The 72,089-nt window shown below is 36.2% G+C and overlaps 1 protein-coding gene across 1 annotated transcript; it reads left to right on the top strand.

The window, feature by feature from the left end:
* Positions 1–22,096: 22,096 nt before the first annotated feature.
* On the top strand, positions 22,097–59,626 carry DCN (decorin). Its single transcript, XM_003202126.5, has 8 exons — positions 22,097–22,255; positions 26,275–26,507; positions 43,759–43,871; positions 53,116–53,329; positions 53,543–53,656; positions 54,887–54,980; positions 57,705–57,843; positions 59,227–59,626. Exons 2-8 carry the CDS (start codon positions 26,303–26,305, stop codon positions 59,419–59,421), a joined length of 1,074 nt encoding a protein of 357 aa, XP_003202174.1. The 5' UTR covers positions 22,097–22,255; positions 26,275–26,302; the 3' UTR covers positions 59,422–59,626.
* Positions 59,627–72,089: the final 12,463 nt, after the last annotated feature.

The following is a 72,089-nucleotide window of genomic DNA, read 5'->3' as shown; positions in this document are numbered from 1 at the left end:
CACTTTGAGAAATTTGATCTGAGATGAAGAGCACTGAGGGCAAAGTTTACTGAGGGAACAGGGGTATAGATTCATGAGATGGTGGCTGCAGCTGGAAAACCCACATGGGATGTTTCCGCATCTCCTGTACAGTCTTAGATCATCAGTTCCTCTCCTGTGCTATCTCGTCAGTTGTAGCACTGCAAGTGCTCTTAGTGTTAAGCTGTCAAATGGCTTACTTAAGAGAACACAAATAACATTTCAGAAAATAGTTTTATTCTTTACTCTGATTTCATCAGCAGTATTTGTGTGCGGAAAAGTGAATGCAGAAGCCATTCATACTGGTCTTCCTGTCACAGCCAGCATCCTACCTAAGTATAGATAAAAAATCACAGTGTAGCAATGCAGAGAAGTTGCTTAGGTACCACAGAATATGAGCTTTGTCACTGCAGAATACCCTGGGATGAAAAGACTTTTAAAAATTACCTCATGCCAAGCCCAAATGGAGCTTAGAAAAAGGTCTTCGGTGTCTCTGTAAATCCAAGCTGGAGAGATAGCACTGAATTCAAGAAAAAGTCAGGCCTTTATTTCACAGAATCACAGAATGGCCAGGATTGGAAGGGACCTCAAGGATCATGAATCTCCAATTTCTCTGCCACATGCAGGGCCACCAACCTCCACATTTAGTATTAGACCAGGCTGCCCCATCCAATCTGGCCTTGAACACCTTCAGGGACGGGGCATCCACAACTTCTCCGGACAGCCTGCTCCAGCACCTCAACACTCTCTCTGTGAAGAACTTCCCCCTGACATCCAACCTAAATCTTCCCTTCCTCAACTTAAAACCATTTCCCCTTGTCCTGCCTTTATCTATCTAGTAAAAAGTTGACTCCTCTCCTGTTTGTAGGCTCCCTCCAGGTATTGAAAGGCTGCAGTGAGGTCACCCCACAGCCTTCTTTTCTCCAGGCTGAACAAGCCCAGCTCCCTCAGCCTGTCTTCATAGGGGAAGTACTCCCTGATCATCTTTGTGGCTTTCCGCTGGACCCTCTCCAACAGCTCTCTGTCTTTCTTCATCAGTTGACCATGAAGTGGCAGACTTGAATTTACACTCCTTACTTTTTTTAGAATCATTATTTTTTAGAATATCTGTCTGTTTGATAGCAAGCATAGCACTCTATATATAGTTTCTGAAAGAATTAGGAAAGGTTTTGGCCTGTGATTTTTTGCTCTATCCTCCTGCTTACAAAGGTGCTTTGAAGAACATTTAAAAAATGCAATTATTAAATACAATTCAGTAATGTAAGCCACGTACCTAGATACCTGTGGCTATGTATTTATACAGCTACACAAGGGGAAAAAAGAAGAAACCATAGTAACAATGTTGCTCAGGAGCAACACAGATGGGAATAATCAGGTTGGGATGGAGAATATAGCAAAAATTATGCAACTAATATATAGGCTAATATATTACCTGCCAGAAGACAACTTTTCCCAAATCTATGTAGATATGTGTGGTTAATAACTTTATTACCAATAAAACTTTTTGACAAGAGGTACTATAAATAAATAAAGAAGATAAAGAAATAAATAAAATAATCCAATATTTTGTCAGTTATAGTACGAGCAAAGCCTCCTATTTGCTTCATATAATCCTCATAGAAAAGTACATTTTTAGAAACTTGCATATGAATGGCTTTCAAAATTACTGCTGATAGGCAGCATTCTAGACTGGATATTTTTTCACACAGCACCATCTAAAAGCATCTGAAACCTAAAGCAGTGATTTTAGAGAGCTGGTTTTAGTAGATTATGTTAACAAAAGAATGAAAGAAGTTAGTAAACACAATACTGAATACTGTTAAGCAAACTAGTATCCTGCTTCCACAGTCTGTTCAGCAAAAATGAAATTTCTACTTGACAGGAGAGAAAATGATATGGGATGGCATGACAAACTGCAAATTAATTAAAATACAAGAAGTAAATTAATAACAACTGTGTGATTGTTTGTCTGATTTTTTGCCTTTTCCTCTTTTTCTCTTTTTTTTTCCCAATTCCTGTGCTTCCTAACACCATTGTTTAGAAATATTTCAATGGGGTTTTAGAAAATGAATAAAGATCTCTGGCACTGAAAAATTTTCACATGACAAATGTTTTTCAAGAACGTATCTGGTAAATATTTTCATGCTGGTATGTGTGAAAGAGGGAGGTAAATATGATTCCTTTTTTGCTCCAGGAGAAATGAGGCAAGTGTAAAGAGGATTGCATTTTCCAAAGGAATTGCTAGTGCTTTGTTAATTATGAATTCTTTTGATGAATTTAATTAATACTCCTCATGTTCTTCCTCATCTTCCTCCTTGTCCTTTCCTTCTTCCTTCTCCACCTTTTCATGGTACAGCAACAAATTCCTTGATTGGAACGAGGGGTCACAATTTGCTTCTGCTACCAATTTGTTCCTTTTTGCCACAAATACTTTTTCCTTACACAAAGGATTTCAATGTTATGTGAATCCAACAAGGCCTGACAAAAAAAAAAAAAGCTTAACTAGTTTGAGACCAAGAAAATAGGAGTTCCTCAGTTATCAGTTTCTACTTTTTTACAATTTTTTTTTTCTTATTTTGTTACTTTATCCTTGCCTTTATTTCTCATTAGTTTTCCACCAAAAGCCCCTTTCCTCACAATAACTTGCAGTTTGGTAACCAAATATAAGCAAAATGTAAACAAAAGAGAATTCCTGGAAATAGCAAGAGACACCTCCCACTTTGTCTTCAGTATAAAAAGCCTGAATATCCAGATGTTTTTAATGATAGAGAAGCATATGAAACACAATATTATTTAAGTTTGTAAAGAGTTGAAATGCTGTGCAAGTAAGCATAGTAAATGCTGCGCAAGTAAGAGCAGTCAGTTTTTCATTTGGGATTGGATCAAACAGCATTTACAAAAAGCTTGTGCCTATACTGCTGTCTTTCTTGGACTTTCTGCCCTCACAAGTCTACTAACTGACTAGAGATCTTAGTACTAACATGGAAGAATCAGCTGAAATTTTCATTTAAAACAAAATTTTTGTCCAAACACATCATGTTACTCCATAGAGAGTGTTTTCCCATATGCTCTTCAAATTACAGCTGCTTGGACAATGCCCTACATCTAAGGCACTCAAAACAATGAATATTGTACTCATGCTATTGAGGCACAAAATGTTTTTATACTTCATCAGGAAATATTTTAAACCAATAAATAAGCTAGCAGAACATTCATAATCAAGGCTGCCAATTTGTTCCCAGTTCACTTTTTTTTTTTTAATAAACAAAATACTATGCTGTTTCTCTGGATAGAAACAGAAAGATTGGACAACTAGATGTGAATCGTGAGACAGCTGCAAAGGAAACTGAATCTGGTCCTTCTGGAATGGCAGGTAGCAGGTAGATACAGTGGTTATCACTGCTGCCAGATTCCCCTCCTCCTACAGGCTCAAAAATGCCCTTGGCTTTAGTCTGATAAAAGCACTTCTGCTGTCAGAGGAGTTTTCTATAACTTCTTTGTCACAGGAATGCAACTTTAGTCTCCTTTTAAGCAGAAAATTCACCCTGTCAGGCTTAGGCAATAGTGCTATCTTGTCGTGTTTATCTATGACTTCTTTCTGGGTAGTGAAAAAAATGAGCCTCTGATCATTATTATACAATGTAACAGGAATCCAAGAACTGTTTTACTACACTGAAGAAATAGAATCCCTCATCGTTATTATATAACGTAGAGTGAATCCAAGAACTATTTTCCTACACTAATATTAATGTTCCTTCTTGCCTAATGTAAGGAGAAAAAGTTGACTTAAAATACATTTGAAGAGTATTCAACTTCACAAAGTCAAATGAAGTTTCAGTCCCCTACCAACATTGATAGCTTTGCAGTTTTGTTTCTGTTTTCCTATAGCTGAAGGATGAAATTGTCCCATTTTCCATAGCAACACAAAACAGTGGAAAGTAATGTATGTATACACTGAGAGAATTGGAATAAAAAGATTTTGAGTTTAGTGATGGAGAACTCTGAATCACTAATCATTAGCAAAAGTGTTTAGAGTAAATGATGAAATAGCTCACTTCCTATGGCACCAGTCCTAAAAATGACAAAAAGGGGCAGACCTCTACATCTATGAAGAGTCCAAAGTCTCCTGCTGATATCTGCTTGTGTAAAACAACTCCCCACTGGGAAAGAGGACAATGGCACATTTCCATACTTCTGGCTTTAATTTAAATTGCTTTTTTTTTTTTTCTTGTACAAATTTCAGTATATTTTTCCAAATGCAATTATATTTATACTCTCTTATGCCTCAGTTGTATTATTATACTAAATATTTAAGCAACTGTCACAGTTATATTTTATGACTTAATAGTAGAGAGAGGAGTAAAATTGATTTCATTTGCCTTCTCTTACTATTTCCCATGTTTTTAGGTTTGCTCTTAGCTTTCTGTGTCTCTTCTGTAGTTTTAAAAGAGCTACAGAATTCAAATTCAATTCTAGTTAGCAAACACATGTAAACCCAAACACTTCACTTTTATCTCCATTTGTAGATGATGTTCAGTAGGATTATCAGCAAAATAGTTCCAAAGGAAGTTTATTGTGATAGCATTTTCATTCTGCTGTGTTATAAAGGTGTTAAACCAGGCATTTTACCATTTTACTGAAAAAGTTTTAAAAAATGACCATTGAAATGGTCCTAAGGCCAATTTGCTGATACATCATTTTTTGAAGACTTTTTTTTTTCAAGTAAATTTGGGAAAACAAATTTTGGTATAGTTGTATTTTAAATACATGAATGTAAATTCAATTATTTCACCATAGCACACCATTTATCCTATCAACACTTAAGTATTCATAGTAGCCTGGGGAACAATTACCAATTCTTAGGTAAAATAAAGAGAAACAACAGTAAGCTTCATGATAATGCCCTACTAATCAGATTCAAACAGATTGTAAGGAATTCAAACATAAGTTGCGTGAAATAGCACAAACACAGTATAAGGAAGCAAGTGACCAGGTACTAAAAAAAAAAAATCCAGGCATAAGAACTTTGCCATGATAGAGGAGAAAAGACAAAATAAAAATAACATGGAATTCATATACAGGAGCAGTGCCTGTAAGAGCAATGTTTTTATAATCTACAAATACTAAATTATAAACACTAGATATAGCTCTATTGGAGTCCAGTTTTGAGTGGACCCACAGAACAGAGCCACAAGGCAACACTGAGACAAATCAAAGAAAAGAAATAATGGTCTGTGAGGAAACTGCCAGAACTGGGGGCTAGAAGACAAAGACCTGCACAGTTAAAAGTTCCACTAAACTACTGAAATTGCAAAACAGACTATCTTCCTTCCCCCTTCTCACTGGTTGTAGCAGAGGAAGTGAAGGGCTTAGCTGCAAGAAGACTTCAGGGTAGACTGGGAAAAACTGCCAGAAACTGCTAGAAAAGGTCACTTCCCTGATGCTGGAGCAGCTGTAGGACTGCTACTGCTGATGGCCCCAAGTGTCCTGAGCAGGGTGAGGGCATCTCAGGAGCGATGTGGCTACAGCTAACTCATCTTTGGATCTGTGTGGGTCTGTGCCATTTCTCCCAGCTGCAGGTTTCTATGACTGTAGTTCTTAGCGGTAAGCCAGGGATCACTGTAGAAAAGACAGTAAGGGAAAATGTTTGTTTAGGAAATAACATCAAAGAGCTAGGTAGAAATAATTTCTGGGATAGTTTTTGATGCCTGGAGCAGAAAGGCTTCCTGAGTTTGTTACAGGTTCCATAACTTTTTGGCCTCTTTGTGATACTTGCTTTTGGCTGTGTGCTGAAGAAGTAGACTTCAAGAGTTTAATATACTGGGTTGTTTTTTTGTAATGAGAAAAAAAGTACCTAGAGTTAAGAGTTCAGAGAATATATTTGATAAAATGTGTTCTGCTTTTTAAAAAAAACATTTTTCTTTTACTGGAGAAGAAAATATTCCCTATCAACAATTTCAATTCCTTATTACATACACACTTCTTGGATATATCTACAAGGTGTATCAAGAAGCAAAATGAAAGTGTACGCCATGACCAACATGTTATTAACAGTTAGCATGTTGACTATTATTTATGGTCATCTTATAGCCATCTTCAGATTTTCATCTATAGGCCATCTTCCTTATGATTTCTGTATTTAACTTCACTTCTCTACATGTGTTGTTTCAAATGAATATCTTAATGTTATAACCAGTAATTTCTTAGCCCTTTTCTTAGCAGAAATTACAACAAGTGTTAGTTTATATAAACTAAATAAACAACTTAAGTGCAGAATGGTCCATTTCTCAAAGGTAAGTTATTTGCAAGAATGAGCTACTCAAGGTCAGTAACTGTTGCTGTCTCATTGCGGCTTTTATCAACAAACCTATACTTCTTGGATTTCTAAATGCATATTAACAGCATCTTTCAAAAAGATATAGTGATTGAAACATAGAAATCAGCCTTTCAAATATCATTTAAATGCATGTCATTTTAGTATTAAGATTTGTGCCACAACTATTATGGATCTGGAATGGCAGTACATCTTATTTTCTTCTTACTAGGTAAATACCTTATATGAAACATTTTTAGTAAATTATCAAAGGATATACAGCCTCAATTTTTCTACTGTTTCAACTCTTCAGAATGAAGAAATACGTTTTCAAGCCTATAAATCTGTTCTATTTGATATTTAGAAATAATCCAAGTATATTAAAAAGCTATAAGTGATATTAACAAAGAGGCATGCTGCCAAGAAGCCTGTGAATTGTTAGGTTAATGCACTGCACATTCACTCACTAGCTGTGCATGGTACACTGCCTTTTCCAATACTCTCATGTGAATGGTAATAAATCAAAGCTCATCAGTAGCTAATCTGCATGAGTATATTATATGCTATTTCCAAAATATCTCTACATGAAGAATGTCAGATCAATTCCATGCCAAGAAAAAAACACAGTATGAGAGGTCTGGGAAATGCTAAAAGGCTTTGTATCATTAGGGCTTCTTATCATTACTGGAAATATACACTGTGGACAAAATCCATATTAGTGAAAATAGTGGTCCATCTAAATGTGTTCTGCAGAAGTAAAATTGTATATCAGCCAACAGTTTTCTCTTTCAGTAAGTGAAATATCTGGTTACTCTTCCTGTAATATTTTATTCATTTTTGATTTCACAGTAGCTTAAATTTTCTCTAACAAATCCAAAATGGCATACTTGAATCCAGATATGTGGTCTCATTTTAGAAATGCTAATTTCCCACAATTTCCACTGAGCAAACACAACTGAGTTGATGCACAAAATTGACCTACTTACTTATGGCCATATCCAACATCCACAGGAATTAGAGAAAAAGAGAAAATATAACTTTACATGAAGTAACACGAAAGAGCTTGATTAGTCCTTTAACTTTAAGCACTTATTGAAACAACATTTTGTCAAAATAACCTTAAAAATGCCCAAGCAGAATTGGTAAAAAAAAGTTTGATTGGAGAGGAAAATACTTGCTTCTGAACGTAAACACCTATCTTGGCAAATATGTTTCTAAGCCCTGTACTGCAATAGCTGTTCATAAAGAACAGTGGCAAAGAAGCCTTTATATTACAATACATCTTACTCAAAATATTACATAAAATTATCCTCCTGAACTATTTTGGAGAAAGAAATTGTTGTTTTTCAGTGCTCTGTCATAAAGCAAGAGATTTGTTTCTGGAGAATAATGCAAATACCCTCAAGCAAATGCACTATAATAATATTATTCAAACTATTTTTGTATCTCAGCCTATTGATTCAGAAAGTTTTCTCATGGCCTCTCATATAATCTATTTATACTGTGTCTGACTGAAGAATATGTGACTGAGAATGATATTTATTTTACAGCATACTGGGAAATGTTCATTGCCCTCCTTTAAATAAGCATTTAGAACTTCCTGCTTCTTTCCCCCCCACTCAAAAAAAGAAAAAAAAAAAAAAAAGGAGGAGTTTTTCCCTCAATTATGTGCAAAGCTGGCAAAGCTGAATGAATCTGAAAGAAAAAAAAAATCAACTGTTAAGTGGCTTGCTCCGAAGAGAAGCATTATTTGTTAAATAAAGCAAATAAAAATGGTTAAACAAAGAAAATAAATATTGGAATAACAAGTCTTAAGAAAAAAAAATAAAAAACTAGAGTGCATATCTAATAATCTAATACACAGATTTGCTTACTAATTAGTTGCCTCTGGCAAGTGATTTATAAACATCCATGGACCTTCTGCCTCCCCTCTGATCTGCACAGCCTTTCTTATGTGCCTATGACAGCCTTTACTCTTTTACCTTTGTCATAGTCTGCATAACAACCAGAACTACATCAGTGTAACCATGCTGAAATATTTAGGTAAAGCCTGTTCCTGCAGTGGCCACTGAGCAGTGAGATTGCTTGTGCCAGAGTTAAGAGGCTTTCAATGACCTCTACGCCACATGTAAACATGAAAGGAGCGCAGTTATGAATGATGAATGATGAATGATGTTAATCCAGTATTCAATCTGCTCTGCCTAGCTTTTCAGAAATAAATAATAATAATAAAAATAGCCCACTTTTTGAATTAGGGAACTCTGAATGCTGAATTTTCTAGAAGAGACTTCTAGAAAAGTTATTAGTCTAGAAGAGATTGAAGAAATATCTCAGCGTGGGTGAAAATGAAAAAATATAACCCTGTGGGAATGTTCAAGTGTACATACTTCTTAGGTCTCAGTGAAAAATGGGAAAAGATGTCAGAAAAATATATGTGCTAGGGGAGGAAATCTCTAAGTGATACAGTCTGGCAAGCACCAGGTGTAGCTTGAATTTTATTTTTTCTACATCTAGCATTCTCCTGCCCTCTTTTTCTTTGTTATTTTTTTTCATTTTTTGTTCATTTCATACTCCTAATTATTCACACTCAATCTTATATGGCTACTGCATTATTTTTGTAGCAAAAGTTGTTTTTTTTTTCTCAGACATTACTAATATTTATAGCACTATGTGCAAAAGCATAAAGTTTTCAGACATTGAGAAGATACATGTTTCTGCATATAGGAATTTCTTCAATTTAGTAGCATTTAATACAGAAAATAACAAATATAACTATTTTGTCTTTTCCACATCTACCTTCCAAGAATATCTGGACTGCGAACACTATCTTCAGCGCCAGAAAATACTCTGCTCTCTCTATGCAACTCTACAGCCCTGCTGAACTGCAGTTTTAAAGCTGCCTGGCTATATTTCCATGCCTACAGATTGCAGTATTGTGTGTCCTGATGTTAGAAGCTTCTTCAGTAACATTTATCTGTGATCAATGGATCATGTGAACTGGGTTGCTGTAACATTTACATCCATATTTCTGCTGTACTAGTGAAGAGGACAACCGAGGCTTAATTTCATTGTTGTTTATTCCATCGTTTCTTACTTCAGACAAGATTTTCTGTAGAAGGGTCAAATTAAACAGGCCACAACATTTCTCTGAAATAATCTGCACTTCTCCCAAAACATGTATAAATGAATTCTGTAAAAGTGAAAAGAACTAAATAAAACAATTTAAATGACTGCAGTCAACTCTGTCATAGTAGGTTGAGCATACCCGTATGTTAAATTATAGTCTGCATAACCAGGAGAAAACAAAGAAATAAAAGTTTACAGTTTCTTAAGAGAAGCAGTAATTTTTGTTCACAACTCTCTTTTGCACTGTTTGAGAAAGATCTGTTGTTCCAGGCACTTGAGGCTGATGTCCAGTTCAATATATTCTCTGTTAAATGCAGAACTCTGTTCAAAAGTAACTTTCAGACTATGTGTATATTTTTTTCTGCTGATCTCTTTCTTTGCCTCCAACACACAACAATGTTTGGCACCATTAAAGCAGCCTTTTCTGGGTGCTGTTTGCATAGATTGATGTGTCTGCACAATAAGTATGTGACATAGACAAATGTAATTGAAATAAAATGTTATAAGTTTTAGTTTTAAAACATCTTTCAGAGCTTTGGTACTGATATTTGCTGTCATACCTGAAGAAGATATTTCACCATTAGCTTTTGCATGATTGGACGCAAGTTTGTTGATGCAAGCAATCCTGAAATCTACAGAAAAGACAGGAATACAATACTCTTACACTGTTTGAACCAGAAGATGATGTGTCAAAAATTCCTTCTTGTTTCAAAGTATACAGTCACCTGTGTTTTTAGAGGAGCCTTTTTTTTTTTTTTTTTTTTTTGGTGAACTATTTTATTGGGTTCTGAAGCAGGAATATTAACCACTGCAAGTAGATCATATTTCATTACTGTAATTCAGATAGTTAAAGACTGTTAGGGAAGGCCAGGTGCCCAAATAATCCACCTCATTACTCCTTAAAATAAAATTATAATGCTATCAATCTGTATAAATCCTCAGCATATAAGAGTGGAAACCAAGCAACAAGTTCTGATGAAGTCATATGAGAAAATCTGTAATTTTCACGGTGTAGGTGGTGGTTGAGTGACAGTTTGCGTTGGGTACTAAAGTGGAAGTTCATATACTTCAATAATTTGTGAGAGCACATAACACCATGAAAACAGCTCATTCAAAACAGATTGTTTCTTCAAAACCAGGCTTTCCCTTTGAGAATTTAGTTCAGAAGAGATTTAATCACTTTCAGGGAAAAAGATAACTAGGCATTTGAAAAATGTCTGTTATAAAAAAATAAATAAATACATATACCAACACTGCTTCAAGAGAGTTAGATGCATGTCACTGCAGTATAAGACTTTATAGTGTAACAGACAAGGCACAGAAGATGGCTGTTCCACTCTTCTGAGCTCTTGTGAATCTCATGCAAGGTGCTAGGTACCTTATTTAAGGATTAAATGGCTCTCCATCTATGGATGAATAAATGAGTCATCAGAGGACTGGAAAGAAGAGGATCAGAATATACATTTGTTTAAAGCAGTTTAAGGAAGGAAATTATGACAGTTTTCAAGCATGCAAAAAGTTGTTACAAAGACATTATTCCAGAAAAAGTAGAACAAAGAGTAACTGGCTTAATCTGCAGCAGAGACTCATATCCAGTATTAGGAAAAGCTTTAATAACCAGCAGGAAAGATGAGTAATGTTATTCATTGGTGGGGAATGGAATACTCTCGGATCTGCCTGTGCTCAGGGAGCAGAAATGGTCACAGGAAAAGAATCAACATTTCTCGGAAGTGTTTTGCTTGATGCCACCTCACCGTGGAAAGATGAACAAGATGGTCTCTTTCAGTGTCTCTCCACATTGCAATATGAATATCATGCTGCACTTGAATATGAATTTCACGCTGCACTTCATCACAAGCTTGCAATAGCATACAGCTATCATGAAAATGTGTGCTGAAACTTCTGCTTTGTAGATGTGACATGCATTTTTTTAAATTAAAAAAATGGTTCCAGCTGCGGGGTGACTTCATTGCAGCCTTTCAGTACCTAAAGGGAGCCTTCAAACAGGAGGGGAATCAACTCTTTACAAGGTAGATAAAGGCAGGACAAGGGGAAATGGTTTTAAGTTGAGGGAGGGAAGATTTAGGTTGGATGTCAGGGGGAAGTTCTTCACAGAGAGAGTGTTGAGGTGCTGGAACAGGCTGCCCAGAGAGGTTGTAGATGCCCCATCCCTGGAGGTGTTCAAGGCCAGGTAGTGCAGGGCCCTGGGCAGCCTGGTCTAGTATTAAATGTGGAGGTTGGTGGCCCTGCCTGCTGCAGGGGGGTTGGATCTTGATGATCCTTGAGGTCCCTTCCAACCCAAGCCATTCTATGATTTTATGATTCTGTGACTCTTTGACTCTATGACTGTGATTCTATGATCAGCTCTAAAGCATGCCAGTGCCGAAAGAGTTTTAGATACACTTGTGTCTACAGCTTTTACAGGCCTTCAGCCCATGATACTCATGTCAAATTAATTGTTAGCTTACCTTAGATGGTGTATTCTGCTTTTTATAAATTAATGACCACTGAAGAAAACTACTTCATTTTGCCGCAGCCGGTAAACACCGTGTCATATTTATTGTAATATGTAGCTAGTTAGTACATTTATTTAAATAGAAGAGATATGGGACTCAGTTATAGTCAATCTTATTGAAAAGTCTTACTGAATTTAAAAGGAATAAAATAAATATGCTTTTATAGAAATTATTCAAAACCCACAAGAACCAAATAATGAATGAGATTCAACAGAATTTCTACATGGAACAGGATATAGAATAGAGTTTTATTGCTGGAATATGATTTTGTATTAATTTTCCATGTTATTGTGTTGAGTGTTTCAAAAATATTTTACAATAACTGTTTTGTTTCCTGTTAAGTGCTTTTGGAGTCTTTTATAAAAATATATACACAATTTTCTATTACTTCCTATCTGATGGTTTTTGTTCTTTTTCTCCTCAAAGAACTTAGTAATTATAAAGACAAACAAAGGATATTCTGATAAAACAATTTCCTTCATAAGCTTTTAAATAAAAACACATGTGGTTATAAACCCCTTGCCTATGGTGACAGAGAATATCCCTGTGCCTATTTAAGGCTTCTATTTCGTATAATATTCTCTGAGAGCAAAGAGACTGGAACAATCTTTGCTCTCTATGACCATGAATTCACTAGTCCTCAGAAAAGCTAAGACAAGAACTGAGAATTAAGTAAGCAGTAGATCTAAACCAGAGTAAAGCCTTTATACTAAGATAATTCTGAGAGGAGTCAGAATTATCAGTATAGTAAAGGACACAGTGTAGGTCAGAGATTGGTAAAGGTGTTGCACATATCACATCAGTCACTTCTGTTCACAGCCTTTATACAAACAAAATGTAACTGGGAAAAAAAAAAAAAAAGGATATCAGCATTCTTGATGTCTAGAATTATCATGTTTAATTAAGATAATAATAATTGCCCTAATTCAACAGTTCATAATCAAAGGAATCATAATGTTACCAAAATATTGCATATACTTCCATTTAGCACACAGTAAATGCTTTATCTATCTTTAGTATAAAATAGCAACTTCTTCTTTTCTGATATAAAAAGCCAAAATCCTTTTTGCACATCACTGGACAAGATGAAAATGCACACTTAAATATTTACTTCAGTGAAAAATATATATATATACAAATATAGATTTAAAAGGAGAAATTCACGACTTTTTCAGAACAGGCTAAACAATTCTTAGACTGTAAACTAAACTTAAGCTATTAAAAATATTGTCCAAACTTTCATTATAAAGCAGTAATTTGACTCTGTTATTCCTCGATGAAAGATATCTGGCATTATTTTTAAAAGCTTCAGACCTGAAATACAAGAATGTCAATTTTCATCTTTTACAGCCCCTGGTCTTTTATTATAAACAGAAGGTCATATTATGGTTTTGTTTTTAATAAATAAAATATTCTCAGACATAATCTCATAAGAGAAGCCACACAAAAATAATAATCTCAGACTGAAACTTCTTCTGAGGTTTAAAGAATACTTTAGAAAAACTATAGAAAACATTTTACTGTCTCCAGTGTATTTGTTAGTATTGTTCCATTTTTTTTGTCCTTTTCTAGTGTATCAATTTTATTTTCCGTTAGTCTAAAACATATGATAAATTATCAATTCACTATTTGTAGAAGCAGCTGTACAAAGAAGTTGCTTGTTTTAGAAATTGCCACCAACCTGCCTCAGTGAACAGAAAACTGTAGAGATCAAGGGGAGACTTGCAGAAAAGGAAAAAGAATTTCAGTAGATGGTGAGAGTTCCATAACTACAAAAATCACATAAATTAATGGCAAATAAATTGTGGAGAAGAGTTGGTAAAAACTTGAGAAATGAGGCTACGCGGCTGCAAGGAATGAAATGGAAATCTACTACTACAGGAACATTTTTTGTTATCAATATATTTGAACACATATTAGTTGGACTGATCAGGTCATCAGGCCTATCAGCCCAGCAGTGCCCTCTCCTGCAAGTCCTGGAAATATTTATGATGAAGGTTTTGGGCAGACCCAGTAGTTTCAGGTAACTTCAGGTTTAGTACTTCAAGATCAATGAAAGCAATAGAAATATATTAAAATAACTTTAACTCAAACTGAGAATTTCTTGAATGTATTTTTAAAGCCATATTTTCTATCCTATCATTAAAAAGCAATTTTGTGCTTATTTTTGTGCCTTCATTCCGACTTCACTTTTGCCAAATATTTCTTATTTTAAATTGACACAAAAATGGCTGCAACTGCTGTGAAAAGGTAACATGCAGTGAGAACTCCTCCTCACAGAGCTGAATTATTTAACTGAAAATAAAGGTTGCTGAAATAAAGGTACTTTCTCTTGCAGAGCTGATTGAAACAATTTGGACTACAAACAGGGTGCAGGAACAGAACAGAAGATCTTTGACAACATGACAAATGACTGTCTCAAGCTGTCTAAGTCTCAAGATCCAACTTATAGTGGTTTTGGTCTTACAAATCAAGTGCAAGCACTGAGCAGATTTTTGCTTGCTTCTTCCTCAGATGTAAGCTTTCCATTTCGTCATAAAAAGCTGATGCATTCATTGCAAAACATCCTATTTCATTTCTATGTGTAAGGCAAAACAACCCCGTTCTTAAATTTAATTGATATATTTAAACTTAATATAATGAAGTCTTAAAGGTGATCAGTCAATTTAGTTGCCTGTTTTGAGTCTTATTTTCCTATAAAATTATACTTAATTTTCAAAAACTGCTCTTTGAAAGTCTCTTTAAAAATCAGATCTGTGAGACATATTGTAGAAAACTTACTTTTCCAAGCCTTGATTTAGATCTCTGAGGGATGTGCTTCCTGGTATATTATTGTAGATCAAGATGAGTCAAGAGATTCAGTGGCCAGATTTTGAAATGGTGTAAATCACAAGATGCTGCAATTTCTATAAAATTATGATTTATGTTGACTGAGGGTGTATCCCATCATGTTCAGAAATTCATCTATTGCATATACAAATCTAAAAAATAATTAAATCAGATGAGATAAATAAAAACAAACCAAGTAACCTTTCTAACCAAAATATATTTTAACTATTATTCAGCTGAAATATAATAGATTGCATGTGTTATCCTCTAAACTAAAACGTAGGCGATTTTGCTGGGACACTGCATTAGTCCAAGAACACAGTATCAAATAGAACTAACTGAACATCATGTTGCAAAGACAGAAATAAAACAATACGTAATGTACAAGTAGGTTAGGTTTCAATTTTTCTCATTGCCAGTAGATAATTCAATAACTGAAAGATGAAATGTTGCATTAAAAATGTTAGAATTAAACCCTGTATGGTTTTGTTTGTCCATTTATTTCTATGTTGTTGGGTTGTGTTTGTTGTTTCTCTCTTACTTCACTATTTTTTCAGCTTGACTATGGAAAATTGTCGTTGAAGGTCACTGATGCAGTTAGTCAGAACAGCTGTTCTTCTCTACAATAAGATTTCATTCATATAAACAGTTTTGTTGTTGTTTTTTTTTTTTTTTTTTGTAAGAATAAAAGTAGAATCTGCTTAACACTGCAGTAAAACAAAGAAAGAAAGAAACAAAAGTGCAAGGTCTTGTACCTGGGCCAACGCAACCCCCATTACCAATATGAACTGAGGGATGAAAGGACTGAGAGCAGCCCTGCCAAAAAAAAAAACAAACTGGGCATACTGGTGGATGGCAAGCTGGACATGAGCCAGCAATGTGCCCTTGCAGCTCAGAATGCCAACTGTATCCTGGGCTGCATCAAAAGCAGTGTGGCCAGCAGGTTGAGAGACGAGATCCTGCCCCTCTTGTCTGTGCTGGTAAGGCTTCACCTGGAGTACTGCATCCAGATGTGGAGTCCTCAGTACAGGAGAGACACGGACCTGTTGGAGCATGTCCAAAGAAAGGCCACAAAAGTGATCCACATAATGGAACACCTCTCCTATGAAAACAGGCTGAGAGAGCTGGGGCTGTTCAGCCTGGACAAGAGAAAGCTGCCAGCTGACCTGGTAGTGGGCTTTCAGTATCTAAAGGGAAGCTACAGGAAAGAAGGGGACAGATTCTCTAGCAGGTTCTGCTCTGATAGAATAAGGGGAAATGTCTTCAAGCTCAAAGAGGGTAGATTTAGATATAAAGAAAAAATCTTTTACAGTGCAGGCGGTGAGGCACTGGAATAGATTGCCCATTAATGTGATTGATGCTCCATCCCTGGAGACTTTCAAAGTGAGGCTGGATAAAGCCCTGGGCAATCTGGGATAGCTGTGGTGTCCCTGTTCACTGCAAGGGAGTTGGACTAGATGGATCTCTGAGGTCCCTTCCAACTCTAAGGATTCTACAACTCTATGATTCTATAAAAAGCATACGTGGTCTATCCATTCTTGTGTTCCAGGCATCAGCTGAAGGTAAAGAGATTTATTTTCCAATACTTAATGAAAATCAATGGATTATTACCTGAACTATACTATAACTCTCTGAATTTAAAAAATAGTTAAAATTTGAGTGAAATGTCCTGGATGCTAGATATCATCTGTACTGTTTGGACTTAAAATCTGTGCTATTTGGACTCTGCTTTTACATCATTATTTTTCTTTATTACGTTTTCAAATTGTCACAAATGCTTAGTTTTTACTTTAAAGGTGCAAGAGGAGCACATCTTTTTCATTAGAACCCCACGGGGCACACTCTGTTCAGACAGTTGGCATCTTTGTAACTCATCACCATCCACCTTAAGATTCCCAATAACACTTTTCTGTAGTGAGTGATCTCATACAATCCAAACAAAACCAATAAGTTTTATGATGTCATTCCTTGTATCTTCAAAGTTACTGTTTCATAAGTTTAGCTGAAGTTAGAAATTACTTATTTCTCAGCAGATTTCCAACAGAAAAAAGACTGTTTTAATACAGAGAACAGACACAAATGTCCTCTTTTCATCATTACACTCCTTATTTCAGAACTTTCCTGAGTAGCACAGTCACTAGCTTCCTCTGAAACAGTTTGATCTCTGTGATGACTAAAATGAAAAAAAAAAAAAGGATGGCTTGACCATTCACATGTTTTTCATAATCGGGGAATAAGCTGTTCAGAGCTGCACAGGATGTGTCTCATTACGAATGCTGGTTCATAACCTCTGACTAACAAAGGACACGCAAGGCACATAGTTCCAACTGCATGAATTACTGTCATCCTTTTCTAGAGCATTGTGTAATCCAACTGAGATGATGAAAGTTGTCCAGGGCATGATCTAAGGGCCATCAAAATGAAAATTAAGCTTTGGATTTTCCATCAGAACCTTGAAAATGGTTGTACTCCAACTCAAAATACTGCAAAGTATAAAGGAAGCCAAAATCTCTGCAGAAACAGCTGCTCACTTGAAATTTCACCTCCTCTTGCCTAAGCTAATCACCTCTCCTCTCCAGACATCACTTCCTCATTTGTGGCCCCCATACCCAGAGTGACATTTTTTTGTGGGAAGGACTCTTTGCATAGTGAGCTGTATCTTCCTAGGACCTTCAGTGAGGGGGATGCAGTCGCACACTCTTTCCTTCATGTTAGGAATTTTCTGGAGGACATGGACAGCTAACACTCACCAGAATTCAGACAGAAAGAAAATGTGATGTTGTCTAGCAGTGAAAACTACAAATGGAGTAACTCAGTACTATTAGCAACACATATGAGTGTGTACAATAATAACAAATGCTATTGCATATGCTTTCTTTACGATTAATCAAAGTGAGATTCTGGGGTCTTTGGTCCCATGATCACTTTCACTTTTCTCTCATTATTTGCTTCTAGAATGGATAGCAGCTAGGAGGACTCCTGTAGATCTGATTTTATCCATTCACTTTTGAAGGCAGAAAAGCAATCACAAAGTGTACATCTACATAGTTAGGACAGGCTTCATCCTCAATGATGAAAGTTAAATTCAGACCATTTGAAATTATCATTAAGTAGTAAGGCTACACTGGCATACAGATAGTGCCTGCATTTTCTGGAGGTACTTGGACAAAACAGTTTGATACAAGAGAGAAGAGAGAGGCCAGGGGACAGGAAGGACAGTGTCAAGTGTAGGAAAAGACTGACCTTTCTATTGAAAAGAGGTCAAGGTAAAAGACACGATCACATGCTGAATAGTTTAGTGGAGGACCATTTGAATCTCTTTCATTGAATGATCTGCATATCTCGCAGATTCCCTTCAGAAGAGAGCAGGGAGAGGGCCCTGAGAGGCGGCATGCACAGTTCATGCTCCTGATGAGTGGAAAGGGAGAGAAAGACAGACTTGACAGAATAGACTTCCCCCCAGTGAGGACTCACTATTGGAGGTCGTTTGCTCTTAGTTCAAGCAGTTGTAAAGAGGTCCATTCACAGAAATAGAAAAACAGTGCTACTGAGAGCACTTGTGCAAAATCTGATACTTTGGTCTTTTTGATCTGTAGAAAAGTTGAGAACTTCTTGACTGTAACTTGTGAGGTCATGGAAGACTGAAAGAAAACTGGTATTCAGAATATCCAGAAATGACATTTCTGTCTCTTTAACTACCTTGTCAGTCTGTGCCTGGGTCAATACTTACCTGGATCAATGTTTAATATGCTTGGGTCAGTATTTACTTGGGTTTTTAGTAGAGGAATTCCATTTCAGTGGTAAAGAAGAGCTTACTTCAGGTGTTTGAGTATAGAATCGCTAAGGCTGGAAAAGACCTCCAAGATCATCTAGTCCAAAATAATAACTGCCACTGCAATGAGTGATGGGCAGCACCACCACAGAGGTGAGGTTTGGAAGAAATTATTATATGCAACACAGAAAGGAGAGACAACCAGTAGTATATTAAAGGGCACAGTGGATAACATACTAGGGAGATAGTGAAGGCCAGGCATGAGACTCAGAGCAGGTGGAGAGGGCGCCTGAGAAGCAGCCAAAAGAGGGATCCTGTTTCATTCTTTCCTACTGGGGATGGACACTTGACTAGCTGTTTCATGAGGTCTTTGAAGTGGATTTGCCTGCTCTTCTTCCTTACCACAGCAACCACAACAGCACTAACCACACGCTGGTCCTCAAAGCTGACATCCTTTAGAAGGCAGCCCAAGAAAAATTCCTTTTTTAGGAGACGAAAATTAGAACGAGGAAGAACCTGAATCTCTGTGCCACCAAGTCCCTGCAGGACAGATCCGATCTTCCTGCTTTGGTTTCATTCCTACAACTTTCTGGATTGTGATAAATGTCACACTCCTTCCCCACGCTTCCTAAAAACAGTTTTCCTTTCCACTCTTTGAGAGGAGATAATGTCAGCTCTAAGCTCTTCTGAGGAGCCCTGTAGCCCGCCTGACATCACTTGATGCCTGCAGGACATGCCTGTTGCCCAGCCCAGTCCCATGCTCCAGAAGCTCTTCCCCCAGGGTGCAGGGCAGCTGCATGTCCCCTTCCTGCACAGAATTCCATCAGACCCAGGCACAGCCATCAGCTGCAGACAGAAAGACTGGCTTGCTCTCCTGTCTCCTGTCACTGCTCTTTGAAAGGTCCACAAAATAAGCTATGAGCAAATGAAGCAGATGCTATCTATCAAAATTTAATAAAAATACTGTTATATAAATAACGTTAATATGCAGTTGCCTGTAACTTGCTGAGAACTGGTATTTGGAGCAGCGTGTATCTGTATAGGTTAGTTAAGTTGAACTAATAAAATCTTATAGAAACCAATTGCTCTAATCTTGCTTTCTTTTATATTGATTAAGTAGTTGTCAAAGTAGATCAGACCAAGAAGGACACTTCATCAATGCTTGGCTTTGCATATGGTTACGTTCCTTAAAATAACATAGTAACTTGCTATTGATGAGTTTTTGTTTGTTTATTTGTTACAAAGTTGTTTTTCTTGAGTGACATAGCAGGAGGCTATGGGAAGGAGAAAAGGAATATTTGTGTCAGAAGGGATCCTACATCCCCTTATAAACACACAATTTATCCAAAAAATGTTGTACACGGACACTTAATAGGGTACTGCACCACTGTTCAATCTCATAAGTCCGCACCCTCTCAGTTCCTCAGTTCTCTAGGTAGTCTGCAATTCAGGAGAGGCTGGACACCTAATACATACCTGTTCTTCTTGTTATAAACAGGCAGAATTAGGAATTTTCACAGTTCCTAAAGGCTGTGACAACTTCACTCATCTGATGGACTTTATTATTGAAAGAGGAAGAAAGTCATCCAGTTGTTTCAGACGGAGAGCCCTGAAGTCCACCCAGGAGACACCAAGTCTCCACTTGTTCCCACCTGGCTCTTTATATTTTATTAACTTTCTCTACTGCCAAAGACAGAAAAGAAAAAGAGGTGGCCATCCATCTCCTCCTGTGCCTCCAAACAAAGCGATGACTAAGCTATTTACTTATAACCACTTTCAACCCTGCAACAGATATCAGATCAAAAGTATTTCAGTTTTAGTGGGAAAGGATATGAATGGGCTTTGTGAAGCAAACTGACAACAAGTTTACCCTGACCTGTTCCTCATCAAAACCTTGCTTTGAAATGTTTTTAAACAAGCAGATGCAGCTGGTGACCAATGTTCAAATAACTGACATTGCTAAGATACAGCTGAGACTTCAGCAAGCCTCATGGTGACACTTCTGGACATAGATAAGGCTTTGTTGTAAGCATAAAAGCTTGGAACAGTCCTCATCATATGTAGAAAAATGCCACAACAAAAATCATTAAGAGTCTTGAATTCATTGGAGAGGCAGGGGAAAAAAGACAGAAGTAGCCTCAAGGTCCAGGGAGGAATAAATGATCCTTACTTTAAGAGTAAATATATATAAAGAAGCTGCAATATAAGGTTAAATCTGATTACATCCTTTTGCTATTCTGACCAAAACAAGCAGTAAATTATTCCACCATGTTTTCTTTTACCAAAGAAGAACAATTTTAAGAGCTGTTTTCTTGGCTCTTATTAAAATCAAACTAAAAAAAAAAAATCTAAAAAGTCAAGATTTCATTGTGTTTCTAAAAAATCAGACTTCTTTTAAGCATGCTTTGACATTTTACATGCTTTAATTTCAGAATTGCACCTGGTCCTAGCCTAGGGGCAGAAATAAAAGGATACAAGTCAAAACACAAAGACATAAGCCTCCATTATTTTGACAGGACAGTTAACAGCACAGGGAAGCTACACATGTTCACAATCTGTTTGAATAACTAAAAAAATAGTAATTATTCTATTTACTCCTCAGTTTGCCTGAATTTTTAAATTGTGCAACAATAGAGAAATTGCATTGTAGCTTCTGCTGATATTTGCATCAAAGCAGAGATTACTGATTAAATTTTAAATCTGGACAATGAGTCAAATACTAATGCTTAAAAAAGCCCCACTGTATCTTCAAAAAAAAAAAAAAGAAAGAAAGAAAAGGAGTTAAAACTAATTTCCCCTCTGCCTTGCTGTCCTGGTGAGAAAGCAGTAAAAAAAAAAAAAAAAAAAAGCAAAGTTTATATAAAGCTGTTTTAACCACAAATGTTAGAATCATTCAGCTAATAAAAATAAGATTTTCATATATATCAAAAACATGCTGACGTTTGAAGAAATCTGTAAAGCTCTTTTTTATACAAGATAATAAGAATATATTACACTATATACTGTTTACTTAGATAATGATTATAGCATAAGCAGAGGCAGGTTAATATCTGTATAAATAGTTTTACCTAAAGCTACTCTGTTTTTTTTTTCCTGATGTTAATCTCCACTTTGACTAGTTCTAAGATTAATTTTATATCCTTTCCTTGAATTACAACTATTATAAACAAGAAGAACAGCCAACCTTTTTTTTTTTCTCAGCAATGAGTCAGAAAAAAAGAAACAGTTAAAACCAAGAAAACTTTACTAAATATATGTTTTAGAAACCAAAATAAAATAAGTGATATGATTTACAGCAAAGCATCTGTCTTATAGTGTACAAGCAGTTTGGGATTCTAAACAGATGAAAAAAGAATAAAGCAAATGGAAAAAAAAAAAAAAAAAAAAGGAGGAAAAGAAAGCAAAAGAGCTGATAAAGTTTCTGGCTACAATACAGGAGACATATCATTACCATATGATCTAATGTGGGTGTCAGCCTGGATTGTGTTCATTGAGAGAAACCTTATTTTTTAACTGTGCTATGGAATAGAAGCAGGAGGGTTTTCCACCAAGTGACAGTCACTGAGCTGAACTTACCCCCTCCTCCTTTCCACACCTGCAAAGCCTTTTGCCTGGGTTGAATATTTAGTTTAATTACATCTCAGCTTTGAGAGCTCCTGTTGCAAATCCCTGGATTAAAAGGTACGGTTTTCGGTAATTCTCCTGAACTATGCTGCACTAATAAAACTTCAGGCAAGTCTACGGCAAAAAGTAGATGGATTTTAAGAGAAGCAAGGAAAAATCCTACTAAATGTTTAGCAGGGTTGAATGTTGTATCCAGCACTTTTGTTTCTCGAGAACATGTGAATGCGTTCGTAAGGACTGTACACATTTCCTACTGTTTATTTGACTGTTCTGTCTCTTGTTTTGATTTGTATAAGCACTGCTATAGTCCTTTCTTTTTCTGTACCGTAAACTTTTGCAGCAGCATGTTCTCTGTTTGCAAGTCAGTGTTTAGAATCTATGATGTAGTGAATGTAAAAAAGTGTTGAGTTCATGTATTTCTCGTTTAAACTGCACTCTGAGATATATTTTTCTTCTGTTCAGGTTTCTTTGTACTTATTACAAACTCTAATGAGTATAATTTTGATTTCAGAGGAAAAGATGTGTAGTAGATGGTTTAACAGGATCAGTGTACGCCTTTGTAATGTTAGAAAGCGCCGTGTTACTGTGTGCAAATGAGGAACCCATATTTAAAGAAGCTGCCTGTGAATGAAACAGTGGGAAAGAAAATCCCTGGATTTGAAACTCCTGTTAGCAGAGTTTAAATCTCTTTTTGACTCTCAACTGCTCTTTTTTCATACTTAGACTTTCTTGTAAAAAAAAAAAAAAGTCAAACATAAAACATAGGAGATTTTTTTTGAAACTGCATGTATTTTTTAACTCGTCTTTTGTGGCATTTTGAGAGATTTCTGAGAGTGGATGGACTAATATTTAAAAGATAAGGTTCAAGCAAACTGAGAAAAAGACCACCAGTACTGTGGTGACGTGAACTGATGAAGCATATTTCCAGAGCTATTTTGAATTGAAATGTGGCCAATTCTATGGTATAGTTTCCTCTGTTTGTGGAAAAGTCTTACTCACTGTAAACACATAATTAAAGCAAATTTAAACAGTTCTGTCTGCAGACATAAATATTGTGTCACAGACCTTTAAGAATTCAGGTCTTTTTCCTTCTCTATTTTTTTAAAGTGAAATGTAAACATTTTTTACTTGTACAATTTTATATCTAACTATTTCTGTCCATTTAAATGTGTAAAAAACAGAAATATACGTACCTACTGTAGGAAAACATATGAATGAAGATGTGTACATGTCTACTCTTATTTCCTGATTAATGTGTAGTTTTCATCTGCTGTTTTCTCTGCTGTGTGTTTGAATTAGATCCTTGATATCCTTTGTTGTCATTCAGTTCTTCTTTATGCATAACTTTTTTCTGAATTTGTTCTAGTTTTGATAAAACAGGAACCAAAGGAAAAGCTCTACTACGGGCATTAAATTAGATAAGTGAAATTTATCAATTTTTTAACAAATGTGAAGATGCTTCCAAAGTGCCCTCATTCATTTATTTATTTATTTACCCCTTGGGAGAAGAGTGTTAGTAAGTTAACTCCAGGATAAGATCCTGATTGTGCATTCTTGGGGAGGGGGGGGAGTGGTGCTTCAGTAGTGACACTGGAGAATTTAGAAGCAGGTTTTATTTTTTTAATTATTTTTTATTTTTATTTAGTAATGTGTAAAAAGGGACCTGAGAAAACTTTTGGAAAAATACTGATTGCCAGTGCCAGGGGCGGTGTTGGTGTCCAGCCTTCCTGATGTTTACTGGGCATTTTGAAATGGGCATCTTTAAAAACGCTCTGTACTTGAGTAGAGTTTTATTGCTCATTTTCACAAGGCAGCTTATTAAAATGAATGGTGATGATTTAGCAAGTTTGCATTCCTGTTTCAAACAATCAATTGCATTGTTATTTTACAATTTATGATTATGCCAGGAACTTGAATTAGGTTAAACCATGGCAAGAACACCCCGTATTAATACCTAATTTCTGTGACACCCTTGCTTGTCCATCAGTATCGCATGACAGGGCTGTATGCTGGGCATGGGACAGACCTGGTGTTGGTGGGGGCTGGGACAGGAGGATGCAGGAAGATGTCCCACCCAGGCTTGTCCCAGCTGCAGGACACGACTGAGGAGTTGTGTGAACAGAACAGGCTAAAAGATTGTGACTCTCCAGCTGACACTGGGGTCTGCAGAGTGCATGCAGTGGGTAGCATGTCTGGCTACTCCTGGAATAGAAAATACTTCACAGACTAAGAAATCCGGTATGTTTCTTATAGTGTTAGCAGAAACTATATTTTGCTCCATGTGAACTCACTTGGAAGCCTTTGGAACATCTGAAGAAGTTAGGTGCCTGTCTTTCTGCTAGGTAGATGACAGAAATGTAAACTCTGATGTTAACACTTGCATAGTTAATAAGGTCACCTTCCCATCCTCTCGTGACTGAGCCTCAGAAATTTCTGCAGGACTGCATTTTTGGCATCTGTATGTAAAAATTTGCAAAGGAAATTGAACTCAGGCACAGTACAGATTGTATCTAATTCCAGGCCTGTGATTTTTATTTGTTTAGCACTTTTTTCCACTTTTTTCCATTTCTGCTAGAGTACCTGGATGTTGTGTTCTGGAAAGAGAGGCCTCAGTCACCTGTGCAACAGTCACCTAGCACCAAATGTCCATGTTGATCATCTAGACCTATCTAGTATGTTTCAATAGAGTGAGGGAGACATTCATTCTCCCCTCCTCCCTCTCAATATTTTTAATCTCCATTAGTCCAAATGGAGCAGGGAAGTGCTATGCGATACTCCTACCTGTTAGCTAACTTTCAGATAGGACAGAATCCAGTTAACACCCAGAGAAGGCATCTCAGAGGTAAATTTCAATGATCTAGTTATTGACCTAAAGAAGCAATTGGACATCTTTGCTTTCACTATAAAGAACAATATCTGTAATCAGAATTGTGCTATTCATTTTAAGAAAAGTCTCCTAAATAAGGAACAAGACTGCCTTTCTATCATTTGATGACTTGAAGGCAGTTTTCTTTTTTATTTAATTGTGGATTGTTTATGCACCAATGAAAGGTTGCAAAACACAAGCTTCCTCATGTAAATTAAATAGTAAAAGAAGGTAATTTTCAGAAAGTAGGGTGCAGCCTTGATACAAAATCTGGAAACAACTGTTTTGAAATTCTTCCCTAGTGCACAGGCCTAAGTCCTGAGAACACATACTTAGCAGTTTTCCTTATTATTATCAGTGGCAATTCACACTTGTGTAAAGGTGCTCCTGTGCGTGAAAATCTGCAGGATGAGGCCCTGAAGTACCATTTGAATGTGTAGTGACAATACTGAAAGCAGCAGTTCAAATGTTTAAGCAGTACAAAGCATAGGATTTTCAGAGTGCATTTTTATGAGGCAAAATCCCCTAGCCAAAAACTTGGAAAGAAAGCCAAGAATATCCAGTGTAATGCAACACTGTGTTCCTTTTTACTGTGCTGTTTAAACTGGGAATTAAGAATAGCTTACTTTAAAAACTAAAGATCTTTCTCTCTCTCTCCCTCCATCCCATCACTAGATCTTACTCTTTCTCAGTCAGCTTTACTAGGATATAATTCAAAACACACAGCAAACTGACACTTTAAAAAAAAAAAAAAAAGATTTGTCAAGATACAAAATAATGCATTACAGTGAGTTTGGGAACCTCACATTCATCCCGAGGGAACAAACTCACTGCCATGAGACAAATGTTAACGAAATCAAATAGACTATTCCATTGGCAGAAAACATACACATGGAAAATGTGGCTTATTGTGTTGACTGTTTTGCATAACAAAGTTGACAGTGCTGCCTGTTCCTAATAAATATTACTCTAAATATGCAAACAGATGTATTAGAGGCAACTTTAAACACATCTTGTGAAAAAGAAAAAGGCTATTGACAAGCAGTTGTCAGACTGCTATCACATAACTGTCCTATTTTCACAGTTCAGTTTTCATTTATTGAAAGGAATAGTTATGCAACTGTTGGATGTGCTAGACCTCCTTCAGCAGGGACTGTGCAGCTATGGAAAATTGCTACTTTTGCTTTAAATTCTCTACTGTGGTTCCTAGGTTCTACCTGGAGTTGATGAACTGAGCCATGAGGCTAACTCTCCTCTTCATCCTACTGTTGCCAGTATGCTTGGCCACACCATTCCACCAGAAGGGCCTCTTTGACTTTATGATGGAGGACGAAGGGTCAGCTGATATGGCTCCAACAGATGATCCTGTCATATCTGGATTTGGGCCAGTGTGCCCCTTCCGCTGCCAGTGTCATCTTCGTGTTGTGCAGTGTTCTGATCTAGGTAAGTCCAGGAGTGTGTTCATAGGGTCTGGCCTGCGAGGCTGGACAGTTGTGAACACAAAATATTTTTTATATTTTATGTATATTTTATGCACGTACATTTCATTTGCTCTTTGAAGAACCACAGATCTCAGTTGCCCGGAAAATCGCTTTTCAAGGTTGTTTCTTCAAATGTGTATTAAATAAATTCAGTGAGGTTAGATGTGGGGATGGAAACATTTTAAAAGTTCTTAAATTGCACAGTCCAGACTCCAACACTCTTAATCATACTGTCAAGTACCTCAACATAGAAATCATCCTATTTCCATAGGATTACATGAGCATGGAATAACCAACACTGAATCATGGAACAATCAACCTTGGAACCAACTCTTTGAAGGAAAGAGCTTGGATACTCTCCAAAACAATGAACACATTTTGGAGTGCCTTATTAAACATCTTTCTTAGACAATGTTCAAGCTGAAACCACGAGAACCTTTTTCACAAACTCCCCTCACTCCCACATGTACAAGGGCTTGTCTGTACAGTAAGACCAGCAGAATGTGAAGCCATGCCATCCGTCACTTTATTCTGATTTTATTATGCAAAAATCTCTAGTAATGAAGTTGACTCCAGCAAAACTGCTTTTGGTTTGTATTTGGTGAACACACAGTGTAGAAAATTAAAAGATTTTTTTTTCTTTTTTTTCCTCACAAGGAAATTAGGCAGTTTATTCAATGAACAGACAAATAAGTTTTCTTATGATTTTATAGATTTGATTTTTTTTTAAATGTATTCTTTCTGCTGTTTGAATGTATTTCTGGTGTTTCTATTTTACTAAGTTATTGCATTGCCTTTGATAATTACTGTAAGTCATGACACAACTTTACCAAAGTTTAAAGGACCTGGGTCTCATTGTGGTGGTTGTTGTACAATTATAAAATGAGGGGAAAACATTAGTTACATCCCTTGACCACTGTGAACTTCTGTGAATTTTTTAAAGTAAGCCGCATAATTACGCAATAGATATGTTTGGCAAAGACCCAGTGAACAAAGCAAGCCAAGTTGCACAAACTAGCACAGACTAACCTACCCATGCATTCACAAAGCTTTTACAGTAATGGCTCTGTTGAAAGACGCTTTTTCATTATTTAGATGCTAGATAGTAGCAAACATGGAATGTCGAGTGGAGAGGAGGTTGCACCACATACATGAAGATCTTAGACTTTTATTTTCATACAATCATGGAATCATATAATTGTTTGAGTGAAAAGAGACATTTAGAGGCCATCCAGTCCAACTCCCCTGCAGTGAACAGAGATACCTACATCTAGATTAAGTTGCTCAGAACCTGGTCAAGCCTGGCCTTGAATGTCTCCAAAGAGGAGGCATCCACCACCTCTTTGTGCCACCTGTTGCAGTGCTTCACTGACCATTACTGTAAAAAACTTTTCCCCTATTTCCAACCAAAATTTCTCCTGTTCTAGTTTGAAACCATTTCCCCTTGTCCTATCACAGCGCACCCTGATAAAGTGTCTGTCTTCTTCCTTCTAATAGCTACCCTTTAGATACTGAAAGGCTGCTACTGGGTCTCCCCAGAGCCTTCTCTTCTCCAGGCTGAACAGCTCCAGCTCTCTCATCCTGTCCTCTTAGGGAGGTGTTCCATCCCTTGCATCATTATTGTGGCCCTCCCTTGGACGCGCTCCAACAGGTCCATACCTCTCCTGTGCTGAGAACTTCACATCTGGACGCAATACTCCAGCTGAGGTCTCATCAGAGCGAGTAGAAGGGGATAATCTTTTCACCTGCTGACCATCCTTCTTTTGATGCAGCACAGGCTAAAGTTGGCTTTCTGGACTGTGAGGGTATATGTCCCGCTTGCAATCCACCAGTACTCCCAGATCCTTTTCAGCAGGTTGGTGCTCTATCCTTTTGTCCCCCAGCTTGCACTGGTAGTGGAGATTGCTGTGACCCAGGTGCAAGAACTTGCACTTGGATTTGTTGAACCTCATGAGGTTCACCTGGGCCCACTGCTCAAGCTTGTCCAGGTCTCTCTGGATGCCACCCTGTCCCTCAAGTTTGTTGACTGCACCACACAGATTGGTATCAATCACAGACTTGCTGAGGGTTCACTCGATCCCACTCTCAGTGTCTCTGGTGAAGGTATTAAAGAGCACTGGTCCCATTACTGATCCCTGAGGGACACCACAGGGATTTCCATCCAGACATTAAGCCATTCATCACTACTCCTTGGGTATAGTCTTGCAACCAGTTCCTCATCCATTGAAAAGTCAGCCCATAAAATCTGTATCTTACCAATTAAGAGAAGGATGTTGTGAGGATCATGTCAAAGGCCATATTGAAGTCCCGATAGATGACATCAGTAGCTCTTCCTTTGTCCATTGTTGTAGTTATGTCATCATTGAAGAGCACTAGTTTGGTCAGGCTTTGATGAAGCCATGTTGGATGTCTCAGATCACCTCCCTGTCTTCCATATGCATTAACATAGTTTCCAGGAGGATCTTCTCTATGATCTTCCTTAGCATAGAGATGATGCTGAAAGGTCAGTAGTATCCTGGATCGTTCTTTCCACTCTTCTTATAAATGGATATGCCATTGACTTTCTTCCAGTCAGTAGGGACTTCGTCTGACTGCCATGACTTTTCAAATATTACTGAGAGTGGCTTAAACAATACATCAGCCAATTTCATCAGGACCTATACTTATGGATGTTCAGGTTCCCCTAGTGGTTGTGAACCTGAACTTCGCTTACAGCAGGAGGGATGCTGTCCCGAGTTTCCAGCCCATTCACTCAAGAGGTGTGTGAAGAACAGTTGCCAGTGAAGACTGAGGCAAAAAAGTTGTTGAGTACCTCAACTTTGTCCTTATCTATTACCTGTGTGCCTGTATTGCCCACTTGTGGGAGTACGCTGTCTTGGGCTTTCCATTTCTGGTTGCAACTGAAGAAGCTTTTCTCATTCTTTTTGCCTGGTTGGGCCTTGGCCTTCATGACCCAACTCTATACAGCCTAACATCATCCCTATGCTCCTCCCAGGTTGTCCCTACTTCCACTGCTTGTGCATTTTCTTCTTGCTCTCTGGTTTGACCAGCATGTCCCAGTTCAGCCATGCTGGTCTCTTGCCTTCCTTTCCTGACTTCCTATATCTGGGATGGAGAGTTCTTATGCACTAAGGAAAGCTTCCTTCAAGGTCTGCTAGCTCTGCTCAGCTCTCTTGATCTTGAGGACAGTTTCCTGTGTGGAGGACAGTTCCCCAGGGAACTGTAACTGTTGTTATACTGGATAACACTGTTGGAATTTAAGATATTTTAGGAACTTTTCCCCAGTCTGTTTCAATTCAGCTGAATTGAATTCAGTTTAAAAAGTAGATTTATTCACACAGGAGCCCTTTGTTTTTATAGTTGCTCCCACATTCATTCAGTTCCCCTTCACAGTCATGATTTCCAAAAGATTGTCCTGCATACTGTTGCTTCTGTGTTAATAAAGTTCCATACTGTCAAGGAGATTTGGGAATAAAGTGATTAAAGCCCAGTTCTGTATTAGCCAGATAATTTTGAGAGAGATAAGAAATACATTTTCAGCTTGATTTAAGCCCACACAATGCAGATACTGGAATGAGAAGACAGTGCTTTTGAAGCAGCTGGGCTGATAACATCCATCCTCTGGGCACAGAAAAAGAAAGATCTCCCTGGGGTTCAAATACATAGCACAGCAAAATAAGTAATATTTCCCTGGCAGAGCACAGGGAAGTTATAACCATTCAGTTTTCCAGCCTCGGCATGAAGTTTCATCCATCCCCACCACATGTGGTTACAACAGCCACTTCTGGGCCTGGCCCAAATGAGAGGTTCATCAGGATACAGGTTGGCCCTGAGGGCAGGGACAGAATAACTGAATATGCCTCTGCTCCACACTCTTCCAGTCTCAAGTCCATTTCTGTGTGACTCAGTCTCCATCTAGATCAGATTTACCTAATTACTCTAGGAAAGCCAGGAGCTAGCTCTAAGAGCTCAGCATTTCTTTGGGAACAGTGAAGGTGCTGCCAGGATGACCTAGCGTGCTTGCACCTCCCTGCAAACCACCGCTCCTGGCTTGCCTTAGGCATTTCCTACCCAACCAAATTAGTTATCTCTCCCCCCTAAAATTATCACATTTAATCATCTCGTCCCACGAGTACTAATTGAAGAAAAGCTGCAGGCAATAACAAGACTCCTCCCAAGGACTTATTAAGAACATACTGAATTAAATCTCTGTCCACAAAGGAAAACTGAAATCTGGATCCTGTCTTGCACTCACACTCTGGCCTGGAAGAAGAGGCCCCTTGCATCTGGGTGCAAAGGGCAGGTCAGAGAAAGGCATCTGAGAGACCTAACGTGGGCTTTCTCTTCCTCTGTATGCCTCATTTTGTCCTCAAAGGGGCATTTACTATTTTTAAACTCCTGTAGCATAAAGAAGCTCAGTACCTGTCTTAGACTTATGTGGGGGGAAAAAAAAAAAACAAAAAAAAAACCCCAAAATGCAACAGCTATTACATCCAGGATCCAGAGATTTTTTTGTCCATTTACCACTTCGCATGAGGATTGGATGGGAATATTAAAAAAAAGAAAGCCAAATTCTAAAAAAACAGTGAAAAAAAATGCCTGGTGGTCCAGTTACACTAGTGTCAGCTGAATTTTTTCATTCTTGTATTTTCAAGCTTCAGTCAAATCTTCCTAAGCACATACCTCTGAATTAATTTATTTTGCCTCCAAGCCAAAAGCTGAACTAGCAGGAAGGAGAACACTGTCTTCTCACACCCTGAAGAAGAATTCTCTCAGAGATGCAGTTACTGACATACTGAGAACAGGACCCAGTGTGCCTACCTCATATGAGATTAATTACCTTTGTGCAGTGGGCTCAAGATCTCTGCAATACTTTTATGAAAGTGCTGCCTTTTCTGAGTTTCCCTCCCATCGCTAAAAGGAAGTCATAGATTCACTTTTTAATTATGCTTCAGTGAAGACATTACTATGCCATAGCTGGATTTTCCATAGAGGTTACCATCTTCTTTATTAACATGCACTGCAGAGTGGCCAATATAGCTGGTCAGAGGAAGCTTGCTATGTTGCAAAATAATGAACGTAGGGAAGACATTGCTGTTAAGCAAATATGCCTCATGAAACCTTAGCAAGACTTAACAGTTCAGTTTAAGTCTCAGCTTCCCAAAGAGTGTCTCAAGCAAAGGCAGGAAGACATGTGTATTTATTTAGCAAATGTGGCAAATGCAGAATGCTCCCTAAGCATTCTCAGTGATGATGGACAGAGCTTTACTTCACCTTCAGATGAGTCTGACAGCCCCTTAGGAAGTGATCAGTATAAGTGTTCTTCAGGATGCAGTAACACTGACTTCCTTAGAGACTTTTGCAGGGTTGAGGGTTCCTCCAGCTCTCTTGCCGTGAGCATCCATGCAGGCTTTAGTAATTAAAGTTGAAGCAGTATTATATCTTAAAGGGATCTTTAGTCACAGCTCAGAAAGGCAAGTTTTCTCCAACTGTAAAGAAGGGTGTGTTAAAGCTCAGCATGGGCTCTGGATTGTATTTGAAGAGCACTTTGAGATCAGTGGGAGAAAAGTTCACAGATGTGTAAAGCATTATTCCAGGAATCTAGTAACATGAGTCAGTTTATCTGAATATGTCAAGTGTCTTCATTGTATTAAATGATGGCTCTTCAACACTTGAACCATGGTAAAGTGTCAACAGCTAATTTATTTGTTGACAGAAGGCAATTTATCTCCATTTGTAAAATATTCCAGAAGCATCTGAACACCAATTTTTTGATCTTCCTGTGATTTTCACTTCTTTTTGGGAACCTAATCTCTCCTTTTTAAGGAAATTAACTTCTTTGGGACATACTTTGATTAGAACGCCCATAGTCAACACAAAATATTCTTATAGAAAATAATACTTACCTTATTGGTGATCAGTCTCAATCATTTTACGAGTTCCGGAAAACAGATAGGGTTACTCCCTGCTATTATTTGAATCTTTACCATCCTTACAAAAACATAATTTTTAAAGCTAAATGTTTAGCTCGAAATCCAGTGAGTTTCTAAAAGTGCAGTAAGAAAAATCATGAATTCTTAAATGACAAGATATTAAAAAATATACTTTTTAAACAAATCTTTTGTTAGTTGACATTTTAATTGATGAAAATTTATGTTACATTATTCCATGTTCCATTATTTTCTTTCTTCCAACAATAAGGGCTGGAGATTTATTCCTTTTCTGTTTAACAGAAGTTCTATGTAATAATATAACGGCCTTGACACTAAGACTAAATGCCTTTCTGGACATTCTTTATTAAAACAAAACTTGTGCTGTCTTCACACAGAAACCATTAAACTTATAATACTTATTATAAACAATAATTGGGCTAAAATAATTATAATATTATGTGATAATTAGGTGAATTGTAAGATTGAGACATATTGGAGATCAGACTTTAGGACCTATATGAAGTATTACAAATAAGTTATAGAAGTCATTTCAGGTAATGTTCATTACCTAAGAGTCATCTGGTCTCTCTCACAATCATAGGGCATAGGGCAGTTCTTCCTGCCTACGGTGACTGAAAGGAGAAATTAGACTACCATTAGAAGGCCTCAGTGGTCATTTGAGGCTATACAACTGATTTTCAAATTAATGAAGATATGTGTGATAAAATTAAAGACTGAAGAAGTCAACACAGCAAGTGTTAAAGAAGGAAGGTTAAACACTGAAAGTTAAAGAAGGCACAAAAGAAAGCCCTATGCTCAGTAAATCCTAAAAAAATATTAAGAATAAAATAATTAGAACACCCTCTTGAGAAGTTTTCAGGAAAAAAAAAAAAAAAACTGGCTAGATGTAGGATTCTCTGTATTTATGAACTATGATTAGGTTTCTCCTCTGCAAGAGCAATAGGCAGGCCTTGTTGCATTGCCACTAGTTTTACAACCTGAATTGCTGATGTTCCAGTTCCAGTTGATAGACATGATTCTGGATGAAAGTTAGTCCATTCTAATTATATACTTTATTTTTTCATTGCCTGCTCCAAGGTAACAGTTACACTCATCTGTGCTTTTGGGTTTGTTTGCTTGGTTGACTGTTGTTTTGGTGAGGCTTTTTTTGGATGATTTTATATTTGTTTGCTTGTTTTAGACTAAGGAACATCATTTAATATGGCCTAGTAGAGGGAATGGTAATCTTGGTGCCAAATACAATTTGTATGAGAAGTGACTGTTTTCTGGATCAGTATATGAAAAGGGCTGGTTTCTAAAATACTCCACTGTACAAATAAATAGCTAATAGATGGATAATAAAACTTGAATCAATTGTTGTGACATTACAAAACATAGCAGGTGATTGAAGCACTTGAAACATACTAAAGAATCACTACTGATATCTACTAATGCTATTGAAATCTATAATATGTGTATTAAGTTCTTAACATCTCTATAGGATGTAGTGTTTGGTAACACATAACTATTTAGGAGCTATTCATAATTTCAACGTACGAAGCCTGTGCTGTTCACCTGTTAAAGACTCTCTGCCATGTCCTAGGAAGACCTAAGGACTGCAAGAGTTCCTTCTCAGTGTTCACTCTGCAAAAAGGAATGTGATCTAGGAGTTTGTGTCCTACTTGAAGCCACCAACGATAATAGTAAGAAACTGCCATTCTCAGGAAAACCACTTTTACCAAGACCAATTACTGTGGTATTTAGAAAAGTATCTATTTTTAAACAAGTCTTCAAAACACCTCTTTCTAACCAAGTTTTGACATTTATAATTCTTCCTTATTAACTTTGGACTCACTGGTCTGTGTTTTACCTTATCCATATCCTGGATCTGTCATGTGGTTACAGGAATAAAAGTTGTTTTTTCTTAAGGTTTTTATATGTTCTTAAAGTTCAAGTCTAAAAGTATATGCTTTATAATCTCTCACATATTCTTTTGAAACTTATTTCTCTTGCTTTTTGTGTTTGTCCTGACAAATAGTATTAGCAAATGTTAGAATTCAAGTTCTGTCCAGTTTCATTACATTTTATGGCTTACTCCTGCAAGGCATTATTGTCCTTTACACTAGGAAAGGAAAACATAGGTGGAGTGGAAATTTCTCATTGTCTTCTCAGGAAGGGAAGAAATGGAAACAGTGAACACAGAGACTTTTAAGACCAAAGACCATACTTGAAACTGGTGGTGATGAGGGAAAGGCTTGTGTGTTTTGTGCTTTTGGTGCTTTTGTACAACCCAGGGACTTACAGTGTTCAACAGGTCTGTGTCCACTTGTCAACAGGGTTACATTTGCTACACAAGCAAAACTACTGACTTAGGCATTCTATAAGGAAAGAAAAAGATGAAAAACAATATTTAAATGTTCCTTGTGCAGTCTCCCTGCATGCTCTTAAGTGAGGGCACCCAGGAGAGCACTCTATCAGCCTTTTGTTCATTTCCCAGGAATCTGATTGGAGTGACTTCAAATTGCTACAAAAAACGGTTAAGGAGAAGATGATTGCAGTTCTTATTTCACTATGAAAAAGAATGCAATAAATAAGTAACGCAGTGAAAACCAGAAACCACTTCTGTCCACCTCATTTCTTGTAACCTTTATGTATTTAATGGCAAGATGAATGGGCAGGTTATTAATATAAATGCTACAGTATTTAAAATATGCAAATATAAATGACTTTGCAGCCTGCTTCTGTAATACATCATCATCACAACAGAAATGTGCAATAGGTCACCTAGAACCAGCTTCTTCTGCATTGTTTGCGTCACCTAACATGTGAAAGCCCAGGATGACCTCAGTTTTTGTGCTAGAGAATTTTCACTTTGGACACAGCTAATCACAGACTCCAGAATTTCATTTTTCAATAAACGTTTTCCCTTTTACCACTCCTGTGTGAGCCTCAGAAGCTAAACTGGCTCTCAGTGAATTCCAATTTTAGGTTTACATGGAAGAATGGTGTTTGTACTAGAACAACATCCACTCTCTCTCAAAAAAAACCCACAATCTTTTACCGAATATCTTTGTATAAGACATGTATGAACAAAGACATAACTGAAACAGCCAAACAGAATTATGATGCAATTTATTTCCCTAAGCTCAAATAGGATTTACATGCCTTCAAACTGAGGAGATCATACTAATTCTTTACCACTGGGAAGTAAGAATAGAAAAGAAAAGGGAACAGAGCTAACCATGTCTGTATAATGGCAGCAGGTCATGATAAAACTAGGGCTGTGCAATGGCCATGTGGTCAGAGAAGAAAGGTGTAAGTTTACTGGGAAGTAGAAGAGATCTCCCCAAACTGCTCTTTATTGCTGCCTCTTTATGTTAGTGCTAATTCTGTTAAATTTCAAAGCAAGTATTTGGAGTGGTGTCTTTAGATTAATATCTATTGCCTGCTGCTTGAACCATGAATCAGGAAAACATCCTTACTCCAAAGGATTGTTAAAAAATTTAGTTTAGATAGTGTTCACTTTTCCCAGTCACTGAAATGGTGTCTTCTAAGTACTCCAAATATGTGTAAGAAATACAGATTTCACCTCAATGCACGAGTAGTCATGGGTAGTACATCTGCATTGCATCCACAGTGATTAAAGTCACAAAGCATGACTTGCTGGCAGATTATACAAATCACACAGGACTGTTGCTGATGGGATGTTTTATGTCAGTAACCATGACAGTAATGTAATGTTGGCAATTCCAACAGTTAGTTCAGAAATCTCACGATATTTGATTGTTTCACATAATGCCTTTATCCCTGAAGGCTCCTGATTTTTTTTCAAAATACTTTTCTGCCTTTCTAAGATAAATCTCTGCTTCTTGATAAGGTATAAATCTTCCAGACCTTTGAAATTAACAGTCAGTTAGAAAGAACACAGAAAAGGAATTTGCTTGATTTTGAGTTTTAAGGATACATCATTACTTCTTGGTATTAGTGCTCGAAGCCAGGAGACTGAATTTATCTGTGCTAGAAATGTGACTAACGCTGAAAAATAATTCATAACATCTGTAGCATGCAATAACTTTTATACTCTGAAATATGTGTTCACTACACAGAGTGGTGGAAATGGAAGCGAGCAGATAAGCTACGCACTCATTTTAAAACCTTTGCTGTGACTTTTTCAATTATTAGCACTATCATAATAGATAATTGAGCAGTTGATCACAGTGTGTGATTTTATTACTTTTTTTTGGTGTTCTTCATTCTGTTCTGGGAAGGAATGTTATAAATTGTCATGATTCTGCAATTTTGTGAAATGTTTTTTGGGAAAAAAAAATCCAGGGTAGTGGTGTATCTGTAGATCTACTTCTGTGAGAGACCTTCTCAGCAGAGGATGGATTTCATTTTCTCACTCTTTCATAAGGGAAGGACAGAGGTATACAAAAAAAATCTGCGAAGAAAATAAGCCCAAAATGGATCTTAATAGATAATGAATCTTATGGACTGAAAGCAGGAAAAACATCTGAAAATGGTTATAAGTTCCCCTTAAGAAGATGCATTTTAAGTTTCAAGTGTTCCAGTGGACACTCCTTTTTAGAACAATCACATGAGAAAAATAGTTCTCCACTTTTTCAGATTTTTTTTTTTTTTAATTAATAAAGTAGTAATTAGTACTGATGATTTCATAGGGAACGAGAAATGCAGAGAATAGACTTTTACTTTGAAATTGGGGGAGAAAAGGAGTCTGTCGATACTTCTCAGCAAAGAAGAGCAATTGTTTCTTATTTTTCTGGATGATCGGATGCAAATTATGAAATTAATCTTATTTTCAAATTCTACACAATAGAGAACATATTTCCAGTAAATACTCAAGTACACAGCCTGGGAAAGCTTCAGTGAACTTTTCTAAATCCTGTGATTTTCCATGGCCAAGACTGCTGAACCCATAAGCTTGCCATTCACCCCATGCATCCCAGAGTCCACACAGGGTACCACCAAGGGCATTCACCCCTAGGAGGGAGGGAGGCAGGGAAGGAGGACTGCTGCCCACTGTGGGACAAGGCAGAGCCTGGCTTGGAGCAGGGAAAGCACACAGCAGAGGAAGCACAGGCAGCCAGAGGAGAGGCCTCCTCTGCTGGGAGAGCAGCCACTGATGACCACGGCTGGGAATTACACGTAGCCCTGGCCAAATTCCTCAGCTGGCAGCAGCTGTTAGTGGAAACTGAAGCAGACTTGAAAAGAGCCCCATTTTATGGCCCCTATGATAATAATCGTGAGTGTTGGGATGTAATAACACATGTATCTGAGCTGCAGAGTTCAGATCTCCCTCTGCCTTTTGACCCCTTCTCCCAGCTGGGGAAGGGAAGGATTTTCCAGCAGAATAAGCCCCATCCTCAGTTGTTGTAAAATGGATAGGAGAACATGGGAGGGGGGGGGGAACAAAAAAAAAAAAAAAACATAGCAAACTGCTACATTAAGTAGTTTGTAGTTGGCACAGTTCTCTTTTTGTTATTTTGACTATGTGGTCTCAGCACTGCAAAGACGCAGTTCCCAGGGAAGTGTCCTCATCTCTGAGCTATAGACTCAGACTCCCATTTGTTTCGTTTCTCTCACTAGCCTCATAAATCTTGCATTCCTTTTCTACAGAGCTGTATGGCTTCAGCAGAAACATGGCTTCGTGCCAAGCTGCAGACTCTCACTTCTGAGAAACTGGAGGAGCAAACTGAATCCCCTTCATAGCGAGTGGGGTTCAAAAGCCATCTCTGTCATTTTGGGGGTTAAACAATTCCACAACAGCTTGGTCGCAGCTCCTGCAGCTGAGTGCATAATTCCCTGTGCTGCAGAAGTAACGGAGTTTGCCTTGTATACCAAAATCCCTAATCTCCCTTAGTCCTCAGATTATTCCCAAATCCTTGCTACATCTCCTACACCTGCTTGGCCAGCTAAATGGCAGCGTATGTGAGTTGGGCTGGCGTATCATCATGCTGGAAATGACTGTTCACTGCTCTCTGCTCTCTCTGGGACTCAGTAAAGACTGAATTATACCAGCCTTAGCCTCACTGTGTCATTAGCTTGGCTTGTTTCTACCTAGTTTCTGGTTTCATAAAATCTCCAGACCTGTGGGACTTGTGTCTTCTCCAGGTGGTAAGGCACAAACAATCAGACAGGCATTACAATCGCATAAATCTAATTTACTTAAGAAATCATGACAAAACACTACAAACCAGATAGATAGGCTCTCATTGAGACAAGCCTGATTTCTCAATCCTCTCACTACAGAGGGGTTCCTTGACTGAGAAATGCTCTCCACTGAACATCTTCTATATGGCTGTAGTTGAACCTTTCCTTCACTACACTTCTAAAAGTGAGTGTTGGTCCTTGTTGTCTCGCTGTGTGATTGAAATCTGCTGATCATCCAGCTCTGCTAGTTATCCCTCTGATGCATTTGATCGTATTAGTTATTCCAAGCATGTGTGATGTAGTGACTAGGGTAAGAATAAGTTAAGAAAGATTCTTCCAGGGAAAATAAAAGTGCAACTGATACTGACTATCAAAAGGAAGTATTTCAAGCTTATCAACACTTTTTTCTTTTTATAGTCCTATGGCATATTCTGTTCTGGAAGTATTATCATACAGATATGATATGCATATAGATACATATATATAACTAGACATAAGCCAGCAGTGTGCGATTGCAACCCAGAAGGCCAACTGTGATCTGGCCTACATTAAAAAAGGGGTGGCCAGCAGGGAGAGGGAGGTGATTGTCCCCCTCTACTCAGCTCTTGTGAGGCCCCATCTGGAGTACTGCGTCCAGGCCTGGGGTCCCCAGTACAGGAGGGATGTGGAGCTCTAGGAGCGGGTCCAAAGGAGGGCCACTAAGATGATCAGAGGGCTGCAGCACCTCTACTATGAAGGAAGGCTGAGGAAACTGGGCTTGTTTAGCTTGGAGATGAGAAGGATCTGGGGGGACTTCATTGTGGCCTTCCAGCACTTGAAGGGAGCTTATAAACAGGAGGAGGAATGGCTGTTTACAAGGGTGGATATTGACAGGACAAGGGGGAATGGTTTTAAACTAAGACAGAAGAGATTTAGGTTAGATATTAGGAGGAAGTTCCTCACACAGAGGATGGTATCACACTGGAACAGGTTGCCCAAGGAGGTTGTGAATGCTCCATCCCTGGAGGCATTCAAGGCCAGGCTGGATGTGGCTCTGGGCAGCCTGGTCTGGTGGTTGGCGACCCTGCACATAGCAGGGGAGTTGAAACTCAATGATGATTGTGATCCTTTTCAACCCAGGCCGTTCTATGATTCTATGATGATTCTATGACATATATATGTATACTGACGTGAATCACTGAGTTGATGAGGTAGAACTAAAGAAAAAATCTGCTTATTGAAATCTGCAGAGCACGATACTGATCTGGTCCAATTTGCAGTTGATAATTGGAATTTATAGATTTTTAGCTTCTATGAGGAAGACGTTTTCTTCTGAAGTACTACTTTAATGTCAATGGCAATAGCTGCCTGACTAAAGAAATAGAATCTGGTTCATTAGGTCCCATATATTTTGAGAATCCTTATGCTCTTGATTTCAGTATAAGCAAGTATTTTGTGAGGGTGGGGTTATACCATTTTTGCTTATTTGTGAATTTTTAAAATACAGTTATAAGCTTAAAAAATAACTGATTCACTTTTATTCAATGAAAATAAATAAAGCCATACATTTAACAATTTAACAGACAGTAGGAGAGGCATAAAAATCTAAATCTTTACTCAGTTTTAAGTTAATCTTAGAAACCAGAGACCTGAAACAGTTCCAGAATACCAAGCTGTATAGTAATGATTATTTGCATTAAAAATCAGACTGCTATGAAGGATTCTCATGCAGCTTTTTAAGAAGCAAGCTTAAGTATATATGTATTAAAAAATAAAACTAAGAGCTGGAGTACTTGTATGAACTGGTTTTAAAATAATTCAGGAAGTGACTCAGTTAGCATTTTCCTGTACTCGTTCCCCTTTTGGTTGATACTACATAAATTTCACTGGAAGGCATTTGTTGGTGGACACAGAGTCACACTAAAAATTGTTTTCAGAAGTATGTGGACATCATGTGTGTTTCTCAGAAATAAGTAATAAGTGCAGCCCACAGTTATCCTCTAAACTCCTCTGTTTTCCATGCAGAAGAATCCAAAAATCTGCCTGGACAAAGGTAATTCTACATGTAACTCCTACATGTACCTGTCTGGATATTTACCTGTCTCTGTAGAGACTTGAAAGCTTATGTAGAAGTGACAAGTGTCAAAACACTTGGATCCAGTCCACAAGTCAAACACAATTTAATCCTGAATTATTTAGCTGCTGATTTTATAAGATGATGTCCAGATCCACATATTTATGAACTTTTATTTCACTGGAGAGATGCATTTTATGTAGCTGTCAGTTGGTGGATGTACTATACTACTTAAAGATAATATGGCATCTCTATGGCACCACAGGTGCGTCCTGTGTTCCTCCACAGAGAGCATGATGCACTGCTCTCCCATATTCAAAACTCAGACAAGACAAGAAAAACCAAATGTCACATCTACAGCTGTTTTCTGAACCATTTTTTAAAATGTATGAGTACAGAGTACAGAGTATGTGTATGTAAGCATATGAAGTAATACAAGCTTATATTTTAAGGGATGGAAGTTATATTCTTTGTATGTGGAGCTACATACATCCTAGTTTTTAATACAAGATAGGAAGCTTTTATGAAATCACTTTTCACTAAAGGTTATTTCATTATAGTTGTTTTATTGTTATAATATGAAACACAGTTTAACTTCAGAGCTCTATGAAATTATCAGTTCTACCTTCAGTTTGTAGAATCTGACACGTGAAGCTTGAAATGTACAGCTGGAAATTTAATTTGAAGCTTAGTCTTTAGCAAATCATCCCTTTAACAGCAGTCCAAGTATTCTTACGAAGTATGTTCCAAGGACATCCAATAATGTACAGCTGTGCAATTCTTGTGTACCCTGGTTTCTGCCACAAGCACTTAAATTACAAATGCCAGTGTTTTTTATATGAATGTACTGACAGCTAGAACATGCTAATATTACTTTTTATTTAAATAATTCAGTAATTTTTTGCATTTGTATGTGAAAAATACTCTAAAGTTGCTAGACTGTGAAAGCCTTTCACAACAATTATGATCTTAAACAAACAGTGCTTTCTGGGAGAGAATTTTTAGTTGCTGACATCACTGTTGTCTGCTGAGGACAGAAACTGTCCAGAAACAACATGCAAATTATATGGTATTACATTTGTGTATATTTGGAGCTCTAGTCCTACACTTCTGAAAGTAATGAGAGTTTTGCCTACAGAACAATTGAACTGCATGTCTAAATGAGAAAACATTATTTTAGGAATATGAAGAACCCTAAGCTCTATAATCTATTCATGTGCTGAAAATTAGTAAAGTGAATAGTAGGAGATATGAGCTTTGGATTTTGTCATTTTATATGCAGTCTATGCTTTTACACATTCATTCTAGGCTGGAAGAGTCTTCTTAAAACATTTTGATTATGATGTGATTCAGCCAGGCTAACCTATATTGTAGTCAGTTTTAGTAAATATTAAACCCATATATTTTTATACTTCTTTAACTAATATTTGGGAACTTATGGATGGCAAAAAAAATTGGAAGAGTGGTTAGGATTTCTTTAAATTTTAAAAAACCAAAACTTTTTATAGCATCAGGACAATAGAATATGTTCTGAACAGACTTATCACTTAAATCTAGGAAGCAAACAATTCAAAAATTGAGCTCTTCATGTAAGTTAGAAGCACTAAGTACGGTGCCAAATACACCATTCTTTTCATGATTTGCCATAATAATTCAAAATAAGACCTTTTTTTTTTTTCCTCTATTAAACACCACAGAATCACAGATTTTTTTTCAGTTTGGAGAAAATGTCTTCAGACAGTATCCTGTCAATGCAAGTTCCATTATAGCAGGTTGCTCAGGGCTGTGTTTTGAACATCTCCATGGATGAAGACTCAACAGCATTTGTGAGCAACCTATTTGGACAAAAATATCTTAAGGTCTCTGCAGTCCCATTTATTAGATTAAAATTTACTTATTCTAAAAGATAGTCAAAATATACATACATTTTTCATCTGAGAACAGTATCTGTTATGCAGTCCACAGACATGTTCAGGAAAACTGCTGATACTTACAGACATCATTCTGAGGAAACTGAGTACAGCTTCAGAAATGTTTCTTGAAAACCTTACTGGTATTCTACCTGGTGATATCTACTTCTGTCAGATGCCCATACTGAGACTTCATTAATGTCTGTCAAGTATTTCTACCAGCTGTTCATTTGTTCTTTTCACATTTCACATTCTATTGTTTTTTAAAATTGTGTTTTGTTTTGTTTTTATTTATTTTATTTTGTTTCATTTTAATAACAGGACAAGCTAGGAAAGAAACATTAACTTTGTGCTAAATCAGAATGACTATTAATTTGCTGTATTCCAAGTTACACTATGAAAGGAAAGCTGGGTAAAGTGAGTGTTATTTAACACTAAATAATTTAATTTCCATTACTTCACTGGACTTATATATCAGCTATTCAGAAAATAGTCCCAAAGAGAGTCTTTAATTTAAACTGTCTGATGTTCTTTTGGCAGTTGTAGAGAAACCAAGAGATTTGTTCTCCAGAAAACTTGGACACAGTTTCAGCAGACAGAAAAGTGGGGGTTTTGTGTCTTTTTTTTTTAAGGTGGACTTAACTGCAAATTTTTTAGCTACTGTCAAACAAACAATATTTTTTCTGGAAATGCTTATAATTAGCAACCACCCTTCTTTCAATAAAAAAATTCTACTACCCTTTAAATAGTAGAAAATGTTCTCTATCCAGAAAGACTAACACACAGTGAAATCAATAAATGCCATATTTCTTTCTGAAAGCAATTTTTCACAATTCACAAAATTCAATAGAGTTAAATGCATCAGAAATATTTTTGACAAACTCAAGATATAGCTCAGATATATTTTCAGAAAAGGGCATAATGGAAATGTTAAGAGAAAAATTTCAATTTGACATAGCAAAATAAAACTCCATTTACGTCTTTGGAGACAGAAATTCTGTCAAATAAGTCTTCATAAGCTTCTTCAGGAAATGAGTTCTAGAAATGTTTACTGAAAGGTAAATGTAACTAAGGAAAGTTCTGATTGCTATTTGCAAATTATTTCAAAGTTAATTGTGTTGTGGTTTTTTTTTTCACTGATCTTAGGTCTGGAAAGAGTGCCAAAAGACCTTCCCCCTGACACAACTCTGCTGGATTTACAGAACAACAAAATCACTGAAATTAAAGAAGGAGATTTCAAGAATTTGAAGAATCTTCATGTAAGTGTATAGCTGAACTAACACACATACACACAAATTGGACAGAAAAGGTGATTTTGGCCTCATATCCATGCTTTTAAGGAAAACTGATTAAATACTCTGTGATCTTCCTCCATCGTCCCAGTCTATAAATTCTCATTCTAATTTCTCTTCTCATGCCACTAAAGATCTTCACTAGTTTTCATCTCTTTGTAACTGTCTGCCTTCCATTCAGCTCCTGTTCTCCATCACAATTTCTCTCACCTTTTATTTCTTTCGGCAAAGTGGTTTAATTATTTCTAGTAAAAAAAAAGCTACTTCTCAACCCTCACTCATCACTCACTCATTATTATATTCCTTCCCCTCCTGCCCCTGAGCTCATGGAGTGGTCTATATGCTCTCTGTGTCATCAGTTTTTCTTTTCTAATTTTAGCTCAAGCATCTTTTCAAGCCAAAATTCTGCCTGCTGCACTACAATGAAATTGTAGTGGTTTTGCCAATAATTGCCTATTAGTAAAATTCTACCCTTATCCATCTACACCTGTCAACACCACTCTTCCAACACTACTGACTGTTTTCCCTTTGCTATCACCCAAATAAGTGTTTTTTTTCTCTCTTAATTTTCTTTGAGCAGCTTTGAACAATTACTAGGGATACAATGACTATCTGACTGTAACGAAGGGAGTTGTGTGAGTAGATCATGATGCAGTTCTTATATAATTTTAGCAACTGCCGCATAGATGTCTACATCTGACCTCGAATGAGATTATTTATGCCCCAAAATTGTTTTTTTCCAGTTCTTGTGCTTTGCTACTAAACAGATTTGACACTCTACTTCCTTCGTGCTTGTTTTGGTTTTCATCCACCTTGGAGAAGTGTCCTGTTTTTTTTTCGGTGAAGATCATCTACTGGATGTTGAAACAAACAACAACAACAAAAAAAAAAAGAAATCTTTTTAGTGAAACTAGTCTTTTTGAATCCTTCCTCACAACACTGCATTAAATGGTATTGTATATGAGAAGCACTGGCACCGATAATATCTTCCTACTTGGCACACAGTTCAGGTCCTCATTATACCTTGTGCTGAGTTAAGCTGCTGTGAGTGATGTCATCTAGCTGACTTTAATTCAGTGGATATTTTTCTTTCCCTTAAAGCAGATACAATTTAATATTGAATTAAATAAGTAACACTTCAGGGAAGACGTTATTTCTTTACCCTGGTCCCAAAAGTAGCCAGGCATGTTTAGGGACCAATGGAAAACAAACAGAATAATGACAACAGTAACACGAGTTTTACTAAATGATCTACAAAACAACCTGATTTTCTTAGATTTTCTCAGTAAGGGAAAAAGATTCTTCAATCTCCTCCCCAAAATAATGATTTACTCAGGTACATTTATGCAACTAAGCACCACCTCTATGCTTGGCAGGCATCATTTTTCTCTTTGTGTAAGATGTGGGAATGATTCTTATCCCTCCACTTACAATATTCTTCAGAGTAATAGTAAAAGGGGAATATTGCTTTTAGATAAGCATATCTCAAAAGTTTTGCTGTTGACAAAGGTCTGTTTTTGTTTTAAGGATATGTTTGTGCATGTGTGTGATGTATATGTATATATCTCACATATAAACTTTTTAAACATATTCTCAGATACACATCACAGACTTGTGATAGCCTTACACTTGACAGTGTGATATTCAAAAGTTTCTGGACTTCTACCAAAATATGAAACCTTTTAAGAGTCTACTAAACTAGAAATAGTTGCATAAACTATAGCTATTACTGTTACGAAATCTGAAATAATCAGAAACTGCACAGTCTTTTGCATAAAATTACTACTTAGCATAAGCATTTAAAGAACAATTCTCTGTAATCCCAATTCATACACATCTTGATAAAGAAAAAAAAAAAGCATATTCAGTTTACTCCTTTGAATAACCCTTTTAAATTCATTTCTAATTCCTATAGACATCACCTACCATAGGTTTGGAAGCGATTTTCATGAACAAATCAAATTGCAGTTCAATTTGTGCTAAAATATAAAAGAAGAAAAGGGATCTCTTTATCTTGCCCACGTCTTCTCTTTCAGTACAAATGTAACTGATTAAGCTCTTAAATGGAAGAAAAAGAGGACTTAATGGCCACAAAGATGTTCTCTGTAAAAAAAAAGAAATTTCTTGAGAAGGTCAAAGAGCAATCAAAATTTGCAGCTGGGGAATATGGCAAACAAGTAGAAAAGGTTTCAATTAAGGAAATATTTAAATGCAAATAATATATACCTGCAAAGGAGGACACACAAAAAGTAAAAGGTGGTGGCATACCTGATATTTTTATAGTTTTCAATTAATCCAGAAAAATGTGACCGAGCGGTCAAAGTTGTTCTTAAAAAACTGAATGGCACTCCATACTATAAAAATGAAACATGAAATAGACTTTAATTGGAGGTCTCAGGACAATAATGAAAAAAAAAGCCTTAAAGAAAGATTTTTTTTTTTTAGGGCCAAGAACAATGTTTTGCAGTTTCAGAAAATTGTCTGATTTTATGTAAATTATTTGCTTATGATTTAAGCTTGTGACAAAACATTTAGAAATGGTATTGGAAAAGGAAGAAGAAATCTTTTTATGCAGCTGTCAGAATTTTCCAGGCAAACTAAAACTCCTGGAGAAAATACAGTACTTTGGTCCCATGGACATTTAAAAAAAAATCTGAAATACTACATGAGTAAGCTGAAGGAGGAGTTTGGAAAAACAGCACATGGAGTTGCATGCTGTGTGGCAAAGCCAAAACAAACCAGCATACTACCTGGCACTTTGGAAAAGAAGTAATAGAAACAACTGTGTATGAGATTAGCGTAAGATTGCACAAATAACAGAAAAGTAACTGCATGCTTTTGCAACAGGAATTTTTCAAAGGCATAATGTTAGTACAGTAAAGGAAGGTGAATACAATATTGGGCTGAAATCAAATGGAACATTGCTTAGTTTACGTTGAAAGATGAATGCAAAGCCATGGTTCTGCATACAAAAGAGCCCAACCTATCTTCATTTATAATAGAAGACTTGCACAGAGAAGATCTGTGCTAGGGACTTACATTTACAACCATATCCACAATTAGTGATTATCACTGTTAAGTGTATGGGCTAATAAACTGAAATACTCTTTGTAGCAACATTTTATGGAAAAAATACTGTTTTGCACGAAAAATGTTCTAGGCCCTCAATTTTTATTTGTTTATTTATTTATATCAGAAGAGGGTTCCCTATGGAAGGACAAAGCCTAAAACAACTGATGATAAGTCTAAGAACACTTTCCAGGGATATAGAAAATTTCCTGACAGATAAACATATTAGTGAAAGAACACAGACTTTGGATGACTTATTACTGCTTGAGTTTCTTTTTCATAGACATGATCAAAGGAGAAATTAACTAAACATGAGAAATTGAAGACTGTCCAGTAACCACTAGCTTACTATAAACAATAGGCAGAAATCTCTGCCCAAGTTCTACTTCTGAACTCAATTCCCAGTATCACTTAGTAGATAATAGGATGGAGAGACACTTCCCTCCTCTCCAGCTTAGAGCTTCTTAGAATCATGGAATATCTCAAGTTCAAGCCAAATTTCTGTGAGCATTGTCCAAATGCTTCTTGAGCTCCGGTGGGTCCCTGACAAATATTCGGAGAAAGAAGATGTTAATCTTTCTGAACTACAGCACTTTCTTAGAGATCCCATTTCTCAGACTCTCTTTTGCATTGTGCTGAACGCACGATGAGATTTTCCACAGAAATAAGCAATGTGCAACACATAACATGCATGAAAAATATTTTTTTAATGTGCAGAGGAGAAAGATCTTTTTGTGTGAGCATAACAACAGCAGGAAAAAATACTTTTAAATTCTCAAAAATTTGGAGAGCTTCAGAATACTGAACTAAAAAAAAAAAAAAAAAGAATTTTAGTACAACACAGCAATAAAGTAAGTAAATAAATAATAAATAAAGTACACAAGTAAATTATGATAAAGTGAAAGACCTAAATGCTTGCCCCAGTAGACAACAGTAGTGTCGAAATGTTCTCTAGAATGCCAGAACATTAGGATTATTTTTACTGGAGCAATAAAACACAGAGCCAGCTGTTCTCTGGTCATCTGTGCAAGTCACGTTACACAATACTTCCCAGGGACAGCTCAAAATTGGTGCAAACTACAGCTACAGTAAGCGCTTTGGCTTGGTGAGATTACCCACCCAACAAGGTGCTGTGGATGTGATCAAACTGCTTTCCACAGTTTTCTTTCCTCTATACTCACAGGTTTGTTTCAGTGCCTTGACATCTCCTTCTTTGCAGTTCATCCCGCTTCCCTTTCCTTTCCATGCCATCCCTTATTCCTTGCCTTTCCTATCTATGGCCTCTTGATCCACTTCACTGAAGCTTATCAAAGAATTTAAGTTGCAACCTAAGAAAATCATTACAGCACCATGCTTTTTTAATACCGTTATCTTTTCTCTGCATTAAGACTATAGATTGTATGTTCCTCATCAGACAAAACATCTGGTACTCTGTTCAGAGACCTCCTTGGATTCAGGGCCTCTTGGTTCCTTCAACTTTACCAATCTGTATGATTTTTAAAATAAATACTTATTTTGTAAAATTCTGTCTTTCAGTAAAACACAGAAAAGGAAGTAAAAAGGGTTTTTTTGGTTTTGTTTCTGTTAGTTTGTTTCTCTTATACATGCACACTCACACTTAATATTTGGCAGAAAAGCTTGACTATATACAAGTAGTCCAGCATACAAGTATGAGTTAACAACTGAAACCATCAGGCAAACAAAAATGACCAAATTTATTAATATTTTTATTTGAATGCTGACTCCTAAGCTTACAGTTCTTAAGGCATTACTGTTCCTAGCAGCACTACAATAAAACAACAGGTAATAATAAAATACATAACCCAGGAAATTAAAGAAATTCCATCGGGTCAGCAGATTGATTTTTTAGTTTAAACCCTGAAGGCCGCATGCATCATTAAAGATTTGATGTTAGGTAAGAGCTCCATACCCAGCTGGCAAACCAGATGTATCAGAACGTATTAGAGTTGATAACAATTTGCTGATTGTTCTACAGTTCATTTCAGATTTTGGCAAGGCTCTTAGTTCAAACTCTTCTAAACTAAGAATGACAGCTGTAAAGGTGGAAACCCCACAGAACCTTGAGGTTTTCACATCATGAAATAACACCAAAAGATATAATGCCCCTCTCTTCACCCCTGGCCAGGGTAAAAATCTCAGGTTTTGGTAACCCCAAGAACACTAAGCTAGTTCCTATATAATGGCCACATGCTCACTCTGCAGTTTGTTTTTTGACAAAAGCATGCCAGCAAGCGTTCCAAACTCTACCTGACCGTGAATCTCTGGTTTTGTTCAGGGAATGAATATTTGAAGCACAAACCAGGCCAGGGGGAGGTAAATGGACAGACTACAATGGAGGAGCTAGCATCTACTCATATCATACAGTCCTTTTCCCCTTTTATTTATTTAAATACAGGTTTTGTTACTACACTAATATAAGAGGTGTGTCAGTAAAAATTAAACTATCTTTGGAGCACAGCTTGTCCTCTTTTTTTTTTTTTTTTTTCTCTCTCTCTGAGTACTGCTAAAACTGCTGACCTGCTGACCATGATGAAGTGGTCCATAGGTATTACTGTGGAGCAATATACAGTAATGAACATAACACGGCCTGCTTACCTTGCAGGAATTGCATAAGAGCCATAGGATCTATGATATACATACCATATTGTGTATAACACTAGAAAAAGTCTTTATCTCAGAACAATAGAAGCTAATTTTTCTCTTCTTCATAAAAAATTGCTGTGTGCTCTCTGATCTCAAATATGCAGTGTCTTTAATGCTTCATATATTTGAGCCTCTATCTCTTTCTTTCTCGCTTATTTTCCTGCCTGTGGCTAAGTACCTCAGTATCCATATCAAGTCATGTTTACACATGTGCGTGCTGAAAGCTTTTTCTATGGGGATTGGTGATATGCTTCAGGATTGTTGATTTTCTTCTATATGTATTGAAAGAAATATCTCTAGTCCCTCCACCAAATAAAGGAAGAGAGATTTTTAAAAAGAAATTCCTGTGACTGCCTTCAAGTATCATCCTAAGCTGTCAATATTCTTTAGTTTGCTAGATCATTTCATACAAGCAGCACTGCAATTGCTAGCTACAGGTCAAGCACTTTCAATGCTTTCAGATTGACCCTCATTTTTCCCTCTGAGCATTATTTGGCCCTGCACAAAGTCAGTAGACGAAGCTCTCCTTTTGCAAAATGCATATCATGTCCCACCATGCCATCTGGGCTATATTCAGGAAATAGTCCATGTGGCATTTTTTTCTGCCTAACATCCCTTCCTCACTAGAACAGCCTGCAGATGTTTTCCCTCAGCTTTTCTCCTCTAGTTCCTGTTTTCAATGACCTCTAAATTCCCCAGAGTTTTTCATTTAATTTTATTGTGTTTTGTTTTAGCTTTTGTTACATGCAAACCATACGGGGCACATTCTGAGGAAAATAAACAGCAGTGCTCCAAAGCTAATAACTTCTTTCTCTAAGTCTCGCGTATAATAGAGTTATTGTGAAGTGGGAAAGAAACCCATGGGTACGGCTGGCCAGGTGCTCTGCTGGTGTGTTATCCTCATCATTTGCTGTTGCTCTGGGAGACAGTAAAAGTCCTTTCAAATTCTGATGCGTGAGCTTGTTTTTACTTCTTTAAAGCTGCACAACAGTGTGAGAAATAATGTAGGTTCAAAATAGTAGGATCACTATATGCTGTGGGATCACAGCAGGATGCAAGTGAGAACTGATGTTCTGGTGCAAAAAAAAGTTGAAAACTACTGGGTTGTGATACTTTCCCAACGTATACCACCAGTATGTATGTTCCCAGTGTGAAAGCATACTTTTTGATAGATATTATCATTTCTAAGTGAGGTAGATATTCTGAATCTTTGAATAAAACAGCTCTTCTGTGTTTCCTCAAGATGGTTTTGATCAGGACAAGCAGTCCTCACAAGAGCTTTAGCTGTTCTCTGAATATTAACTACTCACAGGATATTTACATTACAGGGCAAGCTGAATGTATACCCATCTATTTTTGGTGAGAAATATTTCATGTCAGAACACCAGCTTTGATAATCAAACCACAGTTATTTTTATTGAAAAGTAAAAAAATCTGAAAGTAGATAAAATTATTAAAAGATAAAGCAAATCTTTAGCTGAAATAGATGACCAAGTGGTAAAAAGCAGATGTAGGTTAAAAATTTCACATGCTCATGTGTTGAAACTCACTTAATATTGGTTTAGATATCTACACAAACTGTTAAAATCAACCAAAAGGACTCTAACTATTAGTAGTACATTCAGTTTTTCTGCCATTACAATTAAAGCAGTGAAAGAGACTAACCAGAATAATTCAAGCTGTATCCCTCTTAATAACTGAATGTTTCCCATGTCCTAACACTGTGCAGGTAGATTTAGTACTCTAAGGAGAGAAGCTGCATCTGCTTCCAAATTCTGGCAGTTTTCCCTTAGGAAACAAAAACTATTCTCATAGCAGTTCTTATAGCAATCTGAAATAAGAGAGAGCTGTGGCCCTAGATTCCACTGACCAGTATATTTACTTTGGGAGAGACTTATTGTTAGTGAAATACTTCTCTGAACTGCGAGTGACCTTTTCTACCTCCTTTTGCAAATGTGGTATTGATAGCTAGCATACAAAATTAAAACCAGATCTGCTCAACTTTACGCATACTCAGTGAAACCATATACAGATCACAATGCTTGCTTTGCTCAGGATGAGCTCCCTTAGGAAAAAAAAGATATGTCAAATACAATTTTAAACTATCTATCTTCTTACCACTCAGTTTTCTAGATAGGTAGTCCAGACACACTGATTTAGTACTTACTTAACTTATTATGGGAAGAGCTAAATGCTCTATTTTCCTCCAAGAAAAAATATAAATGTTCAACGCTGAAAATATTAAAAATATCTTAAAATGCACTGGATATTAACTATAATATATGTAATACAATTATTGTTTTGTGTGTGTGTATCAGCACTTTTGTTTGTGAAAAATGACATAATGGAGTTAGTGAACAAAGATGTTCTATAGCTGCACTCAAGTAAAACACAAATAGATAACGCTATCCATATTGATACAGCACATTCTATCTAATTCACTGCACAAATGTGTAAAACTATAAGTTTGATAATTAGCAGCAAACATTTAACGAGCCTAATTCTCATATATGTCATATCTGAAAACCTTTCCATTAGCTTGTAGCACTCTTCTGACAGTAAAGGTCTTCTTTTTATGTCATGGATGGTTAATCAATATGAGTTAACAGGAAAGTCACATTTCAGAGGCATGTGAAGACTACCTCTTCCCCAAATGTACAGAGAGTTCATTTGCAATTTGCTTAGATTTATCCTGAATCTAAGTATCACAATTGCCATGAGAACTAAATTAGATTCTAACATAGAAAACAAAATACATGTGATTGACTCACTGAAGATCTTAGAGTATGAGACTTCGAATTGTTCCTCTTTGATACTATGTTATGCTAAAACAAACAAACAAATTATATTTGTACAAAATATAATTTGTTCTAGTTTTATTTCTATAAAAATGAGATTATTAACAGACAAACTTAATAAATTCAATCTATAAAAAGAACAAGAAAGTGTGTCTATATTTTTATTAAGCCAGACTGTTCCTTGTCTAAGTCATAGAGTTTTCTGTTCAGGAAAAGTTGAACAGGATGGTTGTGCAATGATGGACAAGATATAAGTGTATTCTCTGATTAAACAAAACTACTACTTTACCTCCTATCTAATCAGGAAAAAAAAAGAGCAAATAAAACTGATGTTAATTTTATATGCATGACTTACTCTTCACAGATTTCAAATAGAAGGACTATGCTTAGTTGTGGATATAAATTATAATTCTTCTGGATATTAAGAGAAGCTGCATACAACTCAGCAGTGAATTACCATTTGTAGTTATTATGTAGGACTAGCTTATCTTTCTCTATTTCATAAGTCCTTAGTCTGTTTATTTCAGTACTGCACTGTATTTTCTTCAGCTCACTAGATTATCCATCAAATGGCATTAAAAAAAAAACAATTAGGAAAAGAAAAAATATTTTTAAGTGCTTCATTCTTTAAATAATTTTCCCAGTGATCATCTGAGATCTCTGTCATTATCATTCCACAGGCATTGATCCTTGTTAACAACAAAATCAGCAAAATAAGTCCAGCAGCTTTTGCTCCTCTGAAGAAACTGGAAAGACTGTACCTATCCAAGAATAATTTGAAGGAACTTCCAGAAAACATGCCCAAGTCTCTTCAGGAGATACGTGCTCATGAAAATGAGATCTCCAAGTTGAGGAAAGCAGTTTTTAATGGACTGAATCAAGTGATTGTCTTAGGTAGGAGCATGATGATCTGTAATGAAATCAATCCAGTGTATTGCATATTTTTTCAAGAAGTACTTAGTCTTCTCAGTAATTTTATGTAGAAAGCCACAAAATGTGTTAGTAAATTATACTTCTAAATTAGCATTCATCTGATAGAGACCTAAAGTTTAATGTATATCGATACATACAGTGCAGTACAGCTCACTGAACATCTTTTGTCAACAGAATTAGGCACCAATCCACTCAAGAGCTCAGGCATTGAAAATGGAGCTTTTCAAGGGATGAAGAGGCTTTCCTATATCCGTATCGCAGACACCAACATTACTAGCATCCCTAAAGGTAAGAATCTTGGTAAATATTTGACAGATTTACACAAGTGTAAGACAGCGACTTCTAGTCAGCTAGAGAAACTTAAAAAGTGAATAAATTAGAGAAGCCTCCTGAGTTAGTTTTTAGAATATCCACTAGCTGACTAGTGGATAAAGAAAAAAAAACCCTGTACACCAAACAAAAACACACACACACAGAGTTCATTCTGTGGTCTGTTGGCTTTAACTGGTTTGGAAAAATTTGTTTTTCCCTTATGACAAGCTCCATAAGAGGTATACTTTACAAAGTAAGGCATTTTATGTTACTTTGCTCTCCTTGTCACATAGTTGAAATATAAAGTGAAGAATGTTTTCTTCCTCTAAGTCTGGTTTGTGAACCTGGTCAACATTGTACAGATGTAAACCCATGCAGAATTAACTGAAATTCTACAAGCATAAAATCAGCCATCCATGAACCCATAGAGTTGAAGCCAAAAGATCATTCCTATGCAAAACAGAAATATTTGCCATTTTTAAAGTATTTCATTGTAAATCACTACAAAGTAAAAACAACTTTGGTATAAGCCTCTAAAAAAGAAAAGAACTAGAGAGTGGTTCCAGTGCAGAGGAAATTATATTCAATTTATTCATACCTCAGCCAGCAAAATGTTTTGAAGTAGCTCTACTTTTTTGAAAGTTTAATACTAGTTGTATTTCTTTCTTGCCACGTTTCCTGTTTTGAATGTTTCTTTGAGGGAGCTAAGATAGTTAAAATATTTGATTCCAGTTTCTTTTCCTGATAAATAGAATTTACAAACTAGTTTGTATCCCATTTAAAATACAATAAAACTATTTTTTCTCATCTTTATAATGTCATTTCCTTCTGCTGTTATTTATATATGAGAATGTCAGACTTCATTTTAGCCAGACTACTCACATGTAGCACAATTATACATGTCCCATTTATGTAATCACAAAGGCTAGAATATCTATGAAGAACTTCATTTAGATATTTCTTAAGAATTAACTGTTTTTTTTTATGACCTTAGGAGATTGATTGTATTTAATGGCAAATAAATTCTTACTAGCTGTTTTCAGTTTACCTGACTGTGAATTGTCCATCCATGGAACTAATCTTGGCCATATCTGGCAAAAAATCTTTAACACAACCTCTTTTCCTTTTCCCCTACCCAAAACAAAGAAACAGGCATGAAATAAAACAGTTTTATCAAAAGTAAATTGATTATGTTCCCTGTCTCAGGTCTTCCTCCATCCCTTACTGAACTTCACCTTGATGGCAACAAAATCAGCAAAATTGATGCGGAAGGTCTGTCTGGACTCACCAACTTGGCTAAGTAAGTGTTTAATTTTTTCTTTTCACACATAAATATTAGTTGAAATTGTAACCATTACAGAGCAATTAAAAACATAATTCTGGGCTCATCAGCATTATTATCATTGAAGCTTTAAATAACTTAGAAGGAAAAAGCTCCTAAAACTTGCATGCAGAAATAACAATACAAAAAACTTTATTTCTGAGCACCCTCTCCAACTATCTTCAGTTATAAGCAATGTATGCCAGTTTTTTCATGTGAATACTGTTATATTTTAGAACTCATGAAAATAGAAACATAATTGACTACTACTCAGATTATTGTATCTTATTCCTAGATCTCCATGTTAAACATTCAGACTGTCATAATGAAAACAAAAAACAGAAATCGAATAAAGACTGTTCAGCAAAAGGAATTAAATTTACCAGTTTTTAGTAGCTTGAAGTACAGTTTAGCACAGTGACATAAGTAATAATTAACACACATTCACATGTTTTGAATCTGGCAGTCCCAAGTGATGAGGCTCACAGCAGCTTTCTAAAGCTTGTAAAACAAGACATTTTGATTCATATTTGATGTTCATGTTTGATTAAAGATTCATCCTTGCTTAAAATAAGTATTTTCCTGGGTGTCATGAACAAAATAAAAGTTCCATAATTATGGGTTACAGAACTGTGAAGCAATTATTGTTACTGATAGCAGCTTCGTATAAAATCTTTCAGGCAAATGATAGATAAAACTTTAAGAAAAAAAAAGGAAAGAAAGACCACCAAGTTCTTAATTACTCAGGTAAAAAGTAATCTACTGTGTGGAAATGTGTTGTCCTGCAGATGATGCTGTTTTTCTGCTTTTTGAAGTTTATCTCTGGAAAACACTATAGGCAACATTACATGGTTAATATTGTTGGAATCCTTTTTTAAGTCATAAAGTTAAGATGCAGCAAGTGCTAGTCGACCACTCAAAACATCTAACCCTGGACTGCTTCCATTGCGGTTGCGCTGAAGCAAAATAATCTGTTGTGGTCTGGAAATGTGGAGCTGTGCAGAGTGGGCACCAACTTATAAAATTGTTCTCTCTGGCCTGTGGTTGGGCAAGCAACGTATGCACGGTCAGAAATCTTTTGAAAAGCTGAAAAGTAAGGCAAAGTAAAGATCTGTTGAAAAAGGAGGGTGCTGGGTATAACACAGCAGACACGTAGAAAGGAGGATGTTACAGGATAGCATATGCTGTAAATCTAAGGGGCAGTATGCATCCCCCTGCAGTTCCACAGATATAAGCTACCCGCAAATAGTTTTTATTTATATGGTAAGACATCAGGAACATCAGTATGGGGTCGGACTACCCTCCTTCTGGATTGTATCAACAGTGCTCAACAGTCTAATAGCTGTCCTTAGCAGATAGTTGACCTGCGAGAAAGTGTCTTTCAAAATTTTTCATATAATACTGCAGTGAAAAAAAAAATAGTCTCAGGAATGCAAATGGAACAAAGACTTTGGTGGTTCCATGCAGGAAGGAGCTTTGCAGAGGAATACATGCATTACACAACTGCTGCTACTAAAGTCTCTAGATCTTTTACTGAAGAAAATCTAGCAATACACCTGTGGTTACTTCAAGCCCTGAATAAGGCTGTTTCTTAAAGTGCATATAACAAAAGAGTGAGCTATTGCAGACAAAACAAAGTGAAAACGATCTGAGAATTACCTCTATGCTTAGCTATGGTTTGTTTATGTTATTCAACTATGTCATGACTGTATCAGCTAAAACACTGTGTTATCAGTTCATTAATATAAAAGGAAATAGATTTTGCCAACATAGTAAACAACAGTCATTTTCAAACCTCTTATTATTTGTTCCCATGGGAAAAGAGGGAAGATCCTGTTCTTTCCTAACACTTTTAATCAATTTGTACTTTCTACAGTAATCCTTTCTTGTTCCATTTTTAAGCATAACTTCTACTAACTTAGAGTTCAAACAACAGTTAACAAAGTGTTAACAAAGGACAAAGTGCCTACTCATGACAACTGAAGAATTACCACTGAATTCCTTACTGCAACACAGAGCCTTGAAACTTAGGAGAGACTCTTTCACATTTTCCTAACTGGACCACATAAACTGTGTTAATAAACCCTGAATGTGGATGTATAAATTGGGAAGGAAGACTTTGTGGCTAAAGTTCTGGTCTGGAACCCAGAATAAATGTGTAATATCCCATTTCTGTGTTCTGCTGAGAAGATCACTACATGACTCAGCTCCTGTTTACAGTTTGCAACACGGCTCTAACTACATGTGTATTTTAGAAGGATGTGGTGAAGATTTAAAATTAACAGCTCTAGTCATTGTGGGTCTAGTTTGACAAATAAAGTTACAGTTAGTAATCCTAAAGTCGTTTGGGAAACTTTTAAAGAAAGGCTGATGCCTATGTGGATACACAGTATATACTTACAGTGGAATCAGGCATATACACAATTTAGAAAAGTATGCAGAACTGTGGACAAATTAAGTGAAGTCATTATACTTGTAAGTATGACAGCTCACACCAGATATCAGTCATTTTAATGCATTTATCTAAACTACTTATCATTGGTGACTCTGAACCTTATGCATAAGCGTAGTCTTTTCTACTGTAGTAGTTTGTAGAAGTAATCACCCCAAGAAAGATGACTATATGGGTAAGTTTAATGTTTTCACTTGTTTTCATTTGTTTTTTTTTTTTTTTTTTGTTTGTTTGTTTTTGTTTTTTTCCAGATTGGGTCTCAGCTTCAACAGTATTTCTTCTGTTGAAAATGGTTCTCTGAACAATGTACCTCACCTGAGAGAACTTCATTTGAATAACAATGAACTTGTCAGAGTACCTAGTGGGTTGGGTGAACACAAATACATCCAGGTAAGGTTTATCATACTGCCTCAGATAACAATGTTTGGAAGATTCTAGATGATATATGAATGGTTATTCAATTTTGAATGAAAACATTTAGTTGTGAAAAAGATAACTTGATTAAAGTTTCACTCATCATTGGATAGGCATGGAAAAGTAGTAAACAGTAGAATTCTTATTCTGTTGGGTATTTTTTGGCAATGGAATTGTCTAGATCGGTAAGCATGAATTTGTATCTTTGTGTGCCTAAAGAGACACAAATATGGAGATATGGAGATATGGAGATACCTATGTACTTATTTATTTATATACTTTCTTTTCTTTTCTTTTCTTTTCTTTTCTTTTCTTTTTTCTTTTCTTTTTTTTTTTTTTCTTTTCTTTTCTTTTCTTTTTTTTTCTTTTCTTTTCTTTTCTTTTCTTTTCTTTCCTTTCCTTTCCTTTTCTTTCCTTTCCTTTCCTTTCCTTTTCTTTTTTTTAGTTAGAAACTATGCTTTCTAGGAACATTTGTTAACTTTTCATTTTTTTTGTTCAACTCGGTAATGTGTTTCAAGTTTCTCAAAAACCTTCCATTTGTTATCCTACAAAGCTATGCCTTCAGGAGGTAAAAGACAAACAATTCACACCAGTGGTGTTTTGAGGTCTGTGTGATTAAATAGCAAGAAATACGACCTCTTGGAACCAGTTAAAATCTGTCTCCACTTGGTCTCAGGCTTTAGAGGAAGGAATCATGGAATCATATAATCACCAAGGTTGGAAAAGATCTACATGATCATCCAGTCAACCATCCATCTATCACCAATAGTTCTCACTAAAACATTTTCCTCAACACATCTAAATTTTCCTTGAACACCTCCAGGGTGTCCAGGGAGAAAGCTCCCCAAGAATGAAGACTCCCAAATGGAAATCACTGCCTTCATGTAGCTTGAGAAAACTCATTGGAAATGGTCACTCTGGAGCAAAATAATCATCAACTGTTTAAATCACTATTAGCAGTTACTTTGGCTCTGAGTCCTGTACAGTTGCACTCATGAGAGTGAAGGTTGAACAGAAACCATTCAACAATGAATGCATTCTTTATATACAGCATATACTTCTGAACCACAGTACTACGTTTTAATAATTTCACATTTGTCTCCTGTTTCAGTTACAGTATGATCAAATGATAGTGCTACTACTGTACTGGCATGCGCAATTTCTGCTCATTTTCTAGAAATTATTTCTGTTTTATATATTCCAGGTATTTCAAAAAGTAAGAAGAATCAAATATCTGGAAAAGTGGATGTGTTTTCAGTCTGAATGATATAGCACAATACTTACTATTTGACATGAAATGATTTATGTTATTTGCCACAGCATCTCAGTTTCTCACTTATGCAATTCTATAATTTTCAGGTGGTCTATCTTCATAACAACAAGATTGCTTCAATTGGCATCAACGACTTTTGCCCTCTTGGCTACAACACCAAAAAGGCGACTTATTCTGGTGTGAGTCTCTTCAGCAACCCTGTGCAATACTGGGAAATCCAGCCCTCTGCTTTCCGATGTATCCATGAACGCTCTGCAGTACAGATCGGAAACTACAAATAGATTTCTAAAGGCGGGGTTTGGTTGTATTTCAGCTAAAGTACCTGTTGTAATGGGCCTGTTCAAAAAATTGTTGCTAACAGTTAATGCCAAATACCAGAAACTTCACCGTAAAGTGGAGATGATCCAATTATGTAAAATAAATTAATCAATGCAGATGTACAAGATCAAACATACCATCAAAAAGAATTTCTGTCTGTGCTTTAAACTGACTTATTTCAGCCTTCTTTTCCAGCATGCTTTCTGTGGTAATTTTTGGTTTGCTGAATGCTACAGGTTTTCAGATTCCACTGTATATGAGATTCGGAGTAAATATTTGTCAAACTATGATTTAAAAAAAAAAAAAAAAAGATAGTGATTGAGCATATTTTTATAGCCACTGAAGAAAAATAGTAGAGGAAAAAAGGACTCTCAAGTCATCTTGAAACTTGAGAAGGAGAGAGTTACCTCCTTTAAATTTATTTCAAGCCCTGGAGGTTTAAAAATATTACTATAACACTAAGCTAATTTTGAATGTATCTATTTAGCAGAGGCAAATAAAATTGTTGCTGATGTCATTATTTTCGGAAAAAAATAAATTCATATTGTACACATAGTTCTTTTAAGTTTGCCATTTTTTTAGAGCAATGCTATTCAGGATTAGTCTAACATAATCCTAGTGAACAAAATAATGAGTAGTCTGCAGTACAAAACTTATAACCTATGTCTGGAGCTCAATTACTAATTTTCTCTAGGGCAAATCCCTCTCACCTTAGTCATAAGAGCAGTTTGACTGATTTTCAGTGAAGCAACTTTGCAGACTAAGGTATTAGGCTTTAGCCATTGGTATCAATCCATGTATATATCTAAAACAAAAATAATAGCAGTTCACTGTTCATTTCTTCTACACTGTACATTTGTCATCATCCTTTACTGATTTTGTTTTTTAAACACTGTTCTTAACTGTCAAGTAGAGATATGCAGGCTCCCCATCGGATGAATATGTGAAATTTAGAAGATAAGCAAAATCCTAAGTATAGCAAAAAATGAGGTGAAATAACAGTAAGGCCTAGTTGAACATTGCTGGGATATCATTTGTAGAAATATCTTCTGAGAATGATCTGAAGCTTTCTGCAAATTGGGATTCTACAACACATTCTAGTGGGTAGCAAGCACATCAAAGGTAGGCTGCACATTTCTACTGTCAATCTACAAAGCTAACCATATACTCAATCAAAATGTCACCTTAAAAGAATCTTCTGCAGCCTCTTAATTCTCCAAAGCCAATCTCTCTAATTTGTAAAACATATATGTCATTTATATTAAAGGATAATGCAATACAGGCAAATTCCACAGTGTTTGTCTTTATTTTCTGTTTTGTTAGCATGACATACTGTGAAAGAATTTTAATTGTGATTAAGCCCTGAAGGATGAACATCTTTGGCATGGTAATAACTAAAGTATGAGCAGATTATTTGAAAGTCTTTTGTCTTTAGAAAAAAAATCACTAATAGGTATTTCTTTTTTAGAATATGAATATGTTCTCTTAATAGCTGTCACTTATTTATGTAATAAATAATTGGAAATTATAATGAATCATGAAAACCATTACACAGAAACAAGGTGTTGCCACCTTTGTTTGTTATCTAATTCAAAGAAATAGCTGATGAGTTCCCGTATTTGCATCTGATTTTATTCTGGGTTTCAAATTTTCAAAGGATTATTTTTAGAAAACTAACAATACTTTATATCCTACTTTATATCATCACTGCCAGGAAAACCCTCCAGGTAATCAGCAGGTTACTTTTTCCCCTTTGGCTTTTGGTTGGGTATCTGATATTACTGAGAGAGACTTCATGTAGAAAGCTGAGCACTGACATTTCAGTAGAGGACATAGGCTTTTTTTTAGCTTGAACAACTTCACAGATACACTTTACAAGAAGAGATTCATATACTAAATAATACGAATAACTTACTATATAAAATTTCACATAAACATGTGTACAAGCTTCCCTTTTGTCTCTCCATAGCTTAAAGATCCGTACAGACTAAGGATTTTCTTTCAAACTAGAAACAACCTTAAGTCTAGAAGAAAATACCTGAGCCTGTACTCCGTCCACAATATCCATGTGAAATCTAACATAACAAATTTGCCTGTCTTCTGATTTTAAGCACATATATGTCATATAATATATTCACTGCCAGCAATTAAGGACTGGAAAGATAATGAGAGTTTCCTGATTCCCAGCCCTTTAGAGTAAAAGCAAATAAGCAAATTCTACAGCATAAGACTCCAGCAAGATCTTGACATTGATCAGTTCAGAAGGCAAACACACTCCAGGTTTTCCAGATGATCCCTCATTACCTAACAAAACCCTATCCTGAATCCAACCAACATGAAGCATCAGCAAACTCTTCAAGACATTGGTACACTGGAAGCTTAATACTTTTAAAACCACTTTTTTTGTATAAATACAGAACAGACGGTTCTTCTGCATTGGAAGGAAGAGAGAAAGAGAAAGAGAAAGAGAAAGAGAAAGAGAAAGAGAAAGAGAGAGAAAGAGAAAGAGAAAGAGAAAGAGAAAGAGAAAGAGAAAGAGAAAGAGAAAGAGAAAGAGAAAGAGAAGAGAAAAAGAGAAGGAAGAGAAAGAGAAAGAGAAGGAGGAAAGAGAAAGAGAAGGAGAAGGAGAAGAGAAGAGAAGAAAGAGAAAGGAAAGAGAAAGAGAGAAGAGGAAGAGAAAGAGAAAGAGAAAGAGAAAGAGAAAGAGAAAGAGAAAGAGAAAGAGAAAGAAGAGAGAGAAAGAGAAGAGAAAGAGAAGGAGAAGGAGAAGAGAAAGAGAAGGAAAGAGAGAGGAGAGAGAGAGAGAGGAGAGAGAGAAGAGGAAGAGAGGAGAGGAGAGGAGAGAGAGGAAGAGGAAGAGAGGAGAGGAGAAGAGAGGAGAGGGAAGAGAGAGAAGAAGAGAGAGAAAGAAGAGAGAGAGGAGGAGAAGAGGGAGGAGGAGGGAGAGGAGAGGAGAGGAGAGGAGAGGAGAGGAGTGGAGAGGAGAGGAGAGGAGAGGAGAGGAGAGGAGAGAGAGGAGAGGAGGAGACGAGTGAGGAGAGGAGAGGAGAGGAGAGGAGAGGAGAGGAGAGGAGAGGAGAGGAGAGGAGAGGAGAGGAGAGGAGAGGAGAGGAGAGGGGAAGGGGAAAGGACTCAAATAGTCTTACCAGAAAGAATGAAGATGGTAAACAACTGCATAATAACTTGTGGGATTAGACTCATTTTATTCCCATAAAGAAATAAAATCCATATTTCCTGGGGCATCCTAAGGCATCTCAGCTTTTCCTGCAGCACTAGGCCACAGAGGGGTCATTACAGGCAATGGGTATGACCATTTCTCAGGTTTTAGAATTGATTCTTCTAGGGAGCCTAACCCAAAACATTTCTTAATAATCTAAAAATCTAAACTGGTGGAAATGAGAATAAGAAGTTGTAGTGACAAATCTTCAGTTGCAAGAATGGTATAAAAATGTAACTGCCATACAGAGGCTTCTTATTTCTTCCACTGAATACAAAATTATAAAAAATCTACACTAAAAAAAAATTAGCCCTTTCCTGCCTTTGCTTTTAAAGGTATATTTTATCATAACTGTCTTGGTAAAGAAGGCAAAATAATAAAATCAGACAGCAATGTGTTTTCTGTCATCAACAATTAATAATGCCTGTGACTTGTCATGATACTTAGAAACAAGCCCAAGTAAAACTTTGGATTTCACTTTCTCTCATTCAAAGGACTTTTCAGTATTATAGCCAATATTTTTTCCTGTTCTGTGATGTCTAAACAAATCATTTTTCCCCCATTCATTAATTTTATTTGAATGATCTTTAAAATCCATGCAGGAGTTTTTTATCTAAAGAAAGTTTCACCTATCTTCTCACAGAAATGACTAAATAAGTTGGAAACAAAATCTTGAAGAAGTGATGCTTATTTTCCACAGTTTTAATGTGTTATTTTAGCTCAATGATACCACTGTACATTGTGCTTTTCCTTTTGTATTAACTTCACCTTTTCCCCTCTTTTATAAAATTAAGCATATCCCTTTTCAAAAGTACATATACATTTTCTGTTAGCAAAACCAAACCTTGTTAAAGAATTTTATTTTTCAAAATGATTACGAGAAAATTCCAAATCAGACCCTTCTTTTAATGCCACAAGGCAGCTAGCTGTTTTTGGCTTTGTACAATCAGTTATGCACAATGATCTACTTGATTTACTGGTATATAAATAACATCAAATCTAATTTCCTTTTCAGAAAAGGGTCAAATCTTAAATCATTTTTTGTCAAATCAAGTACTATACAGATTGCCTTGCTCTGATTTCTAGGTCTAAGATTTGATTCAGTATATTCCTCTCTGGGCTGTTTCTCACATCTTCTAAATGCAGTGTCTGTAATAGCTCTTTGGCTCATAACCTGGCTTTTTTAATCTAGTAGTGTACAAATCTGGGAACAATCCCTTTCTGCTGCTGTTTGGTACTAGGAAAAAAAAAAAGAAAGAAAGAAAGAAAAACACACACAAATAATGTTAGCTACTTTATAACTATTTACAAAAAAAACGGCAGAAAGTTGCGAAATTAAATTTCTGTTCAAGGCTAGCATTACTTTAATGTGTTTGTATTATCATACACAAAATATCTAAAAAAGATTACAGAAGACTTTCTGATCTCAGCACTACTCTGAAGTGCCACCTAGTGTCACTGAGGCACAGTAACAAAGATGCTGATTATGAATTGTGAAAACCAGGAGGAAAGTGATTCTTGAGGGTTTATGAAAAGAAGCTATGTTGATACATTAATTAATATGCTTTGTCTGCTATGATTTGTTGGTTTTTTGTTTTGTTTTGTTTTGTTTTTGTTGATATTAATTAATTGTGCATAGCTGTGGAATCAGTAGCCTGTTTGCATGTCTCCAGTCAAATATTCTTACTTTGCCATGGATGTATAAAATCACATCTTCTCTGGGTGCACATATTGCTGTTAAGTCAGCTTTGCTGCAGGGCTTGGTTTACATCTAAAAAAAAAAAAAAAAAAAAAAAAAAAGTGACCTTATTTTCCACAGTCATCACCAAGCTGTTGCTAAGTGGTGGTGGGTTTTATTTTTCATCCCAAATTTTAAACCATCCAGATGTTGCAGTTGGTGCAATTTTAATTGAAAATATTCAACAATGAGAAAAGGAACTAAGGAATGTACTTGCGACGAGTTCACAAAACGCTCTGAAGGAAAAAACATGGGCTGCAAAATAGCCAATATTAAGCGGATTGTCTTCAAAATTAAATAGTAAAACTAAAAATAGCTGATGCATTTTAGAATAAAATATTGTCATCATTGTGCAGGAGCAACAGAACCCAATGCTCTAGCAGTTCCAGCTGCAATATAATAAAGGTTTTGTGCATCCCCTGAAAAGGCACAGAAACTGCTTGTGTTTGAATTAAACTCAACACAAACACTCAAACAGCCAGACTCATCAATGGATACATTTAAAGTGACATAAAACAGCCTTTGGTCTCCTGCCCTACTTCCTGCTCTGGTTGTTAAGCGCTGTTAATGTACCCTAAGTGCCTGAGGATCAGTCTGGCTACAGGCTCTACAGAGAGCTGCTGACCCTGCCTGTTAAACTCTGTGCTTTCCTCTCTGAGACACAAGGAAGATGAGGTATGATTTTCTTCAGAACTATTTTGTGAGGCAGCTCCCTTACTCACTGTATACATTATTCCACTTGAAAGCTTGGGAGATTACGTCTGTGTGGGTGTCTTAAATCAACAGACCAGAAGAATGTTAATGCTCTGTCACTGCCTGCTTACACTGGGAGTAATTTAGATTGGGAATAGAGTTGGACAAAACTATGAAAACCGGTATTTTTTTAATTATATAACATATATATGCACACATCCTATTTGATTGTAACGTAAAATTGAGAATAAAATTAAGAAATAAAGGGAGCTAATCACAAAATCAGAGCATCTGCAGTGTAACGAATAGCAATGATTCTGAATTCCTGAATCCACATGCAGGGCAGCAGCAAAAAACACAGTGAAGAAGTTTCTGGAAAATAAGAAACGCCTTGGGCCCTGAGTCTGCAAACATTTACCCACATGAATAGTTCCAGTGTTCCCAGTTAGAGGAACTGAAAGCTACAGATGGGAACTCAGTTTTGGAAGGAAAATAAACAAAAAACGCCATCTATTGCCTGAATACAAAAAGCCATTTTTTAAACAAGCAAACAACAAAATCCACTAAACTACCTCCATTCTGCGCAGTCTGATCCAAAGGGTTGTCCCAGGTAGTGTATCTGGTTCAAGCCCAAAGTAAGGGAGTATAACTACTAGCAAATTATGATTTCTAACTATGCATGATATTATATTGTTCTTATTTTCACGAACGTATTTTGGAATTGGTATGTTTTATGTCTTCTGGCATCTGGCAGAATATACAGTAGAAGACTTACTGCTTTCTCTGCCTAAATTGCAACCTTAAAACAAGCAAAATTCCAACATTTTTTCCAAGCTCTTTTTTTTTTTTTAAACGACTCAACAGTATTAAAGTGTATCCTTTAAGGTATATCCTAATTACACCTTTTAATTGTTTTCAGCTAATACTTGTATTGTACTTGTATGAAAAAGCCTTGAGGGTTTGAATGCTATTTTTGCCAACTTCAGGTTTGGACAACTTGCATTATTACTTCCATATGAAGACTTTAATTGAGATGAATTAGGCTAGTGCCTCTCCACATACCAACTTTTTGAAAGTGTTCAAATCCCAACGTAAAGGCATGGAAAATAGGAACCATGTGTGTGCTCCTAAATACATGTTAGGAAGAGATCTTTCAACTGGAAAACTCAGAACCAATTAAACTAATCAAGTAGTATTCTGCTGATTAGTCCTTTCATCCTTTAATTTCAAGGTATTCAATCTTTGCAGGAATCAAAAGATTATGAAGAATAAACTAAGTTCCCAAGTACAGGAAAAAAAGAAGTGTAACTTAAAAATGCATAAAATAAGACTATCTTAACATGAAATACAGAATCGTTCTGAATATTTCTTGGCTGTGTTAGGAACACTAGACAACAGAATTGCTTATAAATGCTTATTTACCTCTGAGAACAATCCTTCAGAGATTTTCAGAACACCGTTCTAATGTGGATTTGTTGCAATGAACTCTTGAAACCATGCAGCATAACTGAAGTATTGGCCTATGAAGAATGACTGAGAGATTCTAAATCTGAGATGATTTAGAATTTCACTATGTCATCACCAAAATTATGTAAAAAGATTGACATGTTGGTTTATTTATATTTTTCTTCTATCTCCTTCTGTTTATTCCAGCACCAAGCTCATTTGAAGGTGTGCCAACCCCTTGGATTAGCTGCAGGGAGTTCCAAAAAAAAAAAAAAAAAAAAGAAAATAAGAAAAAAAGTCAGAATTTCTGTAAAATAGGTAAAGAATAATTGCATTATGTTATGGAAAATGTTAAGTAGGTGAGCTCCTCACTGCAGTCAAAAGACTAAATGTCTGTGAAGTAATATTATTTCCTTTGTTTCCTTTGAATTTCACTGGCAGAATTTTAACTCAAAGGATTTTTTTATCCCCTACATCTTGGGCAGTGAGACTGTATGTACACTGTAGAAAAATGGAACAGCTCAATGACTTTTGATTACTATGCAGAGCTGAGAAATAAAGACAGAAAGAATAGAAAAAGAAATCTAGATTGGCATGGTCAGGGCTATCAGAACCTTGTGGTGTGCTCAGGGCCAGGTGCTCAGGTCAAGACACGTGGCATGCTGGTGCATACAATCCCTGGAAAAGTCCTTAGTCATTCCAGCAGCCTGGTTTGCAGGCTTAAAGTATGGAAGATCAATGAGTCCTTCTCTAAGGCCGTTCTTAGCTCTACATTTAAGTAATACAGGCATAGACAAGATGACCTTTCCATGAATTAGAGGCACACAGATGTTGATTAAAATTTTTAATCTGAAAGAATTATAAAGTTTTGGGACATGAATGTGGGGCAAGACATTAGTGGGACTTCATGTGGGCTCCCTAGAAAAATCACTAACCTGAGACAACACAAGTCTTCTCTGATGGGTTTGGACATATGGGACACAGTAATGCAGGCTCACACTTAAGCACTCATGTTCTAATCTTGCTTATCCTTCATTGCTTGCCTGCTTCAAAAAACCTTTTCACTAAGACTCAGAAAGAGGGAAAAGTAAACCTCAGCAGGTTTACTCAAAGCGGAAAGGTCTCATCAAAAATCCTTTCATAGAAAGTTTGGGGCTTTCTGTAGTTTTACCCTGTTTATACTGCTACAAACTAACAGGGTTATTCCATTGCTATTATGATAAAAGTTTCATAGCCAGTGCAAAGGTTTAAACACTTACATACAGAGTAAAATGCTTCTGTTTACCAGCAGAGCTATTATGAATGTGTAAGATCCAGCTCTGGAAAAAAAAAGAGCTTTCATTCTGCATTCATGATATTGAAAAAGTAAGGATTTTGTTATACAGCAACTAGTTAGACATTACTGAAGTTATCTATAGAATATGAAAATGACTTAAATTATAGTGTTGCTCATTGGTACTGCTGTAAGTAAGCTTGCATCAGCAATTCTATGTGAAACCAGCTTTTCCATTTAAAAATTATTACTCTGTTAAAATTTGGAATAGGATCTTATTTCTGGAGTAATTTTTTTTCTCTTTTGCAAGTTAAAAATAATCTGTGTATCTTCTTCAAAACGTCAGTGTGAGGCAAGAGTGACAGATATCATCATGCACTCATGCAAACTAAGAAATTTGAGAAAATGATGAAAATAAGTGAAAGTATATTTTGATAAATGTCAAATTGTGGTTCAGCTAATGTTAGCAGACCTTAGGACCTGAATGTTGATTTTCTTATTCAGGGTCTTGGTTATATTTCAGAGTCTAAAGCTGTGTATGTTCTATTAAACTAAATCATTACATTTTCCAATTGTGGACTCTAGCAAAACTTGACATCTATTCTAAGGATTTCTCACTCCACAAAACATGATGGTTTCATTTAAATGCTCTGTTGAGAGTGGTAAGTCACAGATCATGATGAGGACTTGTTCACTTCCGTCTAGAGATATAGAAAGGCTCATTATGATAAATTGATATTGTAACAAATGTCTTGTAAATGCCAGAGATACTATCTGATTTACTAGTGCAGGTATAGCCTAAATGGGAAATTTGACGTTCACTTGCTTATAATCAATAATATTAGATGGGATGTCATTCACATTTTCCAGGGTTAGATGAAGAACAAGTTAGACCTCAAGTAGTTTAAATTCAAAATAAACCACTGAAAACCTATGATATAAATCTCAAAGGCCTCTAATGTTGGTGGTTTTTTTTTTTTTCTGGCCTTTCTAACGTCTATAACTTACACTATTACGTATGACATCTGTTTGAATGCTTTGATTGACTAAAGCAAAAGAAAGCAGATCACTGACTCAAGAGATGACTTAATGGAAGCAGAGGACTGTTTTCTAAATTTTGATTTCACTTTTGAAAAAAAAGTCCTTGTTATGTCTTTTTTATTATTTTTAAAACGTGGTAATGGAACATGGAAAATACCTTTGGGTGATTATGTTCTGACCGTCTTCAGACTTGCACATCTTGCTTTGCCTGGCGCTATTTCTTTGATGTTTGTTTGCAGACATTGTGCTGAATACACAGCTAACAGAAGGTGGCAATGAAAACTGTTGGAAAGCACATGATTCAGACAGTTTACACAATGTGAGAATATTGCCTCACTTTAAGAGATTGTCTGTCTCCTGGTCTGGAGCTCCAAGTGCATGATCAGGTCTCAAAACATGTGTCTAATGTCATTTTGGATTACTTAGGCATACTTGGCTTTCGCCACTCTTTCAGAACAGTGAAAGTTCTTGTGATCCTAAGTCATAACAGCCAGTGATGTGGATGTGCTGGACAGTCCAGAGGATATCAGACAGCAGTAGATGTCTTTCTATCACCAACTGACTGAGGGCACTTAATGTTATTAGTAATGTCAAACAGCTCATAATAAAGCGTAAGTAGAATCTCTGAACACTGCATAATTCCTAAGACTAAAGGTATTGCATAAAACATGAGGTAAAACTGCTCTCAACCTCCTCTTGGTGAATAGTGACAGGTTAATCACTGGATTGGAATCTGGTGGTTGCCAAAGCTGGCTATTTAATATAATCAAAAACATATTTCGAGCCAATATTTCAGAAGAGTTAACATCCCCAAACAGGAAAAGGATGAGTAAATTCGTCTGGGAGGAAAAAATTAGAAGAAAAATAAGAACTATAATTAGAAAGAATTTAAGAGATTGTCCTGAAATACCTTTTTGTCCTGTGATTTTACAACTGGAAAAAAAAGGAAAACTGTAACCATGTTTGTTTTTTTTTTTCAGAAGAAAAGTGAAATGCAATTAGAAGTGAAGGAAAATAAAAAGTATGAGATATGAAGAACGAGGAAATATGAAGTATGTATAGAACCACAGAACTATAGTCATACAATGGTTTGGGTTGAAAAGGACCTTAACGATCATTCAGTTCTAACCCATCTGCCATGGGCAAGGCTTCCTCCCTCCAGACCATGTTGCCCCATTCAGTATGTCTTTGAACACTTCCAGGGATCGGCATCCACAGATTCTATGGGCAATCTTTTCCAGTATCTCACCATTTTCATTGCAAAGAATTTCTTCCTTGTATCTAACATAAATCTGCCTTCTTTTTGTTTAAAACTGTTACCTCTTGTCCTAGCATTACTCTACATGATCTCCATCTTTCCTATAGGCTCCATTTAGGTACTGAAAGGCCACTATAAGGTTTGTCTGGAGTTCTTTCCAGGCTAAATAACACCAACTCTGTTATTGAGTGAAGAGGAATTGCTTTAGGCCACAAATAAAATATGTAATATAGTTTATACATATAAGTACAAAACCGTCTTTTTTTTTTCATCTTTTTCATCTTTTAATATATATTTTTTAAAAACATAAGAAAAAGAGAGCAACATATACATAAAATGAGTGGGATTTTGAGTTTATTTTTGTGAAATACGTCTATCTAGTTCAATGGGATTACTTGCAATTCTTAGTGAGTTCTCAAGGTTAGAGATTTTTTATGAAATTTTACTCTTCCTATACTTCATCTTTAAAAATACTTGTTCACAAATGTACATACTACAAAAAAGTGATGACATGAGTAAGGTGTGATTGTGAAGAGAGGGATGTTTCTCTCTGGTAAGACAGGTCTTAAAAAGCTTAGTAAAGAGACATGATTGAATTTTTGAGTTAGTTACCTAATTATGATTCTATATATTCAATTGGAAAAATCACAGCTGACGTATTTATGTTGACTTGAAAATGGAATCACAAATATACCAAAAAACTGATGATTTTTTTTTTTTTGCAGTTTTGAAATAAATTTTCAAATTCATGTATCAAAATGGGAAGTGAGGCTGTGTATTTTTTGCTGTTCACAGAAGAGTGTGTTTGGCCAATGCATAAAAATGCATAAAATTATTTGCCATAATTTGAGTTTGTCATAATTTAAGTTTCATTTTGAATGCTGTTATGGTTTGAAACATAGCACAGATAAGTTGGTTTTCACCTTGAAGATACATGTTGAACTCGTTTAAAGAAGTGGTCAAATCTACCAAAAATCCTAAATCTGTGAGACTTCTTAGATCTTCAAGTTCTAGCACAAATTTTCCTTTTGAGTCATAAATGAATCGATTTCATTTTGCAAATCATAAAATATTTTTAGCATTTTAACACCTTTCTTCAGAAAAGTAAATGATGTCCCCATGATCAGCATCCATATTTTTAATGAATTCCTGAAACTGGTGATGGTTCAATCCTTTGGACTTTATGAAATTCACAGCTTTGATGGCAGTTTGCATGACATTACCAATTCTTAATTGCTTCTTTTGAGTATAAATCTTCTTGATGTATGATGCAGTGATATTTCCTCAAACGTGACTTGCTGATTGCAGTAATCTTTGATTAATTTTATAAGTTCTTTTTTAGCAACCATTGTCAGGGTGCCAGTGTTAGCTATAGCAGATACATTGAGAATGTTAAAGAAAATAGCTTTAATGTTTGTTTTTTTTTTTAATGTTTCATTTGAATCAAGAGATTGAGTGATGTCTTTTAATGGCATCAAGTAAGCCATTTCTTCAGTGACATATTCATTATCAATACCTCTAGTGGAAATGGCATATTGAGCCGTATCTGTAACATTGTATAATCAAAGCATAACATTAGAAATAAGAAGCGTTACTCTCTAAATTTCTTTTGATATATTGTCCTATTTCTTTAGTTCATCTGGTGATAGTCTGGAGAGACAAACTGAATTTTAAAAAAAATTCTTTTTGTCAGGATAAATTATATCTGCCATGATTTCCATGCATTGCTTAATAAACTCACTGTCAGTAAACGGTTTTGATTCATTTTTTTTGGCAATCAAAGTTACTACCACATAACTAATTTTTATAGTAGTCTGTATGAGTTATAACTAAAATATATATATATATATGTTGAGAAGTCTGACCTTTTTTCACTTCTGTTATTTTGTCTTTGCAAAGCTTTCCTTGATATGCACTGAACTTGGCAGCATGATTCTGCCTATAATGTCTTTTCAAATTGTAACC

This window comes from Meleagris gallopavo, chromosome 1 (assembly GCF_905368555.1).
Source record: "Meleagris gallopavo chromosome 1, MGAL_WU_HG_1.1, whole genome shotgun sequence".
Classification (NCBI taxonomy): domain Eukaryota; kingdom Metazoa; phylum Chordata; class Aves; order Galliformes; family Phasianidae; genus Meleagris; species Meleagris gallopavo.
Note: the sequence above shows the minus strand (reverse complement) of the source record. Positions and strands in the feature narration are given on the sequence as shown.

Bases quoted from the DNA above. Each gene is read 5' to 3' on its own strand.
- DCN (XM_003202126.5), top strand. From the start codon at position 26,303: ATGAGGCTAACTCTCCTCTTCATCCTACTGTTGCCAGTATGCTTGGCC. The intron at 54,981-57,704 runs GTAAGTGTTTAA...GTTTTTTTCCAG, and splicing joins GGACTCACCAACTTGGCTAA to ATTGGGTCTCAGCTTCAACA. The intron at 57,844-59,226 runs GTAAGGTTTATC...TATAATTTTCAG, and splicing joins GTGAACACAAATACATCCAG to GTGGTCTATCTTCATAACAA.